This window comes from Muscardinus avellanarius, assembly GCF_963383645.1.
Source record: "Muscardinus avellanarius genome assembly, chromosome: 19".
Taxonomy (NCBI): Eukaryota; Metazoa; Chordata; class Mammalia; order Rodentia; family Gliridae; genus Muscardinus; species Muscardinus avellanarius.
The window spans coordinates 40,849,714-40,911,347 of record NC_137805.1 but is presented as its reverse complement, the minus strand read 5'-3'; the positions used below and the strand labels follow the sequence as shown (position 1 = coordinate 40,911,347).

Genomic DNA, 61,634 nt, shown 5'->3' with positions numbered 1-61,634 from the left:
CATCCTACCTCTGAGATACACCACCAGTCCAATTTTATTTTGAAACAGCGTCTCACTAAGTTGCCGAGGGCCTCACTAAATTGCAAAGCCTGACCACTAACCGTGAACCTACAATATCCTCCTGTTTCAGCCTCCCAAGTACTGCAATTATAAGCATGCACCACCACATCTGGCTAAGATTTTTTTAAATACCCATAATTCTACCCACTCAACTCCTTGCTAAATATTTCTCAGACTGATTTTGACCAAAGACAAAGACCCTCACTACCTGATGCCATTGGAAACTGATGGCCCAGGGCTTCTCTCCTTATCAGAAGATGAACTCATTCCTGCAGGGTCACTTGAAATGCCCGTGGGACTTGATGTAACCACACCCATTTCCTGGATTCTTCAGGTGGGGTCCCGCTGCCCGCTCACGCCCATCACACAGCCACACAGTCACACAGCCACGCCGGGGACATCTTAGCAAGGTGACTTATTCACACACCGTCTTCATTATGTGCAGAGGAGCAAGTTCCAGAATTACTGGGTCACTACTGCCATTTCGTTGTTGTTGGTTTTTACAGGCGGGGGACACACGTTTAAAGATTTGCCAAGTTCCTTCTGGAAAATTGCACCACGTGGTTTTCAATAGTCTGTTTTCCCGCAGGAGGGAAATGATTTCTTTTTTAAACAAACAGAGACATGTATGAAGAAGACAGAGACCTGGGGTGCCAGCCTGGTTTTCCTCCCAGCTCTGCAGTTTGCTGGGGCTGTGGTCATGAGAGAGCAGTGTGGCCCATCTGAGCCTCAGTTTCCTGGTCTGTAGCACCGAGCCTTCCTGGCCCAGCTCTTGGCTGAGGGGAGGCGGGACCTCTGAGAAGCGTGAGGTCTTTTGTGGGAAGCAGGCAGGCACCCAGCCAACCCTTTTTCTAAACCGAGCGGTGACACCAGGCTTCTAAGTGTAACGCTACTGGGTGTCGCAAGCAGGTTCTGGCCCAGTGCCTCCCTTTCCCGCTCCCAGGAGCTCACCCGCCCTCAGGAACTGCCCCCCAGCCCTGGGGCCCGGGCTACTTAGGGCAGCCAGGCCCGGCCCATGGTGACAGTGCCCGCCACGGCACTGAGGAGCCAGGATGGGGGCTGTGGCCAGGACACTACCGCCCATGCTGCTGGGGTTACTGCTGGCGTTCACCCCGGGCGCGCAGGGTGTCAACCCCGGCCTGGTGGCCAGGATCACTGACAAGGGTCTGGAGTACGGTAAGGAGCCGCGCGATGGCTGGACAGGCTGCTGGCCCTCGGGTGGGGCTGCCCCCAAGTCAGGCTGTGTCACTTGGACACATTCTGTGTTAGCTGGGACCCACCTGCCAAAGGGGCGAAGGTGTGGACACAAGTAGCTGACCTGGGAACGATTCCAGGCAGGTGAGATGGGGGGGGAGCCTGCAGAGGGGTGACCACCGACCCCATGCCACTCCAGGGCGCTGGAGCCTTCTGCTGGGAGAACTCCTGCAAAGTTTGAAGACACACACCGCAAAGCCAAAAGTCAGAGGCAGTTACCTGTGGAGGGAGCAGAGGGCTGGGAGGAGCCCGCAGGGGGATGCGGTGCGCTCTGTGGAAACCCAGGCAGTGGCCACAGCGGCCAATAACAATTTTAAATTAGTTGGTAATTTGCCAGGCATGGCTGCACACGTCCGTAATCCCAGCAGTTAAAGAGGCTGAGACAGGAAGATTGTAGGTTTGAGGCCAGCCTCAGCAATTTAGTGAGACCATCAGTGACTTGGCAGAACCCTGTTTCAAAAGAAACAAAATAAAAAGGGCTGGGCGGTATCTTGGAGGTAGAATTCCCTTGCATTTGATCCCTACCATACACACACACACACACACACACACACACACACTCACACACACACACACACACACACACACACTCACACATAAACTTAGTGATGCCTTTAAGATTAGTTCCTGTTAGGAACTTTCTGTTTGCGCTTCTCCAGCTTTAAAGAAATGAGTAAAAGCAGGACTGTTATTTTATTTTTATTTTTTGTGGTACTGGGAATGGAACCCAGGGACATTCTACCTCCTAGCTACACCCCCAGCCCTATTTTTTATTCTTCATTTTGAAACAGGGTCTCACAGAGTTACAAAGGGCCTCACTAAGTAACTGAGGCTGTCTGTGAGCCGCAATCCTCCAGTCTCAGCCTCCTGAGTGCTGGGATTACAAGTGTGGGCCACCACGCCCGGCTCCAGACTAGTTTTTTTGTTTTGTTTTGTTTTTCGGGTTTGGGGATGGAACCCAGGGGCATTTGACCTCCGAGCTACACCCCCAACCCTATTTTTTACTTTTTTATTTTGAAACAGGGTCTCACTCTCACTAAGTTGCAAAGGGCCTCACTAAGTAGCTGAGGCTATCCTCAAACCGCGATCCTCCTGTCTCAGCCTCCGGAATGTTGGGATTACAAGTGTGGGCCACCAAACCCGGCTCAGGACTGTTATTTTAAAAGATACTGCAACAACGCCTCAGGCTTGTCTTGTATTAGTATCCCTTGGACAAATGCATTTGCAGGAAAGGAGAAAGCAGGTTAAAGAAGAGGAAGAGGGGGCGAATTCACGGGACGGCTACAGCAAGCCGAGGTGAGCCACTGCGGAACAGCCAGGTGGGATTTCTCCGCGCAGAGAGCATCTAAAGCTCCCAGTGGCCGAGCTCAGCACACGCTGCAGGGATTCAGAGTAGAAATCAAAATCAAGAAGAAAAACGCCAGCCCCATAGCCGAGGGTGTAGCAGCGGCGCCATATTGCCACCGGTGGCAGCAGCAGCGAATTCAGCGAGGCCAGTACAGCTACATCTGCGTACTCAAGAACAGTGAGTCAAATTGCGGGCCACAGAGGAGAAATCCCAGTACTGTACTCCCTGGGACTTGACCCAGTGGGGGAGGGGCGGTGGCAGAGATATCACACCATAGGAGAACGTGCAACCTGGCACCCCCCACAGTCTAAAGCAGCCTCTATCGACTCTCTGGGTCGGAGACTCTGTGATAAAACTCAGTAAAGGAGTAGTGGGGTCCGAGATACTACTGACTCGAGATCCAGAACACCTTAAGGGAGTCATAGTGACCCAAGGGAAGAACCCAGAGAAGGCACAAACATCGGAAACCATGGGAAAGAGGAATAATACTGGAGCAATGAATGCCCACAACCCCACAACATCAGAACCCGATAAAACAGAAAATCAGAGATTTCTAGAAGATCAAATCAGGAAAATAACTGTAGAAATAATAGAGGTGCTTCGAAAAGAACTCAGAGAGAGCCAAAAAGAGATAAAGGATGCAATTAATGAAGTAAAGGCCTCAATTCAAAGCACAAACAACCGATTAGAACACATGGAGAACAGAATCTCGCTCTTAGAAGATGAGCAATCCAAAAATGAACGCATAGTTTCTAATCTAGAAAAAAATATCCGACAGCAGGAATCTGATATTGAAGAAATATGGGCCCATTTTAAGAGAGCCAACCTAAGAATAATTGGAATAGAGGAGGGAAAAGAAAGTGAAACCAAAGGGATCAACAATCTCTTCAAAGAAGTAATAGCAGAAAATTTTCCAAACATAGAGCAAGAGGTTGATACAAAGGTCCAGGAAACTTATAGAACTCCCTTTAGACAGGATCAGAGAAGAGGATCCCCACGCCACATAACTGTCAAAATGACCAATGTGGAAGCCAAGCAGAGAATCTTAAAGGCAACAAAAACAAAAGGGCCACGTGACATTCAGAGGCAAACCAATTAGAATCACTCCAGACTTCCCAAACCAAGTCATGAGAGCCAGAAGGGCTTGGAGTAACATATTCCAAACTCTGAAAGAAAACAACTTCCAGCCAAAAATTTCCTACCCAGCAAAACTTTCTATCAAATTAGATGGAAAAATAAGAAGCTTCCATGACAAACAGAAACTGAAGGAATTTATGTCTTCAAAACCAGCACTAGAGAAAATACTCAAAGAGATTAACTACAAAGAAGAAATAGGTAACACACACCAGAACCAGAGAAACAAGAGTTTCCATCCAACAGACAATTAAGATTGGTTATCTGTGGAGATTCATTATTTATGTTAGTCTTTTACCTATCTCTAAATGGTATTGTTTGCCTTTATTGTTGTTAATTTTTAGGATTTCTAGTTGGAATATTAATATACCTTCAGATATAGCAATTGGAAATATTTTATCCCATTCTATTAGTAACTGTTAACTCTGTTTACATTGTCTTTGGATATACAATTTTTTTATTTTTTTATTTTTTAGGGAGTCTGTATACTCCTCTGTTGCCTGTGCCATTGAAATCATAACCAAGAATTTCAATGCCAATTTCAATGTTGTGAGGTTTTATGACCCAGATCTTCTCCTAAAAGTTTATAGTCTTAAGATTTATATTTAGGTCTATTATCTATTTTGAGTTAATATTTGTATATGGGATTAGGTAAGGGTCCAATTTTATTCTTTTCCATGTAATTATTATTTTTTAACAATATTTAGTTAAAAGATTATCATTTCCACCACCAAATGTTCGTGGAAACCTTGTCAAAAATAACTTGACAATATAGGGAAGAATTTAGCTCTAGGCTTTTATTTAACTCCAATGGTTTATATATCTGCCTTTAGAATAGTACTACACTGTTTCAATTATTGTAGCTTTATATGGTTTGAAATCAGAAAATATATATCTTCTAGCTTTGTTCTTTTTCAAGATCGTTTTGGGTACCTAGACTCCATATTCCATATTAGGATAGATTTTTTTCTGAAAAATAAATACATAAATATATGATAGTTTCACCTAAAAAATAGAAAAAAATATTCTCTGGTAAGAAAGAAAGCAAAAAGAAATATTGAAATGTTATCTTTAAGTCATCAAAAGCTTGGTATCAGACAAATGAAACTGTTATGTGAGATTATCATTTTTAATTTTAGATAAATTGCCATAATACTAGATGTCAACTACTAAGCCAACCATGGGAGGGAGGGATGGGGAGAGAATGGGGTGGGGATTGGGTGGGGGCTGACTGGGAAAAGTGTGCATGTATGTCTACAAAAGTATGTATCCTACTATGATGTATGAATACAGTGCACCAATAAAAAAAAAAAAAAGAAGAGGAAGAGGAGGTCGCTGGCCACCCGTGTACGTGTGCCCCGTGTGCCCTGCTTGGGGACACAGTCCTGGGGCCCTCGCATCTCAGGGCAAACAGTGGGGCCTACTAACTGCCGTTTCCTCGAACGTTGGACATTTGGGTCCTTTCCGTATTTTTTAGTCATATAAACCCTGCTTTGCGGTTGTGGGCGCCTGCTGCATACCAGGAACAGGCTGGGCGCCCCTGCCCTCCTCCCAGCCTCTGTCTCGCTCTGTGGTTATGATGCCTTTTAATCCTCCTGTTGCCCAGGGAGGGGAGTACTGACTGTGTGTGTGTGTGTGTGTGTGTGTGTGTGTGTGTGTGTGTGTGTGTGTCCCAGGGACATTCTGTCTGAACTACACCCACAGACCATATTTTTATTTTTTATTTTGAAACAGGGTCTCACTACATTGCGGAGGGCCTCACAAGTACCTGAGGCTGGGTGAGGACCTGCGATCCTCCTGTCTCAGCCTCCCAAGTGCTGGGATGACAAGCGTGCGCCACCACGCCCGGCTTCTCCATGGCTTTTTCGAAAGTACAGAAAGTGAAGATTGGGGACGTGCTCAAAGCCACTGAGCTAGAAAGAGGCCAAAGCCAGGCCTCTGGCCCTAAGATCTTCCCAGTTTCTTGTACACGGGGTCGATGCCGTAGCGGACGCACCCAGTTCCCGGTGCACCTCTGATGGAGTTGTCGGCTTAGCCGCCCCACCTTCTCATGTGCAAAATGGGCGCACATGTAACAGCAGCTCACAAGTCACGGGGCTGCCCCCACCCCGTGACTTCCTGGCACTTGGAGGGGCTCCATAACCTGGACCTGTAATTAATGCTAAAAAGAACATCAATTTCTCTCTCCCCAAGGCACGTGGGAGCCACTAAGAAGTCAGAGCGGGGGAGGGAGGCAGGCAGGCCAAGCTGACTCCGGGCTTTCCCTGTCCACAGCGGCCAAGGAGGGGCTGCTGGTCCTGCAGCGGGAGCTGCACGAGATCGCACTGCCGGACTTCACAGGAGACTTCAGGGTGAAGCACGTGGGCCGGGGGCACTACGAGTTCAGCAGGTGGCGCTCTCCCCCCAGGGTGGCGGGGAGGGGCCTTGGGGAGGGAAGGAGACAGAGCCCCAGGACTGGGTCAGGGGGCCTCCCTGGGCAGGCACTGGATTGATTGCTCTCTGAGGAGTTCAAAGGGAATTCTGGGAGGGAATTGGTCACGCAGCATATTTTAGTGAAAACTGCCCGTGTGACCTGAGCCTCAGTTTCCCTAGCTACGAAATGGGGTTGATATTGTTCTTCCTACAGAGTGATGAGCCAAGATCCAGCTGGCCTCTGGATGCCGTGGAAGGGAAGAGAGACCTTGAATTTCCAATAGAGTAGCCCAGCGCTTAGTACCTGGTTTCCCCCTTTTTTTTCTACCTCTGAGCTACACCCCCAGCCCTATTTTCTACTCTTTATTTTGAAATAGGGCCCCCCTGGTTGGCAGAGAACACTGCTGAGTTGCCAAGGCCGGCTGTGCACCTGTGGTCCTCCTGTCTCAGCCTCCCAAGTTCTAGGACTCCAGGCGTGCTCAGGACCGCCGCCCCTCACTGCCTGCGTGTGTCTCCGCAGGCTGGACATCCGCAGCTGTGAGCTGCGCGGCCCCGCTCTGAAGCCCCTGCCCGGCCAGGGCCTGAGTCTCACCGTCGCCGACTCCTTCATCCGGGTCCAGGGCAGGTGGAAAGTGCGCAAGTCATTCCTGTAAGTCAGCTCTGCTCTGGCCTCGGCCTCCGCCCCACCCTCCTCACCTCCAAGCTGTCCCTGGCCCATTAGAAAGGCCACGAGACGGGCAGAGGGAGCCCAAGCCCCAACGTGGACAGAACTCGAGTCCCAGCTCTGGGAGGAGGCCCTTTTCCTCTTTGCCTGCTGCCCTGTGGTGGTGGGGGGGGGGGGGTTGCAGGGGAAATGAAGGAGAGCTCGCTGTGTCCTTCCAGAACAGGCCACAGGGCAAGATTTCTACAGCAAAATAAAATAGGGCTGGGGGTAGAGCTCAGAGGTAGAACGTCCCTGGGTTCAATCTCCAGTGACACACACACACACACACCAGCACAAGGTCAAGGAGTTGTGGGCCTGGTTTCTTCAAGGCCTCTCCCCAGGCTCGCAGGTGGCACCCGCCCTCTGGGCCCTCGCAGGTCCTTCATCTGTGCGCTGGAAAGCCCGTGCCTCCCCGTGCCCTCCTCTCCTCGTCTTCTGAGGACACCAGGCAGCTGGGATGGAGCTCAGCTGGAGGACGTGTGTGTGTGTGTGTGTGTGTGTGTGTGTGTGTTACTGGGGTTGGAACCCAGGGGCTTTCTACCCCTGGACTATACCCCCAGACCTATTTTCCATTTTATTTGGAAACAGGGTCTCACTCAGTAGCTGAGAGCCTCACTAAGTAGCTGAGGCTGGCTTCGAACCAGCGCGATCCTCCTGTCTCAGCCTCCCAAGCGCGGGGATGACGAACGTGCGCCACCACGCCCGGCATCCGGAGGACCTCTTGTGAGATCCCTTGAAAGGGTCCGTCTCCAGGCCCCGTCAGTTCTGAGCTTCTGCTTCAACAGGCGACTCTGAGGGAGGAGAAGTCAGCCCGGAAGAGAAGGGCCGGCCCGGGCCAGCTGACCTGACTGGCTGCGCTGGGACCCACACGCCCGGGCCACGGTCCCAGGCTCGGGGCTCTACTGAGCCTGGCACACACTGAGGTCTGCCCGAGTGTGAGACAGCAGCTCCAAGATTCAGCGCAAAAGGGAGATCGTGAGCCTTTTATATTATGTGCCAAGATGACCATAGATATTATTAAATCAACTTCCTCTCTCTTATTCATCTTCTTCACGTGGCCGCTAGAACATTTTAAGTCATAGATGTGGTCCCCGTTCTGCGCCTGCGGACAGGGCTACTTTGGAAGGATGTTTGTCCGGGGCCTGGAAGGCCCCGTGCCGCGGTCCAGCCTCGGCCAGTCCAGGGGTCTTGAAGGAGATGTGGGGCTGGTGAAATTGAAGAATGAGAGGCGCCGTGCTTAGTAGCAGGGGAAGGCAGCTCTGCCTGTGCCCTAGAATAGACTTTATTTATACATGAATCTGACAGATTCCAGCAAGCCACATCATCCGTATTTTGTTTTTCATTTAGTTTTTCAAAGCCACATTACATGTGCATTGTTTTTCATCTAGTTTTTTCATTAACCTGAATTCCTCAAAGCCACCTGTTTTTCCTGTTTTTTGTTTTTTATTAATTTGTAATGAATTGACCCACAAAACCTACTATTCTATCACACATAATAAGCTTTAAATGAACTTATCCTGTCCTTTTCCTTAGCTATTAAATATTAGACTTACTGTCTCTACTTCTAAAATTAACTGCTTATTTTATCTGCTATTTTGGCCACTAGGTATTCTATTAACTTATTTTGACCCAACCACCAAACCCCCACTAATACTCTATTTTTCTAACATACAATGCCTACACCTAATTTCATATAATACCTGTTAAGTTGTTTGCCAAGAGAACTCTTTTGTGCTTTAGTGGCAGGCCAAGGAGGTCCCTGCCTGCCTAGCCCTCTGTAGGAATGGCAGAGTCCTGACGGCAAGCCATTTTGCAGTAATATTAACTCTGTGCTTTCCATTCATCATACGCTCCTGTGTAGGAAAGTGGGGGATTGGTTGGAGGTGGAAAAGTATTCTGATTAGCAACATATGGAAGGCCTTGCACAGTAGGTATAATTTGCCTAAAGTTAACTTCTCCTTTCATGGCTAAAGCCGTGCTGTAAGCAGAGGAGCAAAGAGCTCTTTTCTCCGTAGCTTCTTGAAAGTTCTCCCATAGACATATTCTTCTTAGCGCTATTCCCAGAACAAACCTTAGGGCATTTTCCAGTCTTATTCAGATCAGTTTTCAGATTATTACAAAAGAGCAATCCCCATTCAAAGCAATTTTCAAATTTCATTAATATTATCGTTATTATAACTAAAATCAAGAGGGATAACGGCTTCAGTTTTGCCAGAGTCTTCCAGCCCTGAGGAATTCCCTTCCCAGCCGCGACCCTGTCATACAGCAGGAATGGCGCCGCCTCCGCCAGCCTCAGGCCATGCTCTTCTGCCCTGGCTTCTATCACCGAGTTACTGTGTGTGTGTGTGTGTGTGTGTGTGTGTGTGTGTGTGTGTGAGAGAGAGAGAGAGAGAGAGAGAGAGAGAGAGAGAGACAGAGACAGAGACAGAGAGACAGAGAGACAGAGAGACAGAGAGACAGACAGAGCAAGCCACGGAATAAAGGCTTAGAAGTCAGAACGCCAAGCTGGGCATGGCGGTGTGTGTGCAATTCTAGTGCAATTCTAGTGCTTGGGAATTAGAGAAAGGAGGATCACAGGTTCAAGTCAGCGTCAGCAACTTAGGGCGGCCCTCAGCAACTTAGCGAAACCCTGTTCCCAAATTAAAAAAAGAATAATAACTGGGGTCTATCTCCGAGGTAGAATGCCCGAGTCCTGAGTCCAATCCTTAGTACAAAAAAAAATAGTCAAGATGCCCGGCCAAAGAGTACATGTATTTGAATGAGGTTTGTGTTTGAGAAAAACCCTACCCGTGTGCTCTCCTGACCCTCGCACCTGGAAAGTTTATTCCGCCACATCTTCACCAGCACTGGTCGTGAGAGTCCAAAAGTCTATCAGCCTTGTAGGTGAAAACTGACGACATTGTTCTGTTTATTTTATTTTATTTTGTGTGTGGTACTGGGGTTCCTGGAAGCCCTTCTACCTCCGGGCTACACTCCCAGACCTATTTTTTATATTTTTATTTGGAAACAGGGTCTCTTAAGCCAGCACGGCTTCGAACCTGTGCGATCCTCCTGTCTCCACCTCCCAAGCGCGGGGATTACAAGCGCCCGGCTGTTCTGTTTATTTTAAATAACATTCCCACGCCAGGCGTGGTGGCGCACGCTTGTAATCCCAGCATCTGGGAGGGTGAGATGGGAAGATCGCAGTTCACGGACAGTCTCAGCTACAAAGTGAGGCCCTTTGCAACCCAGTGAGGCCCTGTTTCAAAATAAAGAATAAAAATAGGGCAGGGGGTGTAACTCGGAGGTAGAATGTCCCTGGGTTCCATCCCCAGTACTGCAAAAAATAAAAATAAAAATAAATAATAATAACTTTCCCCAAATAAATAAATAATAACAGCTGAGGGCCTCAGCTGGCAGCTGAGGCCCTCAGCCTTGCTCCAGTGAGCAGGCTCCCGGGCTTGGCAATCATTCTTTAGGGGCAGGGGTCCGTCCACGTTGGGACAAGCAGGTGCCAGCACCAGCCGGGAGTGTGGTAAGTCATTTCCACAAGAACGGTCAGGTTAGGGGACCTTGGTCAGGTAAATGAAATTTAATAATAAATAATAATATTTAGTAATAAAATTTAGTAATAAATAATAATAACTTAGCCTATTTGCTATTGAACTTCTGTTCAGCGCTGACTCTATTAAACTTCGCGGAGTTGCTGGTCCCGCCCTTATTTGTTCTTTGCATATTGAGAAAATGAGCTCATACATGAAGGATATTAGTTCTCTGGCTCCCTCGTGATGCCATCATGTTTTACTTTGCATACTGCATTTTGTGTTCACTGAAGTTTTTGTTTCTATGCTTGCCGGTTTTCAGTCATTTCCTTTACGGCTCTGACACATAGATTTTACTAGAAATACCGGTGCCTTTCTCTGACTGCAAATACTAGCCCCGGGGCTTTCCTCTAGATCGCGCGTGTGCGTGTGTGTGTGCGTGCGTGCGTGCGTGCGTGTGTGTGTGTGCGCGCGCGCGCGCCAGCACATCCGGCTAAGTCTTCTTTATTTGTTATTAAATCTTAAATCTTTGCTCAGCCCCACTGAGTTCAAGGTAAGAACTGAGCTGTCTATTTTCTCTGCAAGTGGCAGCAAGTCTTGGTCTGGGAACCAACCACAGCTTCTCTGATCTCCTCCAGGAAGCTGCAGGGCTCCTTCGACCTGGACATCAAGGGCCTCGCCATTTCGGCCAACCTCCTCTTGGGCCACGAGTCGTCGGGGAGGCCCACGGTCACGGCCTCCGGCTGCAGCAGCCACATTGGTGACGTGGAGGTGGACATCTCGGGAAAGCTGGGGTCAGTCACCGTGGGCCCCCCGCTGGCAGCTGAGGCCCTCAGCCTTGCTCCAGTGAGCAGGCTCCCGGGCTTGGCAATCATTCTTTGGGGGCAGGGGTCCGTCCCCGTTGGGACAAGCAGGTGCCAGCACCAGCCGGGAGTGTGGTAAGTCATTTCCACAAGAACAGTCAGGTTAGGGGACTTGGTCAGGTAAATGAAATTCGGCTGTGGGAGGAAGATAAACACTTTTTTTTTTTTTTTTTTTTGGTGGTACTGGGGTTCCTGGAAGCCCTTCTACCTCCGGGCTAAACTCCCAGATCTATTTTATATTTTTTTTATTTGGAAACGGGGTCCTCCTGTCCCCGCCTCCCAAGCGCGGGGATTACAAGCGTGCGCCACCACGCCCGCCAGACAAACACTTTTAGCAGCAGGAGGGTTTGTAAAAAAAATGTCCAAGTCCATGGCCAAGGGTTTTTTGTTTGTTTTTTTTTTTTTTTTTTTTTTTTTTTTTTTTGCGGGTTTGGGGGTAGAACCCAGGAGCATCTAATCTCCGAGCTACACCCCCTGCCCTATTTTTTTATTCTTTATCTGGAAACAGGGTCTCACTGAGTTGCGGAGGGCCTTACTAAGTAGCTGAGGCTGTCTGCAAACCGGGATCCTCCGTTCTCAGCCTCCCGAATGCTGGGATTACAAGCGTGTGCCACCACGCCCGGCTCCAAGTCATTTTATCTCAGTGAATCTGTTTCCTTGATTAGAAAAATGTGGACTCCCAAGCCCCTCGAGTCTGCTGAACTGGATCTGGGTGCAGCAGGTGCCTGGGAACCAGGCGCACTGAGCGGGCACGGGCGTGCTAGGACTCGGGCGGGGGCTGCCCTGTGTCCAGTGGCAGATGGCTGATGGGCTGTGCTCCTGCCCAGGTGGCTGCTGGACCTCTTCCACAACCAGATCGAGTCCTTGTTCCGAAGAGTGCTGGAGAGCAAGGTGAGCAGGCCCAGGCGCCAGGCACCTCCTGCCAACTGCAGCCAAGAGAGGGCGGGCGGCATCCTCACGGGCTCCCGGCCCTGGCTGGGGCCGCGGGTGCTGGTTTGGACATTTGAGGTCCACACAGAACAAATGGCTCTCCCAGGGCACAGGGATGGGTCAACGCTCAGGTCCCTGCACTCCAAGTCCACCAGTGCCCAGAAAACGGCTAGCTGCTGAGCCAAGGGTAAAGGGGGGGAGGACAGAGACCCCAGCCCTCCCCCGCCGGGCCAGGCTCACAGACCCACACTGCCCTGCTTCCCCCAAAGTCAAAAAGGAAGTCTCTGCTCGAGCCCCTGCGGAGACCCCGCAGGTCTCCTTCCTTAGTGCCTGGGCCGTGTGGAAAATGAGCACGCTCTCGAGCTTGTGCCCTGGAGAGGACGCAGTGACATCCTGACACATTTTCCTTTTTAAAAAGAAAATACAAGCCGGGCGTGGGGCTCATGCTTGTAATCCCAGCATTTGGGAGGCTGAGACAGGAGGATCACGGTTCGCGGCCAGACTCAGCTACTTAGTGAGGCCCTTTGCAACTCAGTGAGACCCTGTTTTAAAATCAAGAATAAAAAATTGGGCTGGGGGTGTAGCTCAGAGGTAGAATGCCTTAGGGTTCAGTTCCCAGTAGCATTAAAAAAAAAATACATAAGCTAAGTGCCGTGGTGCACACCTGTAACCCGGAGGCTAAGGCAGGAGGATCACAGGTTCAAGGCCAGCCTGGGATCCGTCTCAAAATAAAAAATTTTTTTAAAGGACTGTGAGGTATAGCTTAGTGGTAGAGCGTCCCTGAGTTCAACTCCTAGTATTGCTCAAAAAATTAAAAAAAAAAATAAAAAACCTCCAGATTTTGTAATCTTTGACTAAAACAAAGATTTTTGGCTAACCTTCAGGTTATCCAAACACTCTCTCCTTCCTTCAAATCCCATTTCTGAACTATTGCACAAACATCCAGAATTTATAGATTAGGTGGGAGAAAGTGCACGCTTGCTCGCACGCACACACACACGCACATTCACACACACACACACACAAGCTCTCGCCCTAGGCCCAGGTTTGCTTTGAGCACCTCCTAGTGGTCACAGCAGGAATGGCAGGTAGACCTCACACTAGTAATCTGCCTTGTTCTTTTCTGGTTCCAGGGTCCTGGGGTCTAAGAGAAGCCGAGAAACCTGCCAATCTCCCACTCAGGCACCCTGTCACCTATTGTGGTGCTGATTTACACTCCCCTGTTGATGAGGGTGATATTAATGATTAGTAGTACTAATATAAATCAAGAGAAATATATTACAGTTAGTTATAATAATTATCACCATCATAAGGACTATAATGTTTTCTTCTTTGTGGTACTGGGGATGGAACCCAGAGGTATTCTACCTCCAAGCCACACTCCCGGCCCTATTTTTTATTCTTGATTTTGAAACAGGGTCTCACTGAGTTGCAAAGGGACTCACTAAGTAGTAGCTGAGGCTGTCCTCAAACTGCAATCCTCCTGTCTCGGCCTCCCGAATGCTGGGATTACAAGCGTGTGCCACCACGCCCGGCTAACAATTATTATAAATTAATCATTTTAAGTAATCGATAAATTCATATAAATGATGCAGAATGTATTGTTGGGTAAATACTCTTATTTATAAAATAATGGCCGCTATTTCCGGGGCCTGCAGTTTGCACACACAGGCCCTGGACCTTGAGCGCAGCCTGTGAAGGAGGCGCCCCTTTCTAAGCTGACAGAGGAGGCCATGAGAGGGGAAGTGGCTGGCCCCTGTCACTGCCTGGCGGGAGACCGGGCCAGGGGGGGACGGCCCAGGATATGGAAAAGGCCTCGCTAGGGCCTAAGCGTTGGGAACACGGGAGGTTCCGCCTGTCTCCCGGTCCTTACGGGCCTTCAGCGTTCCTCCTGCCGTTCCTGAGGCCGTCGTTACAAGCCTGCGCCACCTCGCCCGGCCTGGATGTGGTTTCTGCAGGGCTAAGGAGCCTACACTCACTCCAGGCCCTAGACACTTGGGGTGCCTTTCTCTTACTCCCCCAAGGCCCCAGGATTCACGTGGCTCATTGTCTTGAGAGTGACGACCCAAAGTAAACAGGATCTTACCAAGGTCGCTGGGCCAGCGGGCACCACGCAGGACTCGAACACCTTCAACTCTGCACCCTCACGCACCTCCGCCTCCCTCCCCAGGGCTGCCTGGTTGGTACCCGCACACACTTAGCTTACCTGGGAACATCACCTCTTCCGAGAAGCCACCTGCAATCCTTACACTAGGCCAATTGCAATAGATGGGAACTAGTTAATTGAAATAGCTTTTTTCTGCTGGGTCTGTTGGTGCGTGCCCGTAATCCCCATACTTGTGTCGCTGAGACAAAAGAACAGCGGGTTCAGGACCAGCCTGAGCAACTTAGTGAGACCCTGTTTCAAAATTAAAAGTAAAATGGGGCTGGGGGGTGTAGCTCAGAGGTAGATTGCCCCGAGCTTCACTCCCCAGTACCACATTAAAAAAGGAAATAAATAATTAAAGTAAAATAGAAAAGCTTTTTTTTTTATTAAGCAAGGACTCACTCACTCATACACACGTAAAGAAAATATTTCTGTATGAACCCAAATGTTTTAAGATAAAACAAATGCAAATTCATTTTTTTCTTTTTTTAATTCTGCCTGACCAGGGACAGAGCCAGCGGTTTGCATTGTTAGAAATCAATTTCTATGAACCTGTAAGAAAAGACACATAAAGGCAAATTTTACTTTTTGCAAAAGGGATTCTGCAACCAGTGAATCAGGGGCAGGAGCAGCCTGGCTGAAAACTCCTGCGCGTTTTATTTCCTGTGCGAGGCTTCTGTGCTGGGCTCCTATTGGTGGGAATGTAGCCAATGGCTGAAGGGGATGCTGGGGGAGGGGCTGGCACGCACAATTTCCAGGAAGTGCTATCTTACGAAATACACAAGCACGTACACAAGGTTACACACTGGCCGTTTTACAAAATGCAGCCTAAGTCAAGCTGTCCCATTGATTAAAAAAAAAAAAAATCCAATTATATTCTCTCTGAATGCGCCACACACGCACTCTACCAGAAATAGGCCCCCAGACCCATTTGTCGAGTGTGTGTGTGTGTGTGCGTGTGTGTGTGTGTGTGTGTGTGTGTGTGTGTGTGTGTGTGGTGGATTGAACCCAGAAGCATTCTGCCTCTAAGCTACACCTCCAGCCTTATTTTATTTTTTCCTTTTGAAATAGTCTCTAAATTGATGAGGGTCTCGCTACACTGCTGAGGCTGGCCTCAAATCTGTGGTCCTCCTGTCTCAGCCTCCCAAGTACTGCGTTTAAAGGCCTACACCACTGCACCTGACTCCTTCATCATCTGATGTAGGACACAGACTAAACTTTGAAAAAGGTCACTGGATTTACATTGTGCTTGGTCTTTTTTTGCATTATAAAATTGACCTGCCATGAATTCTACTTCCTTAACCATAACGAGAATTTAAAGACATTCCCAATGCTGGCTGGCACGCGATAAGCTCGTATAAATATCTGTACAATCAATGATCGCTGAGAAAACGTGAGATAATATCTCTAGAGTGATTAGCAGGTGAAATCCCAGCGCTGGAGACTCACCGGGCTTTCTCTTCCCTTGTTTTTTGTTTCTTTGTCTGTTTTCCAGATTTGCGAAATGGTCCAGAAATCAGTGGCCTCCGACCTGCAGCCATATCTCCAGACTTTGCCAGGTAGGGCGCCCTTCTGCCCTGGGGTACTTTATTTCTGTTAATTTTTAGAAGAGCCCCTATGTAGCCAGGCGTGGTGGTGCACGCTGCACGCTGCACGCTGGTAATCCCAGCATTCGGGAGGCTGAGACAGGAGGATCGCGGTTCGAGGACAGCCTCAGCTACTTAGTGAGACCCTGCTTCCAAATAAAATATAAAATAGGTCTGGGAGTATAGCTTGGAGGTAGAATGCCTCTGGGTTCCATCCCCAGTCCCGCAAAAAAAAAAAAAAAAAAAAAAAAAAGCCCTAGGTACCTTATAAAACACAAAAGGGAACAGAAGTATAGAAAGTAACAATTAAAAGCACCTCTTTTAGCCGGGCGTGGTGGCGCACGCTTGTAATCCCCACACTTGGGAGGCGGAGACAGGAGGATCGCACAGGTTCAAAGCCAGATGCGTTGGTTTAAGAGACCCTGTTTCCAAATAAAAATATAAAATAGGTCCTGGGCCCTGGGGCTGTGCCGGGCGCAGGGTTTTTAGGGGGAGGGGCCACATCACAGTGTGAGTGATGTGGCCAGAGCCCTCCCCGCTGCTCCATCACCAGAGGCCGCACCTGGCCCCTAACTCTGCCTCTCCCTGGTTCCCAGTCACAGCTAAGATTGACAGCTTCGTGGGCGTTGATTACAGTCTAATGGCAGCCCCCCTGGCGACGACCCAAGCACTGGATGTGATGTTGAAGGTGAGGGCCTCGGAGCAGGGCCCTGGGTGGGTCCCCCAGGGTGCGGCATCCCTCAGGGTCAGGCCACCCCTGGACCGCCGTCCCCTCCCGCAGACCTGTCCTCATCTCCCCAGTGGCCCTCGGAAGGGCAATATGGAGTGGTGGGGAGTGTTCCCAGGGCTGCGAGGCTCCTCCAGGTGTGTGACTACCCGTAGGTCTTAGCAGCCCCCCGCCTTGCCCTTTCTGCAGGAGGGCTTGGGCCGAGCTGGCCTAGGTGGGGCCGAGGTACGTCCTGCAGGCTCGTAAACCAGAGCCTTAGAGCTCTGCAGCCGCCCTTCGGCACAAAGGACCATGTCTTTGGTGGTGGAGTTTCGGGGCAGAGTCTGCAGCCAGTGCCCGTCAGCAGGCTGCGCGGCTCCCACGTGCAGCCTGGGCTGGGCTTTGAGGAGTCCAATTGGACCCTGTTTCTCTCCCCAGGGTGAAATTTTCAACCTTAACCACCGCTCCCCGGTTGCCATCTCTGCTCCGCTCCTGAGTCTTCCTGAAGATGGTAACCGCATGGTCCATTTCGCCGTCTCGGATTACGTCCTCAACACGGGCGGCCTGGTTTACCACCAGGCTGGGTACCTCAACTTCTCCATGACAGACGACATGGTAGGAGTGAGGCGGAATAGTGCTCTTCAGGGACAGCTTGGCCTTCTTCTTTCTTTCCTTTTCACCTCTATCGCAGGAGGATGGTAATTGTAACTAAGGGGAAAAAAATCGAAACCGGATGTTTATAATCCCAGTATTTGGGAGGCTGAGAAAGGAGGATCACAGGTTTGCAGCCTTGGTGAGGCCCTTACAACTCAGTGAGACCCTGTTTCAAAAAATAAAGAGACCATCCGGGCGTGGTGGCCACGTTTGTAATCCTGCGCTTGGGAGGCGGAGACAGGAGGATCGCACAGGCTCGAAGCCAGCCTCAGCTACTGAGTGAGGCTGTCAGCGACTCAGTGAGACCCTGTTTCCAAATAAAACATAAAATAGGGCTGGGGTGTAGCTCAGAGGTAGAACATCCCTGTTTCCATTCCCAGTACCACCACCAGCACCACAACAACAAAAAGACCAAGTGAAATGTAAAACAATTATGGAAAAAACCCCCACAATTATGAAGATACTGGGTCCCTTAAATTGATTTTGTTTTTAGATCACAAATCTGTCTGGGAGCTTCCCCGCAGCCAAAGTGAAAAGGTTTTCTGATTTAGTGACTTATAGTCAAGGCAGAGACAGACTGCCCCTTGCTATAAAATAACCGTCTCCATGGGGGCTTCGTATAAGAGAGCTGAATTTACGCCGGGCGTGGTGGCGCACGCTTGTCATCCCCGCGCTCGGGAGGCTGAGACAGGAGGATCGCGCAGGTTCGAAGCCAGCCTCGGCTACTTAGGGAGGCTCTCAGCAACTTAAGTGAGACCCCGTTTCCAAATAAAATATAAAATGGGTCTGGGAGTATAGCCCGGAGGTAGAAAGCCTCTGGCTTCCACCTCCAGTACCACCAAAAAACAAAAAGAGAGAGAGAGAGCTGAAATTTACACTGAAGCACACCTTTATTCCACCTCCAGTTTCTTTAGGATTTCTGGGGTCGCAAAGGTTGTTCCTTAGAGTGCTTGGTACAAGTCAAGCCCCTGGGAACAACATCGGGACGGTGAGCAGACGCGTGCCCCCACGCCGCGTCCAGTTTGCCCTGGTGCGCTGGGGACCCCCGTGAAGGGTGGGCGACTTTCTCTTCTTCCATCATGACTAACTCGCCCCTCCCGCCGATTTCATGGTGTGCTGGATGGAGCTAGGCGCTCCCGGTGGCTTGAGGGTGGGAATATTACCATCCCCGTATCACAGAAGAGGAAGGTGAGGCTCGGGAGATGGAAGGACCCGGGACAAGGCTCCGGAGGGTGACTGCGGGGCGGGGAACCCGCACAGTGAGGAGCTACAGTCTTGAACACCCCCGCTGCGGCTCCCCCGCCGCGCTAGTTCCCCAACACTTGCCGTGTCTTCTGTGCTGCAGATCCCGCCTGACTTTATCGTCCACCTGACCACCAAGTCCTTCCGAGTCTTCGTCCCCTGGGTAAGGCCCCCAGCCCTCCACAGTGCCACTGAGCCAGACTCCCGGGCTTCTTTTTAAAACTGCTGTGTCCCTCTCGGCTTGACCAAGATTTGGGTGGTAGGAGATGAAAGCTTCGGAGCCCTCGACAAAGGAGAACTCAGGTCTTGTGGGGCCATGCAGGTTGTTCAGCAGTGTGTGTGTGTGTGTGTGTGTGTGTGTGTGTGTGTGTTACCTAAGAACCCCAAGAAACGCCGGCATGTTCTATCAAAGGTTCCCTAATGAGTAACATCTACCAATTATAGAGGGTTTACCAGAGGCCAGGCATGTTTGGGGAAGCTTTAAAATTATTTTTTAGGAGCCGAGCATGGTGACATAATCCTCTACTCCCAGTAATTAGGAGGCTGGACACATTGGTACACACCTGTAATCCCGTTCTTGGGAGGCCAAGACAGGAGGATTGCAGGTTTGAGGACAGCCTCAGCAGCAAAGGGAGATGCTCGGCAGCTTCGTGAGACCCTGTTTTGAAATAAATTTGAAAAGGGTTGGGGGTATAGCTTGGAGGTAGAATGCCCCTCTCTAGTACCACCAAAATACACACACACACACACACACACACACACACACACACACACACTCTGAATGGGAAATAAATTCCCATGGCTCCACATTCAAAGGCTATAAAAGGTCACAGGAGGGAAAATCTCCCAACCTGCCTTCTACCACCCAGTTCCCATCTTAAAGTGTCAGAGTGTGTCTTTACTTCTTTGATATTCTATGTATATGGTATATTGCAAATATTCTGCATTTTTCCCCATTTTAACACAAACGGAGGCATACTGCACCGTTTTGTACCATTTTCCCCTCCTGTGTCTAGGATGCAGGAAGAGCTGCCCTACTCTTTTTTCCACGAGTATCCAACCTGCCCTCATATGGATTCAGCCCCCCAAGAAGCATTTAACAGGAAACAACCTCAACCTACAGGCAGCCAGTGCGGGGGCCACACCTGTAACCCCTGACCCCAGGCCGAGGCAGGATGGTCGCAGGTTTGAGGCCAGGTGCAGTAATTTAGCAAGACTCCATTTCAAAATAAAAAGGGTTGGGGTGCAGCTCAGTGGTAGAGGGCTCCTGGGCTCGATCCCCAGCTCGTGTGCGCGCACGCGTGCACACACACACACACACACACACACACATACACGCACACACTCAATACAAAGGCTTTCGTGACTCCCGCAGCAGACTCTGAGACCCATTTTCTTTCTTGGCATAATCTCCCACTTCTGCCGCAGATAGCCCGGCTGTACCCCAACATGAACCTGGAGCTCCAGGGGGCGGTGGTCCTCGCCCCGCTCGTGCACCTCAGTCCCGGGAATCTGTCCTTGGCCCCCCAGATGGAGATCGAAGCCTTCGTGCTGCAGCCCGGCAACGCCAGGGAGCTCGTCTTCCGGCTGGGAGTGGTGAGGACTAAATGCCCTGTCCTTCCCTGAATGCTCTCCTCCGTGCTCACCGCCTGCTCAGTCCTTCTCAATAAAATATTACCCCAGTGAAAGGCTGGGGGAGAGGAGGCAGAAAGAGGGTGGAGGGGAAAGAGGATCTCCAGCAGAATGGGGTTCAGTAAGATGCAACTCAAGGAAGAGGTATCCAGGAAAGGCGGGAGCCCTCGTCTGTTTACAGGCTGAGGGTTTACGTAGGTTATTGTGGAGGGAAGTCCAATTTCTGGCAGATAGTTCTTAAGGTGGGAAAGAGGGGAGTCCTGAAAGCAGGAAAGGGGTTATCTAAAGATCCCTGGCAGTTTGTGCCACCCAAGCTATGGGGGCATTCCAGTAAGCAAAATATGGGGATGTCTCCAGTACCTGGAGGACCTTTGCAAAATGGAGTTGCTTTTGCTCTGGCCAGCCAGATAACATCCAGGGAGGCCTTCTTGATTGTTCTTATCCCCCACCTACCTTACCTCTTGACCTTTTATTTTTATGTTTGCATTTATTTATTTTGAAGCACTATGTTTATTACCAATGTTTATACATCTGTTTGCAGATTTATTTGCTCAATGTATGTGTCTACCTCTAAGTCAAGCTATTGTGGGGAGGAAGGTTTATTGGTCTCAGCCCTAGTGACTCTGCTCTTTAGCTATAGTGGACACCCGAAGACTACATTTCCCAGGCTCCCTTGCACTCTGACATCCTGCTACATCAGCCAATAGGAGGCAGGGTTAGGAGAGTGGAGGGCGGGAGGAAGGAAGAAGGCAGAGTAATTTTCCAAATCCAGGGTGGTGCCTCTCAGAATCCCATTTCCACCCTCTGTGCGTCTAGGCTGGGGTAGAAGCAGCCTCCCAGCTCCGAGGATCTCTGAGCCACCTCACCAACTCTTTTATTTTTTTTTTTTGGCTTCTTACAATTCCATATCTTATATAACCAACCCCTTGCAGTAAATCCCCTCTGCATTAAGTATCCACGGTGGCTTTGTTGTTTGTTTGGTGGTTGACGCTGTCTAATGGAGAAGAGATTCTGAGTCCTTTGGGGCCCTCCTCAGCGGATGGAAAACTTTGCTCTCATGATTCAAGTTTGAAATTCAACAAGTCAAGTCTCTGGAAAGGGATAATTCCTCCCAAAGGGTATATCTGCAATTTGATAGTGTTGTTATTGTGATCAAAATTGTTCCTGTTGTTTATTTTAAAATCAGATATAATTTATGATTCCAGAGCTGAGCCTTGGCCATGAGCTAGCCAGCAACGGCCCTGTTAGAGCTCTCCAGGGATACTCTCTGCTGTCTTGGTAGTCTAATCAAGGCTTAACAGCTGCCTTCGTCAGCAGTTTCAAGTAAAAATGTTCAAGTCCAAGTATTACTGAGCACCCACAGTGAGCCTTCTGGGAGGCCACACCCTGGGGCAAACCTCCTGCTTGAATCCACGGAGTTGTCCATTGAGAGCAGACCCTGGGTCCACCCTCCCTGTCCTGACAGCCTCCCTCCTTGACACCTGTTTCCTTCCATTGGTTTTTCCAGACCACGAATATATCCGCCACAGTGACCTTCAACACCAGCAAGATCACTGGGTGCCTGAACCCGGGAAAGTGAGTCGGTCGCCTGCCCCACCGGACGCCAGCTGGGCTCCCCTGGGCTCACGCTGCATCTCAGTAGCTGGGGGTGGGTTGTGAGGTGACCCTCCTGTGGGTGTTGAGGGGGTACCACTTGGGCAGGTAACGCATGTCACCCCAATGAGCCTCATTCTTTGGCCCCACTGGGCCTGCCCCCACAAATCTCTGAGTAATTCCTAATATCACTTTTTCTTAATCTATGAATTACAGACAGCAGCGGTATCAACTTCCAGAGATGATAAAGACTGGGCTCTTTTACATTCCCCCGCCTCCCCTCTCGTCCTGATATGCTTGTGTCCGTGATTTTAGTTACTGAAATGTCTTTGTTACCCCCACCCCCGCCCCACCCTTAGCCCTATACCACCTCCTTTCCGGTGACCCCCATGTTGCGTAGGCTTCCCATGGACATAACGCCCATCATGCGGCTCTCCTCTGATTTGTTACAGGGTACGAGTGGAACTGAAAGAATCCAGGGTTGGAACGTTCCATGTAAGTTTTCCTTGTTTTTATTTATGACCTGATTGGGATATCGGGCAATTGCTGTGGCACCTGTAACAGGAAATAGAACAAAAGATCTCCGCCCTAGGGAAGTGTAGACCCACTCAAGAACACGAGGCATAGGCCCAGGGGTACTCAGCTCACACAGGGACTGTATCCTCACGTTGCTTATTAGACAGTATTATTATTATTATTATTATTATTTTATTATTATTATTATTATTTTGAGGTACTGGGTGTGGAACCCAGGGGCATTCTACCTCCTTGCTACACCAGCCCTTATTTGGAAATAGGGTCTCACTGAGTTGCAAAGGGCCTCACTGAGTAGCTGAGGCTGTCCACGAATCGCGATCCTCCAGTCTCAGCCTCCTAAATGCTGGGATTATAAGTGTGCGCCACTACACACGACCAGACAGTACCATTTTTAACTGCAAGGAAAAGAAAGACATGTCAAACTGTCTTAAGCAAAGAAGAGGAATCTACAGGGTCATATTACATTAAAAAAATAAAAAGGAGCTGGGTGCAGTGGTACACACCTGTCATCCCAGTACTTGGGAGGCTGAGAGAAAAAGGATCGCAGGTTGGAGGCCAGTGTGTGATAGTGAGATCCTGTTTCAAGACAATTTTTTTACAAAAGATGAAAGCCGGGCCTGGTGGCGCACGCTTGTCATCCCCGCGCTTGGGAGGCGGAGACAGGAGGATCGCGCAGGTTCAAAGCCAGCCGCGCTGGCTTAAGAGACTCTGTTTCCAAATAAAAAGTATATAAAAATAGGTCTGGGAGTGTAGCCTGGAGGTAGAAGGCTTCCACCCCCCAGTACCACCAAAGGAAAAAAAAAGATGAAACAGACACTGTTTTGGGGGGGAAAGAGGTAAAACACCCCTGTGTTCAATCCCCAGTGCCCCCTCATGCACACACACAAAAGCAGTAACAACACCAAAAACTCAAGGCAGGAGGTTTCAGGTTGGATCCAAGTGCTCCGATCAGTGTACCTAGATACGCTCTCCAGCTGAGGGTGGTGGTGCAGGCCTGTAATGCCATTACCTGGGAGGCTGAGATAGGAGGGTCACAGGTTCAAAGCCAGCCTCAACAATTTAGAGGCTCACAGCAATTTAGTGAGACAACCCCCCCCCAAAAAAAAGGTCTGGGAGTATAGCACACAGAGGTAGAATGTCCCTGTACCAAACAAACAAACAAACAACAAAAACAACCCTCTCTCCGTCTCTCTGTTCTAGCTTCATCTGTGTTGGCTTTATTCCCAAGCAGGCTCTTCCCATTTGTGGCCCCAGAGTTTCCTGTGGCCTCATATTTTGGGGAAAAAAAAATAGACAAAATAAAAAAGCTCCGTGCTAGCCGGGCGTGGTGGCGCACACCTGTGATCCCAGGATTTAGGAGGCTCAGACAGCCTCAGCTACATAGTGAGTCCCTTTGCAACTTAGTGAGACCCTGTTTCAAGATAAAGAATAGAAAATAGGGTTGGAGGTAGATTGTCCCTGGGCTCCATCCCCAGTACTGCAAAAAAAAAAAAAAAAAAAAAAAAAAAAAAAAAAAAAAACTGTGCTAACTCCCATTGGACTAATCTTAGTCACATGCTTCACCTTAAGCCAATCACTGTGGCCAAAAGTTAGACAAGCCCAACATCCGAGCAAGGGTCTCATTTACACTTTTGGAGCCAGGAGTTGCAGCTGCTACACCCAGGCCATAGGGACTAGGTTTGCAAAGGAGGGGGACACAGGGCATAGCTCAGTGGTAGAGTACTTGCCCACCGTGCACAAGGCCCCGAGTTCAATCCCCACCACTGAATAAAGAAAGGAAAAAAGCTTGGGACAGGAAATTAGACTCTGTTATTTGAACAGTAGGCATACAAAAGCACGGACTGTGAAAATAGCCCCTGCAATGAACAGTCACTGGTAAAGACCCACAGGGCATCCCGGCATCCCGGAGGGTGTTCAGAACTCTAGAAAGCAACAACTGTCCTGTCAGCTAGACTTCGGTTCAAATCCTGACCCTGCTGTCCACGCTCTCATCCGCTTTCGTTCCGTGGGCCTTAGTTTCCTTGCCTATGAAATGGGTACCACGAGGTTCTTGTGAAGACTGAATCAGACACATGTTAATTAAAGCCCCAGGCCCTGGCCTGGCACAGGGTGGGTGTTGCTAAGTTGTGTCCCTCATTTTTGTAGGGAAGCCCCCCCACCTTGTGTGGTGGCTGTGGTTTGGTTTGGCCTTTGGTTTGGGGTACTAGGGATTGAACCCTGCGATATTCTACCTCTAGGCCATGCTCCAGCCCTTTGTTTTGTTTTTGGTACTGGGAATGAACCCAGGGCATTCTACCTCTACGCCACATCCTCAGACCTTTTTATTTTTTCTTATTTAGAAACAGGGTCTCACTAAGTTGCTGAAGCTGGCCTCAAATCTCTGATCTTTCTCTCTCGGCTTCTCAAGTAACGAAACAACTTGCACGCACCACCAGACCTGGCCTTTTTGTATTTTTTAATCTAGAAACAGGGTCTTGCTAAATTGCCAAGACTGGCCTCAAACCTGCAACCCTCCCGTCTCAGCCTCCCAAGTACTGAGATTACAGGAATATGCTACTGTGCCTGGCTAAATGTTTACTTATTTAAAAAAAATTACACGATCCGGGCATGGTGGCGCACGTTTGTAATCCCAGTGCTTGGGAGGCTGAGACAGGAGGATAATGCAGGTTCAAAGCCAGCCTCAGCTACTGAGTGAGGCTCTCAGCAACTCAGTGAGACCTGTTTCCAAATAAAGTGTAAAATAGGTCTGAGAGTACAGCCCGGAGGTAGAAAAGTCCCTGGGTTCCACCCCCAGTACCACCACAAAAAAAAAGTTACACAATTAATTCAGGAAGCCATTCTTACTGTTAAAAAAAAAAAAAAATTACATACAAAAAATAAGGCCAATGACCAAGTCAAACCTTGATGTTCCCCATAAAAGAAAGGCAGCTGGGTATAGAGCTTTTCAGATGTCTTCTATTCATTTGCATACATTTAAATACCCACCTCAAAGTAGTTTAACTTAGGAAACAGTAGCAAGAAGTAGGCCTGTGCGCCTGGTCACTGTGGGCTAAACGCCGCCTGGTCACGGTGTACTTCTCCTGTTCTCCACCAGGTGGAGCTGTTGGAGGCGCTCCTCAACTACTACATTCTCCACACCCTCTACCCCAAGGTCAATGGTAAGAATCAGTATGGAATTTTCCCGATCATAAGTAGACACTGGTCTTTGGGGGAAGAGAGGCTTTGAGAACCAGGGCTCTCCTAAGGGCCACGTGGCCTCGGGCAAGGCCCCTCTCTGAGCTTCGGCTGAGGACCCAGGTAGCCTAGAGGGCCCACAGCAGCCAGCTGAAAATCACATTTCCCTGCCTGACTCTTTAGTATAATAATAATAATAATAATAATAATAATAATAGTAATAGTAATAATAATAATAATAATACCGACCCAAGCCCTGTTTCCAGGAGGGCTTGCTTTACTTGGCTGCAACACAGGCAGGACTGGTGGAGGGCAGAGAACAGGTGCCCTTGCTCGGGCCCTTCCCACCGGGCATGCGGGACAGCGTCTTAGGCCCCCTGCCTTCCTAGGTTCAAATCCCGTTTCTGCCACTTTCTAGCTGCGTGACCAAGGACAAGTGGCTTGGCCACTCTGACTCCCTTTGCTCATCTGTAAAATGGGGGTGCGAGTCATAGCTCCCCCGTCGTCTTCCGTGACCACTAAGTGAGACTGTGCTGTGCAGAGTTGACACAGAATCATCTTTGCTAAAACACGTGGTCTATAACTTATTTATTAACATATTCCTCTCATGTTGTTGTCCAACTGCAGATCACCTGGCCAGAGGCTTCCCTCTCCCCCTGCTAAAGCGGATCCAGCTCTCTGACCTTGTTCTCCAGCTTCACAAGGTCAGCGGGCTGGGGGGCTCTGAGGACTTGGAGGAGGAGTCCATTGGCCTGCCGTGTTCAAGGCCACGATTCAGTAGTGGGGCCCCAGGGGCTGAGGAGGCAGCATGCGCCGGCCAAGCCCTCCCGTGAGCTTGGTGGGGTGGGACGAAGCCCTGGTCCCCACCATAGGGAGCCTGAGACTGCGCATTTGGAAAATACTGAGTCTTAGACTTGCCAACAGGTCATGTTCTAAACACTGCTGGTAAGATTTAATAATTCTTTCTTTCTCTCTCTCTCTCTCTTTTTTTTTTCTTTCTTTTTTTTTCCCTTTGGTGGTGGTGCTACTGGGGATTGAACCCAATGATAGTCTACCTCTGAGCCACACCCCAGTCCTTTTTTATTTTATATTTATTTGTTTGTTTGTTTGTTTTGTGTGTGGTACTGACATGGAATCCAGGGGCCCTCGACCTCCGGGCTACATCTTCAGACGTATTTTATATTTTATTTGAAAACAGGGCCTCACTAAGTGGCTGAGGTTGGCTTCAAACCTGTGATCCTCCTGCCTCAGCCTTCGAAGAACTGGGATTACAAGTGTGCGCCACCACGCCTGGTTCTTATTTTTTATTTTTAAACAAGGTCTTGCTAAGTTGCTGAAGCTGGCCTTGAACTTACAACTCACCTGTCTCAGCCTCCCAAATACTGGGATGTCAGGCATGTGCCACCCACCTTGTGTAACCAGTTTAACAATTCTTTCTTAAGTAGAAGCTTGTATTGTAAATATGTTTTATGTGTCCCGCCCACTTTATTTTTTTATTTTTATTTTTATTTTTTTGCGGGTCTGGGGATGGAATCCAGGGGCATTTGACCTCCGAGCTATACCCCCTGCCCTGTTTTTTTTATCCTTTATTTTGAAACAGGGTCTCACTAAGTGGCAGAGGGCCTCACTAAATAGCTGAGGCTTTCCGCGAACCGTGATCCTCTGGTCTCAGCCTCTGGAATGCTGGGATTACAAGTGTGCGCCACCACACCTGGCTCACCACCCACTTTAATTAAACAAGAACACTAACCATAGGCACATTTTGGAAAATTGTTTGTAAGCCCATTGCTCTACCACAGGCGACTTGGATTCTAGTGTACTTTTTTTTTGTGGTGGTACTGGGGTTCCTGGAAGCTCTTCTACCTCCGGGCTACTCTCCCAGACCTATTTTTATATTTTCATTTGGACACAGGGTCTATAAGCCAGCGCGGCTAGCTTCGAAACTGTACGATCCTCCTGTCTCCGCCTCCCAAGCGTGGGGATTACAGGTGTGCGCCACCACGCCTGGCTCTAGTGTACTTCTCTCTGCTGGTGTGTGTGTGTGTGTGTGTGTGTGTGTGTGTGTGTGTGTGTGTGTGTATGTGTGTGTTTCTGGAAATTGAACCCAGGGGCATTCTGCCTCTGCTCTGAGCTACACCCAGCCCAACTTTATTTTTTAATTTTGAAACAGGGTCTTCCTAAGTTGCTGAGACTGGTCTCGAACCTGCAGTCCTTCTGTCTCAGCATCCCAAGTACTAAGATTGCAGGTGTGCACCTACATGCCTGGCCCCGTGCTTTTTTCTCCCTAACTTTTTCTTAAAATTTTTGTTTTATTTATTTTATTTTATTTTATTTTATTTTATTTTATTGTGGTGCTGGGGATGGAACCCAGGGGCTTTCTATCTCCAGGCTATACTCCCAGACCCATTTTATACTTTATTTAGAAACAGTGGCTCACTAAGTTGCTGAGAGCCTCACCAAGTAGCTGAGGCTGGCTTCGAACCTGCGCGATTCTCCTGTCTCAGCCTCCCAAGCGCGGGGATTACAAGCGTGCGCCACCACGCCCGGCTTAAAATTTTTGCTTTAGATGCTAGCATTCCTAGTACTAGTCCTAGTATTGCCATAATAATAATAATTATTATTATTATTATGTGTTATTAATATATATTAAATATATAAATTATTATTATTAGTAGTAGTAGTACTGCACTTAGCATCAGCCTTTAGGCGTGTTCCTTTGATATGACATAGTTTCCACCTCCCAAGGATAAGTACCTGTGCCAAGGACTGCAATTGATTTAACTATTTTAATACCAAGAATTACGCCTGATTTTTCAGTATCTGCCCACTGTTCTGACCAAGCATTGTGTGGTCCATCACGCACCCAGGCTTCACTTTCTCTCTCTAGAACAGCATCTCTAAGGTGACTGGGCTGGCGGGTGCGTGAGCCGCACAAAACCTGCCGTGTTATGTCTAGGAAATAATAGCTGTTGAAGAGAATGAAGGGCAGAGAGTGACTGGGAATATAGAAACGCTGACCAACTATCACGGTTGGAAAGCAAATGTCCAAAGCCCTTTGGACAAAGACTTTGCCCAAAGTCAAGATGCTTAATACTCAGGCAGGTGTGGTGCTGCACAACCCTAACCCTGGTACTCAGGAGGCTGAGACAGGAGGATTGCAGGTTCAAGGCCAGCCTCAGGAACACAGTGAGGCCCTCAGCAATTTAACAAGACCCTGTTTCATAATTTAAAAATAGGGCCGGGCATGGTGGCGCATGCTTGTAATCCCCACGCTTGGGAGGCAGAGACAGGAGGATCGCGCTGGTTCAGAGCCAGCCTCGCTGGCTTAAGAGACCCTGTTTCCACATTAAAAAAAAAGTTAAAAAATAGGTCCGGGAGTGTAGCCCATGGGAGTGTATCCTGGAAGTAGAAGGGCTTCCAGAAACCCCAGTACTACCAAAAAAAAAAAAAAAAAAAATAGGGCTGGGGGACTAGCTCAGAGGTAGAACTCCCTTGGGCTCAATCCCTAGGGAAGGAAAAAAAGATACTTAAAAAAAAATTTTTTTAATTGGTGCACTGTATTCATACATCATAATGGGATAAAAAAAAAAAACTTGTGTAGACATACATGCACACACCGCCCATTTAGGCCCTACCTAACCCCCACCCCGTTCCCTCCCCATCCCTCCATCCATGCTTGGCTTGGTGGTTGACATCTAATATTATAGCAATTATCCTAAATTAACAATGATAATCTCACATAACAGATTCATTTGTCTGATATCAAACTTTTGATCATTTAGAGATAACATTTCAATATTTCTTTTGGCTTTCTTTCTTACCAGACGATATTTTTTCTTTTTTTTTTTAAGGTGAAACTATCATACATGTACTTTTTTTTCAGAAAAAATCTATCCTAATATGAAATATGAACTCTAAATACCAAAAAAAAATCTCAAAAAAGAACAAAGCTAGAAGATGTACATTTTCTGATTTCAAACCTTATAAAGCTACAATAATTGAAACAGTGTAGTACTGCTATAAAGGCAGATATATAAACTAGTGGAGTAACATAAAAAGCCTAGAAATAAGTTCTTCCATATATGGTCAAGTTATTTTTGACAAGGTTTCCAAGAACATTTGGGGAAGGAAATAATAATCTTTTCACTAAATATTGTTGAAAATAATAACTACATGATAAAGAATAAAATTGGATCCTTACCTAACACCATATACAAATATTAACTCAAAATAGATAAAAGACCTAAATGTAATTCTTACACTATAAACTTTTAGAAGAAAACCTGGGTCATAAAACTTCACAACATTGAAATTGGCAGTGATTTCTTGGATATGATTTCAAAGGCACAGGCAACAGAAGAATAAACAAACTTCCTAAAAAATAAAAAAAATATTGTACATTCAAAGACAATGTAAACAGAGTTAAAAGTTACTGAGAGAATTTCCAAATGCTATATCTGAAGGTATATTAATATTCCAAATAGAAATCCTAAAAATTAGCAACAATAAAAGCAAACAATACAATTTAGAAATAGGTAAAAGACTAAAATAGATAATGAATCTCCAAAGATTTTTATATAACCAATAAACACATGAATATCACTCATCATTATCATAATATAACTAATAATTAAGGAAATACAAATAAAAACTATAGTGAAATACTACTTCACGTTTGTTAGGATGGCTGCTTAACATGAATTACCTTGCTCCAGCCCTTTACCTTGAGTTTGTTACTCTCTTTACTTGTAAAGTGTGTTTCTTGTAAGCAGCAGATGGATGGATTCTGGTTTTTAATCCATTTTGCCACTTTATGTCTTTTTATTGGGGAATTGAAGCTGTTTAATTCAGTGTGATTATTGAGAGATCACTTTTAATTCCTAACAAGTTAAGATTTTATTTCTGTTTGAAATACTGTTTGTTCTTCTTTGCTTAGTTGTCTGTTGGATGGAAAATCTTGTTTCTCTGGTTCTGGTGTGTGTTACCTATTTCTTCTTTGTAGTTAATCTCTTTGAGTATTTTCTCTAGTGCTGGTTTTGAAGACATAAATTCCTTCAGTTTCTGTTTGTCATGGAAGCTTCTTATTTCCCCATCTAATTTGATAGATACTTGTGCTGGGTAGGAAATTTTTGGCTGGAAGTTGTTTTCTTTCAGAGTTTGGAATATGTTACTCCAAGCCCTTCTGGCTTTCATGACTTGGTTTGGGAAGTCAGGAGTGATTCTAATTGGTTTGCCTCTGAATGTCACTTGGCCTTTTGTTTTTGTTGCCTTTAAGATTCTCTGCTTGGCTTCCACATTGGTCATTTTGACAATTATGTGGCGTGGGGAACCTCTTCTCTCATCCTGTCTAAAGGGAGTTCTATAAGTTTCCTGGACCTGTGTATCACCTCTTGCTCTATGTTTGGAAAAATTTCTGCTATTATTTCTTTGAAGAGATTATTGATCCCTTTGGTTTCACCTTCATTTCTCTCCTCTATTCTGATTATTCTTAGGTTAGCTCTCTTAAAATGGGCCCATATTTCTTCAATGTCAGATTCCTGCTGTCTGATTTTTTTTCTAAGTTATAAATTATGCGTTTGTTTTTGGAGTGATCCTCTTCTAGGAACGAGATTCTATTCTCCATGTGGTCTAATCGATTGTTTATACTTTGAATTGATATCTTTACCTCAATGATTGCATCCTTTATTTCTTTTAAAGGTCCTGTATTATTTCGACAGTTATATTCCTGATTTGATCTTCTGGAGATCTCTGAATTTCTGTGTTATCAGGTTCTGATGTTGTGGGGTTGTGGGCATTCATTGCTCTATTGTGGTTCCTCTTTCCCACCATTTCAGAAGTTTGTGCCTTCTCTGGGTTCTTCCCTGGGTCACTATGACTTCACTTAGGGTGCACTGAATCTGGAGTCTGTGGTAATCTCATTCACTACTACTCCTTTACTGTGTTGTATCTCAAAGTCTCAGATCCAGGGAGTTAATCGAGGCTGCACAAGACCTTGGGGGTGCTGAGCTGGGTGTTTTCCCATGGGGAGCTGTGACTAGGGTGTGGTAACTTTGCCACCACTACTCCTTTGCTGGGTTGGACTGCAAAATCTCAGACCCAGGGAGATTATCAAAGCTGCGCAAGTTCCTGGGAGTGCAGTACAGGGATTTCTCCTTTGGGGACTGCAATTTCACTCACGGTTATTGTGCGCGCTGATCAGGAGATATCGCGGGTTGCGGTGAACTTGCCGTCGCTGCTGGAAATATGGCACCACTGCCATGCCCTTGGCCGTGAGACTGGCGTATTTTTTTTTCTGGTTTTGAGCTCCATTCTGAGTCCCTGGAAGATGGCCTCTGGGAGTTTTAGACATTCTTTGCGCTGAAATAACTGCTGAATTACACCCGAATGATCCGCACCTGCTCGTCAGCTCCTTGTTTACCTTTCCTCTCTGAAGCCTGGTGCTGTGAGGGAAGATGGTGCCAGCACGGCTCTGCCGCCACATTGTGGGCTTGATTTCTTTTCTGGTCTCTGGTTGTTCTTCTAGTCTTTTTTTCTCTGTCCCTTGTGTTTACATTTTTTATTTCTCTGCTGATATTGCTTTCTGGCTATGAAAAGCACTGATTTTGTGGCAATAGAGATCAAGTTTTAGCAGGACTCGTAAACACTGCTTTTCTTGGTCGCCATCCTCCTGGAAGTCAGTCAAAAAAACAGATACTTAACACTCAATTACTGTTGAGTATTTACAAGTCAAAGCAAACAGATTGTTGATCAAAGCAAAAACTGAGGGAAAACTCATGTCAGTCTCATTTCTCTCTTCTGTAAAATGGGGTGTAGCCCAAATCTTCCTGGGATTTGTCAAGTTTAGAAGCCAAGTATAAAACTTCTAGCTCAATGTTTGGCACATGGGAAAGTGATTAGAAATTTTATTTCACATCATGATGTTCGTTGAAGTTCTGAGGTTGCCTCTGTGCATTTTTCTCATCACCAAAGGAAAGCATTGCACTTGGCTGGCACTCTGAGTTCCCGCCCCTCTGGGTGGTGGAAACTTAAGAAGAGCAGCAGGGTGAACCCCAGCAGCTCATAGTCTTGCATTCTTTGCCAAGGAGAGAAAATTTATGATTCTGCTGGGAAAAGGCAGCTTGGGAATGACAGATAGAGCTCTGCCTTTGACAAGGCAGCTGGCAGATTTGTGCTTTATGGCGACCTTGGGAAGAAGACACACTTGAGATTTATGCACTGGCCTGGGCTCCGCGGAGCTGTGTCCCCAGGACGCAGGCTCCCTTCCCATCGCAGGTGCCTCGTGCTGGAGTGGGATACTCTCCTCCATCCCAGGCTCTCGTTTTCCCTAGGACTTCCTGTTTTTGGGTGCCAACGTCCAGTACACAAGAGGCTGAGGACCAGAAGGAAGAAGAGTCTCGGAGGCCACAGCTGGATCCGCTGGTTGCATTTCCAGATAGAGGTGCGACACATCTCCAGAGATTCCCGAAGGATGAGGATGCTTCTGTTTGCAGCTCTGGGGGCCCCAGCCCCCACAATCTCCTCTTCACCAGGTGCACCAGGCCCTCTCTTACTCCAGACTTCACTTTCTCCTTCAGGATGGACCACCCTTCCCCACTGTCCTGCGCCGTCTTTAAGAGCAGGCATTGGACTTTGGACTCACCATCCAATCTCCACGTCTAGCAGGGTGCTGGCACTTCGTAGGCCCTCAATAAATATTTATTGGAAAACTTGTTGGAGGAATCACCTGGAATTCCAGCTGCCTCTCCGATTGTTCATTCTCTTCTGTTTGTTTGTGTCAGCACAGTGCTGGGATTCAAACTTAGGACCTTGCACATGCCCGGCAGGTACTCTACCAGTGAGCTACACCCCCATTCCTGCTCGTTTTCCCGGGTCCCCCTTCTTGTCGGCCACTGCCATAGGGGCCGCGTTAGGAGAGCCAGAGACCCCACACACCACTCGGCCTGGTGCCCGGTGCCGATTCCCACCATGAGGCCCCTTCCTGTCCTGGTTCAGAGGCCTGATTCAGCAGCGGCTTGCCCTCTCGCTTCCTGCCAGCTGCAGACACAGAGACCCTGGGTCTCCCGGAGCCGAAACAGCATCCTGCTGCTGCTCCCACCCAAGCCAGGGTACAAGGAAGAAACACATCCAACTGGGGTTTGGGTCCGACCCAAATAAAAGCTCATTCAACTGTTGTTTATGAGCCCCAAGCCTGGAGGGAGAGGCTGCAGTTTCTAATTACTGAACAATGAGCCTTTGATCAGACTTAATCAGAGTCATTTCCAAGTTATGTGGTTAGACCCCCAGGGGCTGGGAGTCAGAAGGCTCGTTGGATTTTTTTTTTTTTTAATTGTGCTAGTGAGCAGATGGAGAGAGCTGCTGGCGAGGAGATAATTCACAGGGAACAGACCCACTTACCCTGAGCGTGACAGGGACGCTTTTCAAGAGGGGACAGTGTTTCCCCTCGCTGGTGGCAGGGTGGGCCCGGCTCTGCCTCCTGTCTGCCTCCTCGGTACTTTCATTTACTCGACCATCACACCCTCCATCCTGGTGGCAGAGTGAAGGGCGCCAGCCATGTGACCTTGGAGTTCACTCTCCCGCATCCTTGTCTATAAAATGATGGGAGGAGCCACATCCCGGGGCTGCTTTCATGGCAATAGTAGGTAGTGCATGGAAGAGGCCTTATTTTCCATCATGGGGATTAAGTGTTTATTTGCAAGGTGGGCTCACTGCGTACCACCTCCCCAGCAGACACTGGTGCTCAGCACAGGGAGGAATACGGGCGGTGTAGACCCGGGCCACTTGTGGTTTCAAGAGCATTGCTTCCAGCCGGGCGTGGTGACGCACACCTATAATCTCAGTACCTGGGAGGCTGACACAGGAGGGTTGTGGGTTAGAGGCCAGCCTCAGCAAGGTATCAAGACCCTGTTCAAAATAAAACATAAAATAGGGACTCCCAGCTGGGATGATCTGGAGAAGAAACGTCAGCCTGTTCGTGGGGGCTGCATAGACACACCTCCACATGTCCCCCAACGCCAGGGGGCTGGGATGTCTAGATACCGTCTCTCATCAGTCCTTGGTGAGGGAGACTTTAGAGGCCGTCAGTTCTCTGGCTCCTCTAGTGGGCGCTGGAAGCCGTAGACATCTCTCAGGCAAAGAAACGCGAGAGCCAGCCATTAGGAACGGGGCTGGTGTGTGCCGTTCTGCCCTGGGGATGTGGGTGGGGAGCTGACCTGGCCAGTGCCGGACCCTCCGAGGGCACAGGCGCTCAGGGGCCCAGCACCCCAGATGTGCGACAACTCTCTACCACATTGCCTGGGAAAGTGGTGATGGTCTCTGCATGATTTTATAAAACTCAGGCTAGTTTGCAAGCAAGCCAGTGTTTCAGAACATTCTAGGACATTCCAGGGGATGGCTTTAAGACTCAGGGGGGCCTAAGCAAGTCCCTGTAGGGTATGAGACGACAACCTTTGCTATCATAAAGCAGGGAAAGGCCGTTCCCACCCAGGAAGACTAAGCATGCTCATCTTTGTGTGTGTTGGGGGGGGGCACTGGGGATCAAAGCCGGGGGCATTCTACCTCTGAGCTACACTCTTAGCCCTAACTTATTTTTAATTCGAAACAAGGTCTTGCTAGGTTGGTGAGAGTCTCACTATGTTGCTGAGGCTGTCCTCAAACCTGCAACCCTCCTGTCTCAGCCTCCCAAGGACTGAGATTACAGGCGTGCACCACCACACCCGGCTCCAAACGTACTGCACATCTTGTAAAAGCATCAAGACACAACTGAAGGTTGAACCCAGGGGTATTCTACCTCTGAGCGACACTCTCAGTCCTTACTTTTTATCTTGAGATGGGGTCTCTCTAAATTGCTGAGGCTGGCCTTGAACCTGTGATCCTCCTGGTGCAAAAAAAAAAAAGTGATCTAGAGATGATTTAAAGTACAGGAGGGTGTGTATAGGTTATATACAAATGCTGCACAATTTTGTATAAGAGACTTAAGCATCCTCAGATTTGGGTATCTGCAGGTGGTCGTGGAGCCAGCCTCCAGCACACACTGAGGGATGACTAAATTCTGTATATACCAGGATTAACATGTGCTTATAAGCTGTCTTTGTTGTAACATTTAAGATGACAACACTCCAGCTGGCCCTGATGGCGCACGCTTGTAATCCCCGCGCTTAGGAGGCTGAGACAGGGGGATCGCGCAGGTTCGAAGCCAGCCTCAGCTACTTAGTGAGGCTCTCAGCAACTTAGTGAGACCCTGTTTCCAAATAAAATATAAAAAAATAGGTCTGGGAGTATAGCCCAGGGGTAGAAAGCCCCTGGGTTCCATCTCCAGTAACACCAAAAAAAAAAAAAAAAAAAAAAGCCTGGGAGTGCAATGATTGGAAAGGTAGAATTCCCCATCAGAGGAACATCCCCAACACAGACCCCTGACACAACAGAAATAGCACCGGAGCTGGCCCCAGGCTCCCCTTCCTGCCCTCCGGTCAGGTGGTCCTCCCAGACCTCTCCGTCCCTGAGTGCAGGGCTGCGAGGGTCCCTCCCCAGCCCTGGTGACCGCGTCCCTCAGCGCGGTGCCTGGGCCTCAGCCCTTTTCCCAGGCGACTTCAGCCCGCGAGGCTTTGAAGTCTATCCCTGGTTGCAGTGTGCTTGTGGTCCGGCCAGCAGAAGAGGTTCTGAGATGCCGGCCCATCCCCTGGGGCAGACTGGATGCGGAGGCTGCGCCGGGCTGGTGGGCTGACGGAAGGGAGAGCCATCCTGAGGATTTCTTCTGGAGTATGGAGGGTAAATCCCCCCCAGCACATCCACCTGGGCCTGCTCCTCCCAGCCCTCGAGGAACGCTGGTGATAAAACACCACAGAACATATGGCTGCTTTATGAGCCAGAAGGAAGTGATTTCCCACCCGGGGCCACTCAAGATTCCAAGGCTCCAGTCTCCACTCCTCCTGGGAGAAGCGTGTCCTCCTGTCTCAAGCCACCTCATGGGGCCGTCGGCAGAGACAGCAGCAGCAGCCCAGGGACAGGTGGCATCTATCTGAGAAGGACGCTCTCTCCTCCCACCCTTCCCTCCCGGGGAGGAGGGCAGGCCCAGAGGCGTTACCCACACCCCACACCCCACACCCAGGAAGCCCGGCGTTCTCACGGTCCCAGCACCCAACCACCAGCTAGCTGTCTAGGATCTGCAGTTCAACCCAGAGTAATTACTAGCAATTGCCCCTGCTTGCTATCATGGTGAGAGTCCACATAAAACAACTGAACTTAAAAACTCAGACAAGCTAGGCGTGGTGTAATCCCCGCGCTTGGGAGGCTGAGACAGGAGGATCGCGCAGATCCGAAGCCAGCCTCAGCTACTTTGTGAGGCTCTCAGCAACTCAGTGAGACCCTGTTTCCAAATAAAATATAAAATAGGCCTGGGAGTATAACCCGGAGGTAGAAAGCCCCTGGGTTCCATTCCTGGTAACACACACACACACACACACACACACACACACACACACAAATAAAAAACTAAAAAAGATACACACTTTTTCTAAGCTGCTTATTGCACGGTTGCTTGAGATAGCGAAACAATAATTAAACACACACGCATACACACACACAAATTGCATTCCTTAATATTCTGAAAGAAGTTTGTGTAGGCTTTCTTAGGGTACTAGAAGATAAAATATGGCCCAGGCATACAAAGAAATACTCTGCAGCCATAAAAAGGAGCGAGATCCATCTATGTGCGCAGACATGAAAGCATGTCCAAGTACTTCTGGGTGGAAATAGTAATAACAGTATGTATTAGTTTTTTTCTTCCCTGCGGCCAAAATACCTGGCAGGAACAATCTAGAGGGGGAAAGATTCATTTGGACTCACAGTTTAAGAGACTCCAAAGCGGAGACACCAGCAGCAGACTGTGGCAGAGGAAGAGCGCCCAGCTCGTTGCAGGTGGAGCAGAGAAAGCCAAAGGGGCCCAGGGACAGAGGCAGCCCTCCAGGCCACGAGCTCTGGGGAACTTTCTAGACCCAAACCATCAAACAGTAGGAATGACATTATCTTTTATTAAGACACTCACATGCATGTTAATAAGCATACGGAAAATGTCTAGGGGGTTGTCCAAGACACTGGAAACAGATTACCTCTGGAGAACAGAGATGGTTGTTAAGATAGAAAAATATTTATTTTCCTTCTGGTATCATTGTGTACTCTTTTATTTTTTACTTAGGCAAATGTTGCTTTTAAAAAATAAAAATTTAGTCAGGCGTGGTGGCATACACTTGTAATTTCAGTACCTGGGAGGCTGAGACAGGAGGATTAAGGGTTCGAGGCCAGCCTCAGCTACTTAGTAAGGCCCTCAACTTAAGTGAGGTCTCAACTTAGTTGAGACCCTGTTTCAAAATAAAAAATAGGGCTGGGGGTGTAGCTCAGAGGTAGAAGCCTCCTAGGTTCAATCTTCCGTTCCATAAATAAATAAATAAATAAATAAATAAATAAGTAAATAAATATGCATTGGTTTCCTATTTCTCTGCAAATGGAGTCACTTAAAACAGCGCAAATTTATTATCCTGTGCAACTCTGGGGATGGGGAGGCCGCGCTGCTCCCAGAATCTCCTGGGGAGAATTTGTTCCAGTGTTTCTGCAGGTGTGTGGTGCTGGGGACTGAACCCAGGGACACCTACCTCTGAGCTACACCCCAGTCTTTTTTTTTTTTTTTTTTAAACAGGGTCTTGCTAAGTTGCTGAGGGTGTCACCGAGCTGCTGAGACTGGCTTCGAGCCTTCAAGCCTCAGTCTCGGCCTCCCCAGTGCCGGGTTACGGCCGCCGCCACCGCGCCAGGCTTGGTTGGGGCTTTTATTTCTTCTGACACATGAGGCTTCTAATCCACGTCACCACCGGAGTCTTCCTTATCTGCCCTGTTCAGTTAATGTTTCCTTTCTCCCAGCCAGAAAAGAGGCACCAATCTACACCCTAAATAACCGATAATCTCTCCCCATTTAAAATCCCCCTGAAGCTTGCTATTAGCTCTCTAGTTCATTTGGCAACCGATCGTGTGGTGTTGGGAATCGCCGATTAAATATTTTGTCATCTAGCTCCTCCTGAGTTTTACTCTACTTCCTAAGTAGATTATAATTGCCTTGAGGGCAGGAGACAGATATTACAGGTCCCCGCATCGCCCACGGCTCATTGCAGTACTGATCCCGGCACTTAGTACGCATCGCATCAATGATTTGAAGTCCCTTGTCGTTTAACCTTTCCCCAACCCCTTCCCGGCAATGAGCTGCCCAGGCCCTGACCACCCGCGACTTCCCACCCTGGTAATTACCTCCCGCCTGCGTGCACCGCGCATGCTCCGTGGCCCGGGGGCGGCTCCATCACTCCAGCTCCCAAGCCCAGCGGCTGAAGGTCTCCCTGGACTGCGGGGAGCCTCAGGGGTGAGTGAGCCGGGGACCTTAAGTCAGGAGCGTGGAAGCCCGCCACGTTTTGGAGGGAGATGAGGGACCACCAGGTTGTGGCCCTGGCGCGTTAAGGACCTTTAGCACGGTTAATATTTTGGCGAATTCCCCCAATGACGTCCCATTTCATGGGTGCCTGGGCGGAGGTCGTGCAGAGAGGGAGGATGGAATGGGGTGGTCCCAGTGGAGAAGCCCCTGGAGCACCAACATTCTTGGATTCTTGGAGTCGGTTACTGTTCGTGTCCCCCCAAAAAGATAGGCTGAGAATGAAATTCACCAAATTACGTATGTGCATATACAAATGTGTAATGGACCTCACTATTATGCATAAGCACAATGCACCAATAAGATATATATATCTTCTCTAGAGACGTTTATATATATATATATATATATATATATATATAATTTGAGACTTTATATATACTTATAAATAAAATACATATCTTTGAGAAATATATATCTTCTCAAGAGGAAGATCTTTATATACATATATATTTGAGACTTTACATATATTTGTATATATACAGATATATTTGAGACTATAAAGTCTCAAATATATATGTATTTATAATATAAAATCTATATGTATATAAATATGTCTGTATATATAAATATATGTATATAAAATATAAATATATATTTTACAAATATATTTATATATAAAATATATATTTGAGACATAATTTAGTGAATTTAATTCTCAGCATGCACATACACACACACACACACACACACACACACACACATACAGAGAGAGAGGGAGAGAGGTGCTAAAGTTCCAACCCTCAGGACCTCTGAATGTGACCTTATTTGGCCAGGCATAGTGGTGCACACCTGTAATCCCAGTACTTGGAGGCTGAGACAGGAGGATCACAGGTTCAAGGCCAGGCCTCAGGAATTTAGCAAGACCCTATTTCAAAATAAAAAAGAATTCAGGCGTGGTGGCTCATGCCTATAATCCCAATACTTGGGAGAGTGAGACAGGAGGATCACAAGTTTGAGGCCAGTCTTGGCAACTTAGTGAGACCCCGTTCCAAAATTAAAAAAAAAAAAAGGGGCTGGGGTGGAGCTCAGAGGTAGAATACCCCTGCATTCAATCCCTGGTATAATAATAATAATAATAATAATAATAATAATAATAATACCTTATTTGGAAAAAAGGGTCTTGATAGAGGTAACCAAGTTAAAGTCATTGGGGTGGCCCCTAATCCAATACAACCAGTGCCCTTATATAAGGAGACATTTGGACATAGACGCACACAGACAGGAGGTGGCGTGGGGCCCTCTGTGCCGACGGAGGCAGGGACTGTCTGCCGGGGCTGCGAGTCCAGGGATGCTTGAGGCCACCAGAGCCTTGGAGCAGGCAAGGAGGGTTGTACGCGGGCCTCAGAGGGAGCCTGGCCCCAGCCTTGATCTGCACCCTCTGGTCCAGAGACCATCTATTTCTGGCCTTTGGTCTGCGGTGCTTTCTACAGCAGCCCTGGAACTCCTCGTCTCAGGGCTTCCCTCCCCTTCTCCACAGTGGTCCCTGCCAGGAGGAGGGGAAGGGTCCAGCAGAGATAAAAGTGGCTTCCCCTTAGCCCTGCAAAAGTCAACTCGCGGGCTTTCCAAAATTGCTGCAGCTGTGCTGAGCTTCCTCTTGCGAGGAAAACCATCAGGCGCGTTCCCAGGTGACGGGCCCCCAGGCTGTCAAACGCTTTTCTTGGAGGAATGTTCTGGGCTGCGGCGCTCCCTTGGGCCCTCCCTGCCCGCCTGTGCGAGTCTCCGCTGTGCTGAGGCGGAGAACCAGGTGGTGGCGGCTGCCGGTGTTCAGCATTCAATGGTCCGGACAAGTTCTTGTTATTTTAATTAGAACTTCAGTTTCCCCAATCTACATGCCCACGGGGAGGAGGAGAGAAAATCCATTCATTCTACCGAATTTTATCGAGCGCTGCCTAAGCCAGGTGCTGCTGTGGGGTGCTGATAATAGCTATACACTGGGGATATGCCAATAAGAAAACGAACCCCAAATTCCACATCATTATAGAGTTTATATTCTAGTGCAGGAAGAGAAGGTAATAAACACAAATGTAAGTTAAATAGTAGGTGAAGAGCCCGCATGATGGCGCACACTGTAATACCCATACTTGGGAGGCTGAGACTGGAGGATCACAGGTTCGTGGCCAGACTCACCTACTTAGTGAGGCCCTCAGTAATTAGTGAGACTCTGTTTCAAAATAAAGTATAAAAAAATAGGGCTGGGGGTGTCGCTCAGAAGTAGATGCCTCTGGACTCCATCCCTAGTACTGCAAACAAAAAATGTGTAGGTGAGAAAATGATAATGGTGATAGGTGGAAACAGAGCAGGATTATAACTGCTCGGTGTTGATTTTGTGGCTCAAATCGTCCCCATCATCTTCTGAGTGCTGCCTTACTCCTGCACCAAAATATCATCCAGGCTCCTGTCTCACTTCCCCGCCCGAGCCCTGGAATCAACCATCTCACTAAGGACTCCACTTCCGCCGGGTGCACGCTTGTAATCCCCGGACTTGGGAGGAGACAGGAGAATCGCGCAGGTTCAAAGCCGGCCTCACTGGCTTAAGAGACTCGTTTCCATATTAAAAAGTATAAAATGGGTCTGGGAGTGTAGCCCGGAACCGGAAGTAGAAGGGCTTCCAGGAACCCCAGCACCACCAAAAAAAAAAAAAAAAAACCCTCCACTTCCTCTTACTGGAAATGGCTCTTAGAAACCACGAGCTGTCCCTAGGTGTCTAGATGTGCTCACTGCTCCTGGTGTTATCCTCTGGGCCTTCTGAGGGAACTGGGAAACTCACGTGGATAAATTAGCATCACACATTCATGTGGATGAATATAGAAATAAATATGGATGTGTGTGCATATATCTATGTGTGTGTGTGTGTGTGTGTGTGTGTGTGTGTGTGTGTGTGTGTTGAAAACCATGGGTTCATACCAATATTCCTGATTCTGATAAAATTTTCAAATAAGGTCACATGATGATGATGATGATGATGATAAAGTCTACCAAATTTTATCAAGTGTTGTCTAAGTACGGGTATTATAAGTTTGTGCCCAACAAAATACAGGGTTCGTTCCAGCTTTATTTTAAATTCTTTTTTATTTTCCTCTTTTCCTTTTTTTTTTTTTTTTTTTGTGTGTGTGTGTGTTCTACCTCCAAGTTACACCCCCAATGCTATTTTTTTTTTTTTGAAGCAGGGTCTCAGTTATGGAGGGCCTAAGTTGCTGAGGCTGGCTGTGAACCTGTGATCCTCTTGTCTCTACCTCCCTTTTTTTTTCCCCATTGGTACTAGGGATTGGACCCAGGAGCATTCTACCTCCAAGTTATATCCCCAGCCCTATGTTTTTTTTTTTTATTTTACTTTGAAATAGGATCTCATTAAATTGCTGAGGCTAGCCTCAAACCTATGCTCCTTCGGCCTCAGTCTGGCAAGGGCTAGGATCCAGGCATGTGCCACCACACCCACCTCTTTTCTTATTTCTAGCCCTTTTACTTTTCCTGACAGTGAGAAACCTGACTCTCATTATCCACAATATAGTTAAGGATTCAATCCTACATTACACATATTTACTAAACAGAGCACAATATTTATGCTCAATTTTTAAATAAACTTACACTACTGTTTTCCAAAGTTAATTAGATGAGTTTTGTTGGTTTTTTTTTGTTGTTGTTGTTGTTGTTTTTGCTTTTTGTGGTTCTACTGATTGAATTCAGGGCCCTGCACAAGCACTGTGCCACTGAGTTACATTGTGTGTGTGTGTGTGTGTGTGTGTGTGTGTGTGTGTGTGTGTGTTGTAGTGCTGGGGATTGAACTCATGGGAATTCTTCTTCTGAGCTATACCCTCAGCCCTATGTTTCATATTTTTTATTTGCATACAGGATCTTGCTAAGTTGCTGAGAACCTCACCGAGTTGTTAAGGCTGGTTTTGAACCCATGATCCTCCTGTCTCGGCCTCACAAGTACTAGGATTACAGGCGTGTGCCACCGCACCCTGCGGGTGAGTTACATTAGTCCCCACACCTTTCACTGGGATCAGCTTGTTCACGTGTAGCACAAGTTCAGTTTGCTACCATGATGTCAGTGATAACCACGTGGGGTTTCTCCCACGCAGCCTGGTTTACTTGTTTGTTGTGCTGGGGTTGGAACCCAGGGTTCGCATGTGCTAGGCTCTAATGCAGAGCCACACTGAGCCACACTGATTGGTTATGTGAAGCACGCTATGGCCCTGGAGTCAGGGTTGTCCAAGTTCTCCAAAATTTGTACTCATTGGCACTTGGAATTACCAATATTTTTTGCGGTGCTTTTTCTACCTCCGGGCTACACTCCCAGACCTATTTTATATTTTATTTGGAAACAGGGTCTCACTAAGTAGCTGAGACTGGCTTCGAATCTGTGCCATCCTCCTGTCTCCGCCTCCCAAGCACGGGGATTACAAGCGTGTGCCACCACGCCCGGCAGATTACCAATATTTTTAATGTTAACTATCCTAATAGTTGTGTAATGAAATCTCACTGTAGCTCTAATTTGCATTTTCCTAGCGGCTAATGATGTTGAACCTGCTTTGTGTATCTATTTGACATCTTTATATCTTCTTTGCGTGAATATCTGATCAAGTCTTTTACACATAGTCTCATTGAATTGCCTATTTTCTTAATGTTGAGTTTACACAACACACAAAACTCTCTCCCTCCCTCCCTCCCTGTTCTCCTCCTTCTTCCTCTTCATCCTCTTCCTCCTCCTTTTCTTCTGTCTGTCTGTCTTTCTCTGGATACATGTCTTTTTATTTCCTTGAAGTACTGGGGATGGAAACTAGGGGCATTCTACTGCCTAGCTACACCCCAGCCCTATTTTTAATTCTTTATTTTGGTGTTTTTTTGGTGTGTGTGTGTGTGTGTGTGTGTGTGTGTGTGTGTGTTTTGCTGGGGATGGGACCCAGGGCCTGTCTACCTCTGGGCTATACTCCCAGACCTATTTTATGTTTTATTTGGAAACAGGGTCTCACTAAGTTGCTGAGAGCCTCACTAAGTAGCGGAGGCTGGCTTCGAACCTGCGGGATCCTCCTGTCTCAGCCTCCCAAGTACTGGGATTACAAGTGTGTTCAACGACTCCCGGCTTAATTCTTTATTTTAAATGAGTCTCACTAAGTTGCAGAGGGCTTCACTAAGTAGCTAAGGCTGGCTTCAAATCTGTGACCCTCCTATCTCAGCCTCCCAAATCCTGAGATTACATGTGCCCTCCCCGACACCCATCTGGATACAAGTCTTTTAAGCCAGGCAGTATGGCACATGTTTGTAATCTCAGTATGTGGGAGGCTGAGACAGGTAGATAACAGGTTTGAGGACAGCCTCAGCAGGTAGTGAGATGCTCTTCAACTTAGCAAGACCCTGTCTCAAAATAAAAATAAATTAGGGCTGGGGGTGTAGCTCAGAGGTAGAATTCCCCTGGATCCAATCCCCGATACCCCCATACACACACAAATAGATACAAGCCTTTTGCCAGCTGTATTGTTTGCAAATATACTCCCCTGGTGGTTTATGACTTGTCTCTTTATTCTCTTAACTGATTCTTTTACAGATTGAGTTTTTAATTTTGATGGAATCCACCGTATCTATTTTCTTCTATGACTTGTGCTTTGGGTTTAAGGTCTACGAACTTGGTTATGGTTTTGGTTTAGAGTGTCCCCCACACCTCATGGGAACAAGGCAGCGGTGATGGAGGCGGAGCTTGGTTGTTAGGGAGGCATCCTTGGGTACCACTTTGGGATCAGGTATGCTCCCTCCTCCCCTGCCGCCTCCAGGAGGGCAGGGGGCGTGCTCTCTCCATCTCTGCCTCCCAACACGATGCCCTGATCCTCCTCAGACCTGACCTGCCATGGACTGAACCTCGGAAGCCTCCAGAACTAAGAAAACAAACCTTCCTTCCTCTAAGTCGTGTGTGGACAGGCTTATCGGGTCACAACAATGAGAACGCTAGCTGAGACGGGACCCTTCGCCAAACCCCAAGTCGGTCGTGAAGATTTTCCTTCATGAAGGAAAATCTTTTCCCCATTGAATTCCTTGTATACTTTTTTTCAGTATCGTTGGACAGACTTGCCTGCTCTACTTCTGGACTCTTTTCTGTTCCCTTGATGTCTATGTCTGTCCCTGTGCCAGGACCACTGTCTTCGTTCCTGTGACTATTGAACAATAAGTCTTAAAACTGGGTAATATGATTTCTCTAAGTTTATGCTTTAATTCAGAAAAGAAAGTCTAGCTCCTTTGCATTTATAAACGCTTAGAAATAATCTTGTCTGTATTTACAAAAAAAATTCTGTTGGGATTTTGAGAGGAATGATATTAAATTTATAAATAAATTTGGGAAAAACTTTTTTTGTACTGGGGATTAAAAGCAGGGACATTCTACCTTCAAGCTTCACCCCCAGCACTTTAAACATTTTTTTTTTATATTTAGAAACAGGATCTCATTAAGTTACTGGGAGTCTTACTAAGTTGCTGAGGCTGGACTAGAACCCTCAATCCTCCTGGCTCAGCCTCCCAAGTACTGGGATTACAAGTGTGAGCCACCATACCCGGCTCCCCCTTATGTCTTTATGCCCTGGAAGAACTTCATGTGCTTTGGAACTACTTTATAACATTGAAAGAAGCTCTGAGGTCAACTCGGTTAAACCCCTCAGCTAACCCCAAGGGTTCCCAGCTGGCTCGGAGTCATTAGCTGGCTCGGTTCCCATTTCCTCTGGAGTCAGTTCTGGTCATTTGTATTTTTTTGAGCATCTGTTAGTTAAATCATCCTTCTTTTCAAAGGAATTAACATTGAATTGTGTTAAATATTTTCTTCCCTTTACACTGTATAATAACATGCAACAGTTATAGAAAATAAAGTAGATCTATATACACTGAAAACAGAAAGATCTAAAGACCTACTGGGAAAAGGCATATTTCAGGAAATAGAGAACTATGTGTGTGTGTGTGTGTGTGTGTGTGTGTGTGTGTGTGTGTGTTGTGCGCATATGTGTGTATATGTATGTGTGTATGTGTATATATATGTGTGTATATGTATGTGTATATGTGTGTATATATGTGTGTATGTGTACGTATATATATGTGTGTATGTGTGTATATGTATGTGTATATATGTGTGTGTGTACGTATATGTATGTGTGTATATATATGTGTGTGTATATATGTGTGTATATGTGTATGTATATGTATGTGTGTATATATGTATGTGTGTGTATGTGTGTGTGTTCCTGGGGATTGAGCCTAGTGGCATTCTACCTCTGAGCTACAACCTCAGCTCTTTTTTTGTTTGTTTTTTGTTTTGAAACAAGGTCTTGCAGGTTGCTGAGAGCTTTACTGCATGCTGAGGCTGTCTTCGAAGTTTCAATCTCTTGCCTCAGCCTCCCAAGTACTTTTTTTTTTTTTTGGTAACATGGTCTCTCTAAGTTGCTGAGGCTGGCTTTGAACCTACAATCCTCCTGTCTCAGCCTCCTAAATGTTATGGTTTGGGACCGTTATGGTTTGGGAAACTGTCCCCAGGGACCTTTGTTAGACTCCGGTGAATAATTTCCTAAAGAAAACACCAAAAACGCAGGTTCTTGTCCTGAGCTAAGGATAGATATGCAATAGCCCGGACTCTTGCTGAAGATTTAAAGGAGCTTATTAAAAAGATAGAAATTCAGAAGACAGTCACAGCCTCATGTTACCCAGGGGGTGCTTTGAACAAAATCACCAAAAAAAATCCCCGGATACAAAGTATTCTCTTAGCCCTCCAGACCAGATCTGTGGCAGGCAGGTCCTTTGATATGTAGATATCCTGCCCTGTCTCTAACCCAGGTATCCTGCTCTGTCTCCAGCCCAGGCAGATCCACCCCCTCTGGGGCAGGGGGGCAGCTCTGTCTCTGGCACAGACCCCGCACCTTTTGTTACACTCCAAAATGTGTCAAGTTGCTTATCTGGAGTCTGGGGTTTCCTCACACTCTTGGGGAAGTCTGCCTCTCTTCAGAAATGTAAAAAGGCCCCAGGCTTCTTCTGTTCCTTTGCTAATTATCCATGGAGAAATCTGCGCCCTCTCCCCACAGCTCCTGGCTTTCTTCACTACCAAAGATATATTTTAAAATTGGAAATCTTTCCCAATACTGGTACATTAATACATTTTGAAACCTCTTCCCAATACTGGTACACTAAATACTGGGATTACAAGCATGTGCCACCACACCTGGCAAGAATCCATTTTTTGGCCGGGCGTGGTGGCGCACACTTGCAGTCCCCTCACTTGGGAGGCAGAGACAGGAGGATCACGCAGGTTCGAAGCCAGCCGTGCTGGCTTAAGAGACCTTGTTTCCAAATAAAAATATAAAATAGGTCTGGGAGTGTAGCCCAGAGGTAGAAGGGTTTCCAGGAACCCCAGTACCACCAAAAAAAAAAAAAAGTCCAGTTTTTTCCTTTTTTTTTTTTTTTGGTGGTACTGAGAATGGAACCCAGGACATTCTACCTCTGAGCTATACCCCAGACCTATTTTATTCTTTTATTTGAAAACAGGGTCTCACTAAGTTGCAGGTGGCCTCACTAAGTTGCTGAGGCTGGCTTTAAACCTGTGAGCCTCCTGTCTCAACCTCCTAAATGTTGGATTACAAGCATGTGTAACCACGCCCGGCTAGAATTCATTTTTTAAATGAATTTTATTTTAGAATTTGAGTCTTATTTGATATATGAAGTGGATGTAAAAGGATCTGAAGGATCCTGATGATACCTACTTGACAGCAGTACTGTCCTTGGGTCCGAGCCAGAAGACCCCCCACCTTCACCCTGCACTCTGGGGGCCATACTCACAGCACCCTTGTCAAAGGGCCACACCCCTCGGGAGCCTGAGCCCTCCTTGCAGACTGGAACCCTGGGATTACTTGGAGGCCCTGGGAAGGCTGTGCCCCAGGCATGTGTCCTGGAGGGTGGAGGACGGCACTGCTGTGACTCCTGACAGGCCCAACCAGTGACCGAGGGTGGATGTTGGAGGAATGGGGTAGAGGCCCTTGGACATGAGTTGGAGGCTCCATACCCATGTGTGTGTATATGTACATGTGGGTGACGTCTTCACAGAAGGACAGACACAGGGAAACATCCCCGGTCCGGGTCCTGGGGTATAGACGGAGCTGGGCATGGGAAGAGTCGAGAGGCCTCGCTGCCACATTCTGGAGCGGAACTCTGCAGACCCAGGACTTCTAAATCCAAACCTGGCTTCCCAGATCACTATGAAAGTATATTTAAATGTTCCAAGAAGAAGACAGGATATGTTTATTCAGTCGTTAGCTGGATTTGTAAACAACAGGTAGACATATGCAGGGATGACGTTAAACCTAACCAGTCTTGGTTTGACTCTCATCCGGGCCCAGTAATGTCTCGGCGGGCCTGCTATGCAGGTGGCTTCTGGGTTGAGGACCGAGATGTGAGGGAAGGCAGGATCCTGCCCCGGGTGGTGGAGCAGGCCTGTAATCCCAGTGTTCGGGAGGCTGAGACAGGAGGATCATAGGTTCGAGGACAATCTCAGTAACTCAGTGAGGCCCTCAGCAATTTAACAAGACCTCACTTCAACATTAAAATATGTAAATGGGAAAGGGGTGAGCTCAAATTTCCATGGGTTCAATCCCCAGTAACACACACAAACACACACACACACACAGTATCATGGACTGTGTCCCCTTCCAGATTCGTATGTCAAAGCCCCAAATGTCAGTACCTCAGAATGTGGTTGTGATGAGGTAGAATAGAAGAAATACAATTTTAGGTCGACAGCTGGGCGTGTTCACCCACACCTGTAATCCCAGGTTCAGGAGACTGAGACAGGAGGATCACAGTTTGCAGACAGCCTCGGCTACTTAGTGCAGCCCTTTGCAACTCAGTGAGACCTTGTTTCAAAATAAAGAATAAAAAACAGGGCTGGAGGTATAGCTTGGAGGTAGAATGCCCCTGGGTTCCACCCCCAGTACCTCAAAAAAAAAAAAAAAAAAAAAAAGGTAAAAAAGAGATGCACTGGGAAGGAAAGGGAATATATGGTTTTAAAATCTGAAATCTTCAGTTTACAGAGCTTTGTTATTCCTTTTTTTTTTTACTTTTTACTTTTTTTAATTTTTAAAATTTTTTAATTTTTATTTTTTATAAGTGGAACATATTGAAAGTGGTGTATATTTAGATTGTGCTTCATGCCCTTCCCCCTCCCTTTCCCTTCCCCACAGAGCTTTGTTATTCTTAAAAAGAAAAAAGAAAAGAAAAGAAAAGAAAGCAGGGCCCATACTTATAAATCATAACGGGCTGGCTCAGAAAGAACTTCACCTTTTGTCACAGTTCTGTTCACCCCCAGAAAGATCCTCAAAAATGTCACACCTTTTGTTAAAGAGCCCTGCACCCCAAAAGTCCAGTTTCCTGTCGCTGAACCTGAAGAGTCCTGTCCCAAAAGGAATTCTCACCTTTTGTGAACCAGGAAGCTTCAAAAAAAGAGGCCACCATCCCATGTGACCTGGCCCCGTCCTCCCTGGACGGCTTATATACTATAGGAAGTAGAGCTCAGAGGAGCGCTTGGCCATCTTGGGGCCATTTCTGAGGCCATTTGGGGACAGCTTCGAGGAAGCTTTCGTAGCTCTCCTCTCTCCCTGCAATTGCTCTCTTGCTGTCAAGATAGCCCACGTTGCCCCTGAACCTATATCTTACTTTACTTGAATTAAAACCTCTGCCTTTGTCTCTGACTGGCACAAATTGAAATTCTTGTTACCACAGAAGCCAAGAACCCACCAAAGTTATCACGTTGCCCAGGACAGCTGTGTTTGGAAATACGGCTTTTGAGGAGGTGATCAGGCCTAAGCCAATGTGACGTCCTCACAGAAGGATGGACACAGGGAAACATCCCCTGTGCAGCAAGAGAGACAGCCACCTGCAAGCCCAGGGGAGGCCTCAATAGGCGCCAAGCCCGCCAGCCCTGACCCCCAACTTCTCATCCCCTTGATCTCCAAGAAGCCCGCCTCCCGGAAGGCACCCGGCCTGTGGTATTTTTGTTTCAACTTTTTGCTATATTTTTTCCTTCTCATCTGACATTTGTTCCTAACACACACACACCATGCATTCTCTATGTAATTAAGAGGTATGTGTTACCTGTCTCTCTCTCGCTGCCTTTCCCAGGTCCTTCTCTAACTCCCCCTCTGAGGTGTCTTCTTGCTGGATTACACCTGTGCACAGTGTGGGGCCTCGGCTACCTCGGGCTGTACCAGTATTGGTATTTTAATTTGGAAATAGGGTCTCAAGTTGCTGAGAGCCTCACTAAGTAGCTGAGGCTGGCTTCTAACCTGTGAGACCCTCCTGTCTCAGCCTCCCAAGCGCTGGGATTACAAGCTTTCACCAACAAGCACGGCTTCAAGGATTGGGGGTTTAGCTCATATTTAGCATGCACTGGGATCCACCCCCAGTACCACCAACAAAACTAATTTTTTTTTTTTTTTTTGGCGGGTCTGGGGATGGAACCCAGGGGCATTTGACCTCTGAGCTACACCCCCTGCCCTATTTTTTATTCTTTATTTTGAAACCGGGTCTCACTGAGTTGCAGAGAGCCTCACTAAGTAGCTGAGGCTGTCCGCGAACCGTGATCCTCCAGGTCTCAGCCTCCCGAATGCTGGGATTACAAGCGTGTGCCACCACGCCCGGCTTACAAAACTAATTAATCAATTAAAATGTACCTTAGCTACCTCTCCAAGTCCAGAATACAGGCCAGTCCAGTATTAAAGAGGCTCTGAGAGCCGTTGAATGGACGGCATCCCATATTTTGCCCTTTGAGAAGGTTCTCCCCTCTCTTCACCAGCTGGCACTCTGTTCTACACCTCTTTGCTGCCCATGGATTTGCTGCCCCTGTAGCTATCCCCCTTCCTTAGTGTGCTATGCCAGTGGGCACAGGTCATGACCTTTGTCTGTAGAGCAGCCTCCTCTTTTGCCAAATTAGGGTGCCCCAGGGCAGAGCTCTGCCCCTGAGAGCCACAGTGGGCAGAGGTGGGGGGCCTCCAGAGCTCTCAGGAAGGGAGTCCCCCGAGTTTCAGGGTGGGCAAAAGAGGTGCTGACTGCAGAGCCTCCCAGAAGTTAGGTGCCCTGTTGAGTCCTGGTTTCTCTGGCCTCATTGGACTGGAGAGAGTCGGAGGGAAGAGAAAGCAAACTTTGAGTGGAGAAAGATGGACAATTCAAAGGACATGCAGAAGGCAAACCTGGTGGCACACTATGATCTCCGGGGATGCAGAAATCCTGTGTACCTGGAAGAGCCTGAGAAGGTCTGGGAGGGTCGCTATTTCATGGGGCTCGTGGTGCACCAGGGCTGCCACTACTGCAGAGGACATGTTGAATAAGTTGCTAGCTCTGCTTTCCAGACACAGCTCTGTACGGGTCAGCATCTTCAGCTACCACTGCCTTTCCTCTCTCGGAGTACGTAGTCCAGGGTCAGCTTCAGTCTGCCGCCACTCGTCTGATGCCATTGCTCGTCACTGCACGCCGCCACCGCCATTCCACTCACTTCCATTCCTTTTCTATGGGTTCCGATAAAGCGCTCTATTACTGAACTTTCATTCCGGCCTTTTCTGTTCTGTTCACTTCCGTTAATTTTCTATGGGTTCCGATAAAGCACTCCATTACTGAACTTTCGTTCCGGGCTTTTCTCTTCCACTCACTTCTGTTCCTTTTCTATGGGTTCCTTTTCTACAGGTTTCTTTTCTATGTACCAGTATTGGGAAAGATTTTCAATTTTAAAATATATCTTTGGTAGTGAAGAAAGTCAGGAGCTTGGGGAGAGGTCTGCAGATTCCCAGGCGCCACGGGTAATTAGCAAGGGAATAGAAGAAGCCCAAGAACCTAGGGCATTTTTACATTTCTAAAGAGAGGCAAACTTCCTCAAGGATGTGGGGGAAATCCCAGACTCCAGATAAGCAACTTAACACCTTTTGGAGTGTAGGGCTAGAGATAGGGCAGGTCATCTACACATCAAACAACCTGCCACAGGGTTAGAAGTCTGGTTATAAAGATACTCTGTGTCCAGGAATTTTTGGTGAATTCAGTTGAACCACCCACTCATGATATTCCTGAACAGCATGGGGGCTGTAATTATCTTCTGTATTTCTATCTTTTTAATAAACTCCTTTAAATCTTCAGCAAGAGTCCGGGCTATTGCATATTTATCCTTAGCTCAGGACAAGAACCTGCATTTTTGTTTGTTTGTTTGTTTGTTTGTTTGTTTTTGCAGGTCTGGGGATGGAACCCAGGGGCATTCGACCTCCAAGCTACACCCCCTGACCTATTTTTTATTCTGTATTTTGAAACAAGGTCTCACTGAGTTGCGGAGGCCTTCACTAAGTAGATGAGGCTGTCCGCAAACTGCGATCCTCTGGTCTCAGCCTTCTGAATTCTGGGATTACGAGCATGCACCACCACGCCCGGCAAGAATGTGCGGTTTTATGGGGAATAACCTCTGGGAGCCTGATCGGGGTCCCTGAGGACAGTTCCCCCAAATGGTAACCCTCACCCAAAACCATAACACGGGCCTCAGTGAGTCAGCGCTTCAATTTGTCAATTCTATCTCTGCTTTGTTTTCTGACTCATTTGTTTCTGCTTGTCTTCAGCCTGTCCTTCTTTTCTTAGATTTATTTCATTGCTCATTTTTTATCTTCCTGAGTTGAAGGTTTGGTTCATTTATTTTTGTTTTTGTTTTTTTTTAAGAAGTAGAAACATTTAAGTTTAAAATTTCCTTTCAATATGGTCTGAGCTGTATCTCATCACTTTTGACACATAGTGTATAGGGGTTTTTTTCCCCTCAATTTGGTTTGAAAATTCTCAATTTTAGCTTTCTTTTGTTCTCAAATGCAGTTGAAGAAAGGATTTCAAACATTCCATGTGGTTGGGTTTTTGTCTTATTTCTACTTTTTTTTTTTATTTTTGTGGTACTGAGGGTGTAACTCAGGGGCTTTTCTACCTCCGGACTATACTCCCAGACCTATTTTATATTTTATTTGGAAACAGGGTCTCACTAAGTTGCTGAGAGCCTCACTCAGTAATTGAGGCTAGCTTCAAACCTGTGTGATCCTCCTGTCTCAGCCTCCCAAGCGCTGGGATTACAAGTGCACGTCACCTCGCCCAGCTCTCTACTTTTATTTTAATTTCTGGTTTATCTATTACTAGGTAAAGAGGTCTATAATATTTCTTTTTTTTTTTTTTTTTTTTTTTTTTTTTTTTTTTTTTGCAGTACCAGGGATAGAACCCAGGGTCATTCTACCCCCGAGCTACATTCTACCATTCTACCTCCAGCCCTATTTCTTATTCTTTATTTTGAAACAGGATCTCTCTGTGTTGCAAAGAGCCTAAGTAGCTGAGGCTGTCTGAGAACCGTGATCCTCCCAAATGCTGGGATTACAAGCATGTGCCACCATGCTCGGCTTATAATATTTCTACTATGAAGAAGATATTGATGTTTTTTTCTCTTCCTTTTTTTTCAGTATTGGGGATAGAACTCAGGGGCATTCTATCTCCGAGCTACACCCCAACCCTATTTTTTATTTTGAAAAACCATCTCACTAAGCTGCAGAGGGCCTCACTAAGTAGCTGAGGCTAGCACGAACCTGTGATCCTCCTGTCTCAGCCTCCCAAGTACTGGGATTACAAGCATGGGCCACCAGGCCCGTCTTGATATTTTCTTTATTAGAAAATCTGGACAACATTTGTAATAGTCTCATGGGTGTCTCATAGAAGGTGGGCGCTCTGTGCAGGCATGTTGCAGCAGCTCTTACGCTGGCCTGACTGGTTAGTTGATTCAGTTCTTCTGCGTTACCCTGTGACCTGTGGCTCATGCTAAATCCTTGGGCATCCTTTCTGCAGTGTGGTTCAGCTTCTTTATCTTTTTTTATTCTGTGTGTGTGTGTGTGTGTGTGCGCACACACACACACACACACGCACTGGGAATTAAACCCAGGGATAGTCTGTCTCAGAGCTACACTTCCAGCCTATTTTATTTTATTATTTTGAAATAGGGTCTTTTTTTTGGTGGTACTGGGGTTCCTGGAAGCCCTCCTTCCTCCGGGCTACACTCCCAGACCTATTTTATATTTTTGAAACAGGGTCTCTTACGCCAGCACAGCTGGCTTCGAACCTGCGCGATCCTCCTGTCTCCGCCTCCCAAGCGCGGGGATTACAAGCGTGCGCCACCACGCCCGGCTTGAAATAGGGTCTTGACATGTTACAACAGACTCACCTCAAGCCTGCCATCCTCCTGTCTCAGTCTCCCAAGTACTGGGACCACAGGTGTGCCCCACTGTGCCCAGCTCACTTAACCTCTCCTCGCTCACTCAGCTGGCCTTGTGCTCCACTCCCAACCCTCTCTCCCCACCGTGCCCTGGGGTTGATTTGGGTTTAGAGAAGATCAGGGCGCAGCCAGGTCAGCAGGGTCCCACGTTGCCCAGGCTCCTGCCACAATGGGGCCAAGGGCTGGGCCACAAGTGGCCTTTCCTGGCTCGTGTGAGTCCCCCTGTGCCCCGAGTCTTTGTATCTCCCTGTCACTGGGGAGAGCAGGAAGGGCGGTCATGTGGCCAGGTCCAGAGGGCAGATTCCAGCAGGTTCCACCAGCACAGACCCCCCGCGGCTGCTCCTCCATCAGTGAAGCAAAGCCGGGTGCTCGCCAACAAAGCCGAGGCTCTGCACTTTTTACCAGCATCTATTCCTTGCTCCAGCCCCAATTGTAGCTAGTAATCCTCGATATTAAACTTGCCCTGCCAGGCGTGGTGGCACATGCCTGTCATCCCAGTACTTGGGAGGCTGAGACAGGAGGAGCGTGGTTTTGCTGCCAGCCTCAGCATTTTAGCAAGGCCCTCAGCAACTTAGTGAGATCCTATATCAAAATAGAAAACAAAATAGGAAGCCAGGCATGGTGGCGCACACTTGTAATCCCAATACTTGAGTTAGGAGGATCGCAGGTTTGCAGCCAGCCTCAGCTACTTAGTGAGGCCCTCTGCTATTTAGCAAGATCCTGTTTCAAAATAAAAGAATAGCCGGCGTGGTGGCGCACGCTTGTAATCCCCGGGCTTGGGAGGCGGAGACAGGAGGATCGCGCAGGTTCGAAGCCAGCCGCGCGTGCTGGCTTAGGAGACCCTGTTTCCAAATAAAAATATAAAATAGGTCTGGGAGTGTAGCCCGGAGGTAGAAGGGCTTCCAGGAACCCCAGTACCACCAAAAAAATAATAATAATAATAATAATAAATAAAAATAGAACTGGGGATGTAGCTCAGAGGTAGAATGCCCCTGGGTTCAATCCAGCACTGCAATAATAAAATAATAATAATTAATAATAATAAAATAAGCTGGGCGTGGTGGTGTACACTTGTGATCCCAGCATTTTAGGAGGCCGAGACAGGAGGATTACGGTTTGAGGACAGCCTTGGCTACTTAGTGAGGCCCTTTGCAACTCAGTGAGATCCTGTCCCAAAAATAAGGAATAAAAAAATTGGGCTGAGGGTGTAGTTCGGGGGTAGAATGTCCCTGGGTTCCATCCCCAGTACTGCAAATAAAATAATTAATAATAATAATAATAATAATAATAATAATAATGTAAAATGGGTTTGGAGTGTAGCTCAGAGGTAGAACGCCCGTGGGTTCATTCCCCAGTACCACACAAAGAAGAAAAAAGAAGGGACGGAAGGAAGAAGAAAAAGGGAAAGAAAGAGAGAGAGAGAAGGAGAAGGAAAAAGGAGGGAGGGGAGGAGAGAGGAAAGAGAAAGCTGGCTGGGGAGGAGTCTGTCACCTTGGAGAGTGGCTGGACCTTGGCCTAGGACCCCCAACCCGGTTTCTAACTCGTATGAGGTCCCAGGTCATCCGGAGAAGTCGCTCTGAAGGGACAGGAGGGTGATGGCGATGAAGCCGAGGCGGTATCCTGCAGGTGTTCCAGGATGCCCCGCTGCGTTCCGGGGAGACCCGCGGAGGCAGCTTGAAAGCGCAGGCTGCGGCGCCCTCTGCTGGCTGCGCGTGGAATGTTCCGGCTGAGGACCATAAATGCCAGCGAGCTCAGGATGCTCGCATCCCTGCATCTATCTCCCCGGGCGCGCTCCTCGGCGGGCCTGGAGCATCCGCAGGTCCCAGCGGGCACGCTCAGGCAAGTGCTCCGGTGCCGCCCCACCTCTTTCCATCGTGGGTCACTATTTTACGGTTGTCAGCAAAAATATTCTCAAGGATGTGACGCCTTTGTATTCACGATATTCACGTCCCAACCCCATCCTGAATCTGGTCCTGAGGAAGCTCCCTTCAAACCCAAGGACAGACTCGCTCTGCAACGCGACCAGCTGTGCTCGTCAAAAATGGCAAGGTCACACGAGATAAATAACTCAGGAGAGGCTGAGGAGAGGGAACGATGAATGCACAGGGCGACCTGAGAGTTCCTCCTGTTATAGAGGAAATAAGACCATCAGCAAGATTTGAGTAACTGCTGGTTACAGTGTTGCCTCAAGGTTATGTGATTTTTTTTAATTTTTTGGTACTGGGGATTGAACTCAGGGATATTCTAACCCTGAGATACACCCCGTCCCCAGCCTTATTTATTTATTTATTTATTTATTTATTTATTTATTTATTTGGTGGTACTGGGGTTCCTGAAAACCCTTCTACCTCCAGGCTACACTCCCAGACCCATTTTATATTTTTATTTGGAAACAGGGTCTCTTAAGCCAGTGCGACTGGGTTCAAACCAGCGCGATCCTCCTGTCTCCGTCTCCCAAGCACGGGGATTACAAGCGTACGCCACCACACCCGGCTTATTTTTATTTTGAAACAAGGTGTCACTGAATTGCAGAGGGCCTCTCAAGTTGTTGAGGCTGGCGGCGAAACTGCAATCCTCCTCTCTCAGCCTCCCAAGTACTGAGATTCCAGGTGTGCATCACCACACCTGCTAATGTCATGGTTTTGCTGACACGCTGTATCATATAAGAGAAAGTCCTTGCTTTTAGGAAATACAGCCTTGTAATCCCAGTACTTGGGAAGCTGAGACAGGAGGATAGTAGGTTCAGCCTCAGCTACTTAGTGAGACTTTGTTTCAAAATAAAGAATAAAATAGGGCTGGGGGTATAGCTCGGAGGTAGAATGCCCCTAGATTCCATTCCCAGTGCAAAAGAAAGAAAGAAAGAAAGAAAGAAAGAAAGAAAGAAAGAAAGAGAAATACACTGAAGTATTTGAGGGTAAAAGCCAAGGAGTCTGTATTTGACTTACAAACAAATTAGGGTAAAATACATGTATCTATGCATATAACTGTATTTGTGTACATAAATGCATATGTGTGTCTATGTAATCTTGGTGATGAATATTCAAGAATTCTTTATATTATTTTTGCAACTTTTCTAAAGTTCAAAAGTATGCAAAAAGTGGCAAGTTAAAAGTGTTTTTTTTTTCCCCTCAAGCCTCCCAGAAAATAAAAAGTGTTATGCAGCTGTCTTGAACTCCGTCACACACTGAAGCAGTGATTCGTCACTTTAGAAAGCCTTTTGTTGGCACCAGGCATGTCTAACTACTCTTTAGGGCTAAGCTCCGTGAATCCTTGCAGCGATCCTGAGGACGGTGCTATGATAGCCCCTCATGTTTAGGTGAGGAAACCTTCACCGTAGGAAGGTGAACTGACATCCAGGCGTGGTGGCACACGCTTGTAATCCCAGTACTTGAGAGGCTGCAACAGGAAGATCGTAGGTCCGTGGACAGCCTCAGCTACTTAGTGAGGCCCTTCAGAACTTTGTGAGACCCTATTTCAAAATAAAAAATAGGGCTAGGGGTGGGGCTTGGAGGTCAAATCCTCCGCAGTACATCGAAAAAAGAATCAGCTTGCTCAATGTCACACAGCTAGTAGGTAATGAAACTGAGATAGGCTCTTTGAATCCAAAATAATTTTTAAAAATTAGCTGAATGCACTGCATATGCCTGTAATTCCAGTATTTGGGAGGCTGGGGCAAGAGGATCGTAGGATTGAAGCCAGCCTCAGCAACTTAGTGAGGCCCTCGACAACTTAGCAAGACCCTGTTTCAAAATAAAATAGGGATCCACATTATGATGTGAGACGATAGTGCATCAATAAAAAATGATTAATTTAAAATAAAATAAGAAGAGTGTGCCACAGACTTCCGGGAAGATGGCAACCAAGAAAAGCGGGGCTTAAGAGTCCCACTAACAACCAATCTCTATTACCACAAAATCAACGCCTTTCATAGCCAGAAAACACCATCACCAGAGAAACAAAATAATGTAATTACAAGGGACAGAGAAAAAGAGGGCTGGAATAACGGGAAACCAGAAAGAAACCAGACTGCAGTGCTGCTGCCGGAGCTGCAGCATGGAGCGGCAGGCACCATCTTTCCTTGCAGCACCAGGCCCCAAAGAGGAGGGGGACTCAGAACAGAGCTCAGAGCCACAGAGGAGATACGCTGGCTGCACAGCTGAGGACGCGGCAGCAGCGCCTTACTGCCAGCGGCAGCGGCGAATTCACCGGACGGCTACGGCTACAGACCAACGCACTCAACAGCCCACCAGGCTCCAGAGAGGAGCGGCAGACAGTGAGCCGAGGTGAGCCGCTGCAGATCAGCCGGGCGGGATTTGGCAGATTTCTCGGCGCAGGGAGCATCTAAAGCTCCCAATGGCTGGGCTCAGCACACGCTGCAGGGACTCAGAGCGGAGCTCAAAACCAGAGAAGAAATATGCCAGCCTCACGGCCGAGGGTGTGGCAGCAGCGCCATATTGCCACCGGCGGCAGCAGCAGCAAATTCACCAAGTCCACTACAGCTCCATCTGCGTACTCAACAACAGTGAGTCAAATTGCGGGCCCCAGAGGAGAAATCCCAGTACTGCACTCCCAGGGACTTGACCCAGTGGGGGAGTGGTGGTGGCAGATATATCACACCATAGGAGAATGCCCAACCTGGCACCCCCCATAGTCTAAAGCAGCCTCTATCGACTCCCGGGGTCTGAGACTCTGCGATACAACCCAGTAAAGGAGTAGTGGGGACTGAGATACCACAGACTCGAGATCCAGAGCACCTTAAGTGAAGTCATAGTGACCCAAGGGAAGAACCCAGAGAAGGCACAAACTTCCGAAATCATGGGAAAGAGGAATAACAATGGAGCAATGAATGCCCAAACCCCACAACATCAGAACCTGATAAAACAGAAATTCAGAGATTTCTAGAAGATCAAATCAGGAAAATAACTGTAGAAATAATAGAGGTGTTTCGAAAAGAATTCAGAGAGAGCCAAAATGAGATAAAGGATGCAATTAATGAAGTAAAGGCCTCAATTCAAAGTACAAACAACCGATTAGACCACATGGAGAATAGAATCTCGCTCTTAGAAGATGATCAATCCAAAAATGAACGCATAGTTTCTAATCTAGAAAAAAATATCCAAAGCAGAAATCTGACACTGAAGAAATATGGGCCCATTTTAAGAGAGCTAACCTAAGAATAATTAGAATAGAGGAGGGAAAAGAAGGTGAAACCAAAGGGATCAACAATCTCTTCAAGGAAGTAATAGCAGAAAATTTTCCAAACATAGAGCAAGAGGTTGATACACAGGTCCAGGAAACTTATAGAACTCCCTTTAGACAGGATCAGAGAAGAGGTTCCCCACGCCCCATAATTGTCAAAATGACCAATGTGGAAGCCAAGCAGAGAATCTTAAAGGCAACAAAAACAAAGGGCCAAGTGACATTCAGAGGCAAACCAATTAGAATCACTCCAGACTTCCCAAACCAAGTCATGAAAGCCAGAAGGGCTTGGAGTAACATATTCAAAACTCTGAAAGAAAACAACTTCCAGCCAAAAATTTCCTACCCAGCACAAGTATCTATCAAATTAGATGGGGAAATATGAAGCTTCCATGACAAACAGAAACTGAAGGAATTGATGTCTTCAAAACCAGCACTAGAGAAAATACTCAAAGAGATTAACTACAAAGAAGAAATAGGTAACACACACCAGAACCAGAGAAACAAGATTTTCCATCCAACAGACAACTAAGATTAGTTATCTGTGAAGGTTCATTATTTATGTTAGTCTTTTACCTGTCTCTAAATTGTATTGTTTGCTTTTATTGTTGTTAATTTTTAGGATTTCTAGTTGGAATATTAATATACCTTCAGATATAGCATTTGGAAATATTTTATCCCATTCTATCAGTAACTTTTAACTCTGTTTACATTGTCTTTGGATATACAAATTTTTTTTATTTTTTAGGGAGTTTGTATACTCTTCTGTTGCCTGTGCCACTGAAATCATATCCAAGAAATCACTGCCAATTTCAATGTTGTGAGGTTTTATGACCCAGATTTTCTTCTAAAAGTTTATAGTCTTAAGATTTATACTTAGGTCTTTTATCTATTTTGAGTTAATATTTGTATATGGGATTAGGTAAGGCTCCAATTTTATTCTTTTTCATGTAATTATTATTTTTCAACAATATTTAGTTAAAAGATTAGTATTTCCTCCACCAAATGTTTGTGGAAACCTTGTCAAAAAATAACTTGACAATATATGGAAGAATTTATCTCTAGGCTTTTTATTTTAGTCCACTGGTTTATATATCTGCCTTTAGAACAGTACTACACTGTTTCAATTATTGTAGCTTTATATGGTTTGAAATCAGAAAATGTACATCTTCTAACTTTGTTCTTTTTCGAGATCATTTTGGGTATCTAGAGTCCATATTCCATATTAGGATAGATTTTTTTCTGAAAAATAAATATATAAATATATGATAGTTTCACCTAAAAAAAGAAAAAGAAAAAAAATATTCTCTGGTAAGAAAGAAAGCAAAAAGAAATACTGAAATGTTATCTTTAAGTTATCAGACAAATGAAACTATTATGTGAGAATATCATTTTTAATTTTGGATAAATGGCTATAATACTAGATGTCAACCACTAAGCCAAGCATGGGAAGGAGGGATGGGGAGGGAATGGGATGGAGATCAGGTGGGGGCTGACTGGGCGATGTGTGCATGTATGTCTACAAAAGTTTTTTTGTATCCCACTATGATGTATGAATACAGTGCACCAATAAAAAATTAAAAAAATAAAATAAAATAAAAGAGGGCTTCATCATCATCATCATCCAACCAGCAGCGGCAGCCAGCTGACAGGCTCCATACCACCAAAAGGACTGGGGTCCACTCCCGTGGCCACCAGACCCACTGCCACAGCCTCCTCTGAGCACGCGGGGGCCTGCCCTTGGCCATGCCCTCCTGGTGGGCCCAGCTCACGGCACGTCCCACGCCTGCCTCCTTGTCTAGCTGGGCCATCGCGGTCGTCCTGGCCCTTCCCAAGCCCTCTATCTGGAAGGAGCCTCTCCCGCCCCTGCCGCCCCACAGCCCTACACCTGTCCAGAGACGACCCCTACCCCCCCCCTACTGTGATCACCTTGGCAAAGGCAGAAGACTGTGGCCATAGCCTGGATTTGAACCTGGCTCTACCGTGTGCTAAGCAGTTAATGTAATATCTGCTAAGAACAAGCACTCCAGAGGGTCAGCCGTGGTTCTTATATCCTAACTCCACAGTGACTGCGCTCTCTCTCTCTCTCTCTCTCTCTCTCTCTCTCTCTCTCTCTCTCTCTCTCCTCTCCTCTCTCTCCTTCTCTCTCTTCTCTCTCTGTCTCCTTCTCTTCTCTCTCTCTCTTCTCTCTCTGTCTCCTT

General features: G+C 47.3%; 1 protein-coding gene across 1 annotated transcript; it reads left to right on the top strand.

Moving 5' to 3' along the window:
• Window positions 1-1,112: 1,112 nt before the first annotated feature.
• Window positions 1,113-32,868, top strand: LBP (lipopolysaccharide binding protein; the record flags this gene model as incomplete). Its single annotated transcript, XM_080716510.1, has 15 exons — window positions 1,113-1,236; window positions 6,071-6,185; window positions 6,729-6,857; window positions 11,071-11,226; window positions 12,123-12,186; window positions 15,867-15,930; window positions 16,554-16,645; window positions 17,102-17,278; window positions 18,663-18,722; window positions 19,988-20,155; window positions 21,699-21,766; window positions 22,237-22,279; window positions 25,416-25,479; window positions 26,123-26,199; window positions 32,824-32,868. 15 exons carry the CDS (start codon window positions 1,113-1,115, stop codon window positions 32,866-32,868), a joined length of 1,446 nt encoding a protein of 481 aa, XP_080572636.1.
• Window positions 32,869-61,634: the final 28,766 nt, after the last annotated feature.